This window comes from Taurulus bubalis (assembly GCF_910589615.1).
Source record: "Taurulus bubalis genome assembly, chromosome: 18".
In the NCBI taxonomy this organism is placed as follows: Eukaryota; Metazoa; Chordata; class Actinopteri; order Perciformes; family Cottidae; genus Taurulus; species Taurulus bubalis.
In genome coordinates, this window is record NC_136606.1 from 7,800,326 (window position 1) to 7,872,414 (window position 72,089).

The 72,089-nt window shown below is 41.0% G+C and overlaps 2 protein-coding genes across 2 annotated transcripts; one reads left to right on the plus strand and one right to left on the minus strand.

Moving 5' to 3' along the window:
* Positions 1-2,714: 2,714 nt before the first annotated feature.
* malrd1 (MAM and LDL receptor class A domain containing 1) lies at positions 2,715-49,859 on the minus strand (the record flags this gene model as incomplete). Its single annotated transcript, XM_079234241.1, has 33 exons — positions 2,715-2,801; positions 2,887-2,994; positions 4,779-4,839; positions 4,931-5,027; positions 5,168-5,259; positions 7,717-7,783; positions 8,735-8,860; positions 9,069-9,347; positions 9,836-10,037; positions 11,239-11,389; positions 13,798-13,963; positions 14,086-14,214; positions 16,704-16,884; positions 23,800-23,957; positions 25,035-25,280; positions 30,925-31,213; positions 32,969-33,216; positions 33,320-33,533; positions 34,503-34,613; positions 34,696-34,852; positions 35,875-36,031; positions 36,171-36,350; positions 36,441-36,528; positions 38,535-38,974; positions 39,635-40,002; positions 40,497-40,602; positions 42,375-42,521; positions 43,115-43,246; positions 45,951-46,047; positions 48,097-48,261; positions 48,354-48,442; positions 48,529-48,660; positions 49,697-49,859. The coding sequence occupies 33 exons, from the start codon at positions 49,857-49,859 to the stop codon at positions 2,715-2,717; spliced, it is 5,433 nt and encodes a 1,810-aa protein (XP_079090367.1).
* A 12,582-nt stretch (positions 49,860-62,441) lies between these two features.
* Positions 62,442-65,420, plus strand: LOC306750627 (leucine-rich repeat-containing protein 14; the record flags this gene model as incomplete). Its single annotated transcript, XM_079234090.1, has 3 exons — positions 62,442-62,719; positions 62,811-63,650; positions 64,250-65,420. 3 exons carry the CDS (start codon positions 62,442-62,444, stop codon positions 64,815-64,817), a joined length of 1,686 nt encoding a protein of 561 aa, XP_079090216.1. The 3' UTR covers positions 64,818-65,420.
* Positions 65,421-72,089: the final 6,669 nt, after the last annotated feature.

Below are 72,089 nucleotides of genomic sequence, written 5' to 3' on the forward strand. Positions count from 1 at the left end.
TGAGACAAACACACATTATTGTAGAGGCTGTGAAAAGGCTGAGCTGGTGTTTTGGGTGTTTTTACAGAGAGTTGGATGTTACCATTATTAACAAATAATGGTAACAATGATACAACTAATACAAGTTTGCAAATAAGAAGAAAGACCAGAACTAAGTCTACATTTCTAAATTTCCATAGTTATGTCAAGAATATCCCTTAACTAAACAATATTTAGGGAGATATTACCCATTTGCATGATCAATGAGCTAAATGTTTGATCAATGCTGCTTTACAAAGGCGGAGAACAGTAACTAAGCAGTGACATTGAGGAATATTGGTTTAATGATTTCAGGCTTGCAGACAAACTGCATAACAAATATGAGAAGTCGGTTCATCCAAGTGGATATTTTTCATTTGCAGATTACATCTCAGGAGATATCAGCTTGTGTGTGCAGCTTTAGCTCCTGCTAGCTGCGGCCATCTGTGCAACTAGCCATCTCTGCTTCTTCAACGTTAGCATTGCTCTCTCTTAACATTCTCTCTCTATGATATTTTCACATGCTGTTGCTTGGAATTATGTATTAATCTATAGTATAAATATTAGTTTTCATGGTAAAAGAGATGCCAAGATGAAAGATTATAGTCATAACTCTGTCCTGACCAAGTGTGTAGTTGCTGCTCTTTGGCTTTGTGGGGCAGAGGAGTGTGTCAGAGGAAGAGGCTTGAGCTAATATAAGGCAAGGGCACAAACAATGAAACAGTGCACAGCTCAAAGACTGATATTGATCTTGTGGCCCTTTGATAAATCTCTAACCTAGAATCCATCTCTGGACTCAGCAAAGACTCCACAGTGATGGAGAACAAGACTTAACAGTAATGACACTGCAGCTTGTGTTCATCCATAGTCCGAAAATTAAAGATTCACAACTTAAACTTAATCCAACACGAAGGAATGGGACATTTATTATAAATGGGACGGAGGCTGAATCCCTATGAAAGCCAAAAGTAGGCCTTCCGCCATGTTGAAAAACAGACCACAGAAAGAAAAAAACAACTAAGTTTTTGTTCACACCTATAGAATATGTTGAGCTTTTGATAGCACAGGTGTTCCTTATAGCATTAACAATGGCTAGTGCAGCCATCTTTATTGTTATGTACACCTGTGCTTTACTGCTGGAACATATCTTCTGATGGAGATTATCCATTTTATAATTAAGGGTTAGTTGATAACAAATGTGTCAGTAATTGTAGCAGCCCAGGTTTTTTGCAAGTCAGTATATTTAATAAATACTGGAATATAAAGGTAAGAAGAATCACTTCCTGGTTTCAGTGTATTATGTTGACAAAGCAACAATGTGACCTTTTCTTCCCTGCTTCACAAAATGTCTCTAAAATCCAATTAGTATCAACAACAGAAGACAATTTATTGAAAACATTGGATGTAATTGTATTTCCTCACATGACGTATGAATAGTTAGACATTTTAAGTGAGTGGTATCAATCTTCTCATATAGCTTTTGGCAAGAAAAGGAGTAAGTCACAAAATGTTGAACTATTCCTTTAACTGAATTTGAACCCTAAAATATCATCAGTATTGGTGTCATAGAGGCCAAGAGGAACACACATCGATGCTGTCTTTAGCATATCTCACCATACAGAACATGGCCTGAACTTCTCAATCACCATGTTGACTGTCATATGAGAGAATATATAATACGAGAAATACATTTATGATTGCATCTTTGATGAGACACAGCTGAGAAGAGCCGTGACTGAACACTCGTCAAATTTACACAAGACCGATTTAACTATGCTGTTTATGAGCAATCTGCTCAGCGCTGGTTGATGCAGAGGATGTGGGAGTCAGTTCACACCACATACAAAGCAGCTGCAGGAAGCCGACTTGAAATGGATTTTAATTAGCAAATAAAACAGGGGCAAACTACTTTATTTGCACTTGTGGGGATAAAAAAGTATTACTAATGAAGTCAGGGCTCCATTTTGAAGTTGTGTTCAGTGGAGTCTCTGAGTTCAGTGAACTGGATGTTTTCTGCTTTTGCTTTAATCACCAAACACAACTCACACGACCACTCCTGCAAGTTAGTACTGAAGCACGGGCTGTTTTAAGGGCGCACAACGACCATTTTGACTTGTTTACTAATGGATGTTGACATTCACTTTGTCTTCTTCTTCTAAAAATAGGCAATATATATTTACGGTCTCCGCTAAATCATGGAATATTTAAAGGAAAAGTTTGACATTTTGTAAAATATGCGTATTCTCTTGATTAGAAGTTACATCACAAATGTCTGTTAAATGTGCAGTGATAACTTGATCATCTGATTATCTTAGCATTAAGACTGGAAACAGTATCGTGGAATATAAATTGTAGTTTTTTCACACTTTCTTGCCTTTGTACGACAGACAGAGATAGAAGGAAGGAAGGGAGAGAGAAAGAGAGGGAGAGAGAGAGAGAGTACCAGATACTTCAGGGATTTCACTCATATCATTCAGTAAATAAATTAATAATTGAGTTGTCAATCACAACAGCGGTGTATCAGAATTGACATTCAAATACTTCCTTGCAATAAATCTGAACTTTCCCTCTTTTCTTTCTTTGCACTACTCCTCCACCACTTGGCACCTTAGCAGGTCTAGACAAACTCATCAAGTATGTGCACACAGCGCTTGACCCACATCTACTGCAGTGTCAATATGTGAGGTCCATTGTTTTCATGCCTCAGAGCTATTAGCTTGAGGGGAGAAATTGTACAGCGGGTTGGTGAAGGACAGCTTGGCGTCTTTAGAAGCCGAAACCTGCTGTGGACACAAAGAGACACATGTCACTGACTTCTGCACAGACAATTAAGAGTGACGTCCCAAAGGCAGAGCGGAGACACCTCACCTCCACCTCCCTCCTCCAGGGGTAGACACTGATGGAAAGCCCCGGACCGTCACTCCTGCTGGGGTCAACTCTGGGACAACCGCCCGGCCCGTCATGCTGTCTAGGAACCTGGGAGAGAGACAATCATGGACACTGGCTTAGAGTTAAATTGTCCTTAATGAGAGGGAGAGCATGACATGCATGTGCAATTGAAATCAAACGGACCCGTTATGCGTCCATATTTACACCTCTAACCTCCATAAAAACATTTCCTCATCCTCCAGAGGTTAAATAAGCAGTGTTTCCATCGCTCAGTAAAACAAGTGCTGAAGCGTGTCCAGAGATACCAGCGCACACCTACACCTCTCTATTTAAAGCTGCGTCCTCGCTTGCAGCCACATTAAAACCAACATGTACGGACTGCACAGATACAGTGTGGAATATATATTATATGTTGTGATGCATGAATTATATTATGGAAATATCACGCGCGTGGCATCAGTAAAACATATTATGAACAGCATTGTGAGATTACCGCATTACACACAAACACTACACACTCAAACAGCCCCATTAAATCCATGATAACCTCCGTCATCAGAGTCATCAGAGTCATCAGAGTCATCAGAGTCGAGGCTCTCCACATCTCATACTGGATGACACCCACTGCACACCCACGCAGATACAAATGTGTGTGCGCTCGGACAGCTTTTGTCCTTTTTAGAAACACACACACACACACACACACACACACACACACACACACACACACACACACACACACACACACACACACACACACACACACACACACTAGAGCCATTATCCAAATGGACTAGTTGTGATTGTATCGTCTCTGATGGTGGGCTGTCAGTGATAGCAGGAATAACAGAAAGGACACAAGGCATAATATGGTCGGACACAATAATAGCAAGTCATGTCCATGAGAGCTGGACAGTAGCTAGTAAAGTACATTTACTCAAGTATTGTACTGAAGTTAAATGATCAAGTATTTGCACTTTACTATTCCTATATTCCAATATACTATTGCTACTTTATACCTCTACCTCACTACATTTCAGTGTAAATGTTTATTTATAAAATACAATGTTTATGATGTCTATGAGTTGTTATTTCCTTTTCTAAACTTCTAAGTTGGTTTAATTTAAATAACTGTAAAATATATCATGCATATTTGTGTGGCAGAACTTCTTTTTCTTTCTTCTTTCCTCTCATCATAAATCATCATTAATGATCTCACACCTGAACCGGTTGTGAACCACTGAAAACCTTTAACTGTATATACAGTTAAACATATTGCTCAACCTCAATCAGCCACAATGCCAAAATGCTACTTTCATATGGATGCATCAGTGTCTACAATTCAATAGGATAATATGATCACAGTCTATCAGTAACATGGGTCATTTTTAATATTACATTTAGCTGATAATACTTTTACTGAGGGAAAGGATATGAGACTTTCTTCAACCACATCACCTGTGTAATGTAATGTAATCCAGTCTAAACACCTCTTATGTTATATTTCTGTAAGACTGTATCACAAAGCTGTTAATTAAACTGGTTATTTTAGGTGTTAAGCTTGTGCTGCAGGATCTGATGAGATTATATGGTTCAGTTATTGTGTCAATCTGCTCTATATGCACTAGTGTGTGTATATAAATCACACACAGAAGCACAAACATCCTCATAAACCACAAAATCAATAACCCTAAATCTAAAAAGTGATCTTGCAGAAAGGCTCGGCGATCACCTTCTGACCTCCGTCAATGTTAGATCCACTTTTTGAATTAATTTGAAGCGAATGGTAGAAAAATGGCATTAGTCTGAGAAAACAAATGTCGCGCTAACAGAATTTGCTGATGATGGATTGGACATTTCTGTTCGCTGACCTCTGCTCTGCAGCCAAAGGCGGGGTCCTCCATCACTCCGTAGTCCATCGGGTTGGGCTTTCTGTGGAGACAGCAAAGAAAATATACACTCCTCCTCATTATCAGCAGCAGCAGCAGAAGCAAAAAGAATGATAATTGTCGCCAGAACTCACACGAAGTAGCATTTTTCCTTGTATAAAGCCAGAGTGCAGACAGCGACTCCGGCCACAAGCAACAGCAGGCCGATGGCGATGCCGACATACACAGAGACTAAACAAGAGGGGAGAACATTTAATTCCTGCACAGAGAACCTTTTATGGACTGCAGAGACATTAACAGGGTTTGCAAAGATATAATAAATAAATACAGGTTCGACAGTTTAATAGAGTGGGGAGGCGTGTCTTTACTACCCAGCTGCGTGTCTTCTGGTTTGGGTGTCGAGGTGGAGAGAGATGGCTTCTCCTTCACATTGCAACGGTTGCCGGTCCATCCTGGATAACACCTGCCATCAGATACCAAGAAACAGTACACAGTTATGAGGCTGATGCTGCGGCAACATGCTGCAGGGGCAAACCTATATATAACTTCTTATTCCAGGTTTTTTTATAAGTAGGTTTGGTCGAGTTATTATCAATTCAATTCAAATTGCTTTATTGACATGAATGTTAAAAAAAGAGAGACAATATTTCCAAAGCATTAAAATAACAACATTACAGTAGATTAGTTAAAAGAAAAGGAAACAGTTGTGTTTCTTGACACAATAACATTGATTAGGTTCTTGATGCAATACTAATTATTAGTTTCTTGTGCATGTGTGTGTGTGTGTGTGTGTGTTTGTCTATTATCTATCATTTTCAGCTCAATGATTGGACGCTCCCCCTATTCTCATTTAGCCGCTTGTTAGCAAGCTTTTTTTTTTAGACACAAATTCACCAGAGGGGTGAATTTGACACACATCATTTATTTTGTAGAACAAAATAGTAAGATCTCTAAAGCTTGTTTTAACTGAAGACATTATTCAAGTATTTAACCAAAAAGCCATTTCAAAAAGCCCTTTGACTTCCAGACAAGGAAACTGGGAGCATGCCAACTCCTTTCCGGGTTTCAGGACTCAATCCTGCAGCACTCTATTATATTTATAGTCCAACCAGCTAATAAAGATCAGCCTCACACCTATTTACAGTATGTTTGTGTGTGTCTGTGTGTGTGTGTGTTTTTTTCCTCCTAAACATTAAAGTGGTTATTTTATTTAAAAATATATATATATAATATCACAATTGCTATTTTTTTTTCAAATGTGCTGCTTTACTTCAAATCCTTTCCATGTACTAGTGCTGGTTGGAAATAATTGTTTTTTACTTTTGTTAAGTATAGAACAAAACTGGCCACATCATTTTAAATGATAAAAGATAAACAAAATACTGTATTAAGTAAAGAACATGAAGCACAATCTCTATTAACCAAGACACATTTTTACTCTCAAACCATTTGGAAAACAAAACAAACATCACCATCGTGACAAATGGTTCAAGATTTATCTGCTGCGCGTCCAGCATGGAAAACACAGCTAATTGAAAATAGTTTGGCCCGTCTGGTGAGCTTCATCTCTGGGAAAGAGACTAAGTTATTCTCCTCTCGACCGGAGACTCGAGTCCAAGTCAACATCTGTTCAGTATCAGCTTGATTTCTGCGCAACGTTGAGCTTCTAATGCAAAACACACAGCTCTTAGCGACGCCAGGCTGCTTCATTATCATTCAGAGGGGTTCAGGGTACATATTGTGTGACGGTCGGGCCATGGCAGAGGGACATCCCTGGCCCGGGTCCCCGGTGGATCCTGCTCAACAGAGTGGGGGGAACGTGATGCAAATACTGAGCCAGACCTGCCCTCATATGCTGGCATGTGGGTTCTGCTACAGCGGGGCTGTTATCAATGCTGGAACAGCTACGGGAGCTCCATACCACACTTTGCATTGAATGACGGCAGTGAATGAGAGGAGGCAGTGGAGGCGGCTCTGTGTTGGGGAATGTTGGACAGCACAGGGAGGCTGAATGAGACAATGAGAGCAGTGAAATATCTTCAAGCTGCAGAAAGTAAAAATGTTTAAAGTGCAACTGAAGTCGCATCCCATTTGCCGTCAAAATGACCATTTAGATCTATCCCTATCTCTATCCATCTCTCTCTATCCATCTCGCTGGATCTATCTCCTTTTGTCGAGATCTATTAATAAAGACAGACGGACAGATAGACAGATGTGTTTTTTTGTTCCATCCTTTTGCGGTCCAATAATACGACACTTGCATTGCAGACACATTGTGCAGTTAGTGAAGTGAATCCATCCACGTCCAGTCTGTGGAAAAAGCCTCCTCCGGAGACGAAGATGGAGAAATGTGGATCTTTCAGAGACGATTCAGTGGGGCATAATGATGTTAGCAGATCCAGCAGCAAGTCTCATAATTGCATTCTCACTTTTAAAATGAAATATCTCATTGTGGACATGCCAAGCTGCTGATGCAGACAACTATATTCATAAGCTCCCCAGAAAGAAAAAAACACCTCCAACAGAGGGACCGCAGTGTCCGTCTGGAGTTTTTTTGTGGTTCCCCCACTAAGACCATTGGTAGCGAGGGCCGTGTTTAAATATTGACCAGAAGAATCCATCAGCCATTCCCAGGAATCACTGTGCTGGTGGATAAATGAAGGCACAACCACCATGGTTAAGCTGGAGGGGATAAGCAGATTCCCACATGCTTGGTGGAGCGTATCTTTTCCAAGGAAAGAAACAAGACTGATAGGATTTCCATGTTTTAAGTCTCACAAAGAGTGATAAAGGATGGGAGGAGTGGGGCCGACTGACATGATACTTATCTTTGTTTGTGCGTGTTTATGAGCATGACAGACTGTGTTGCTGTGTGCTTATATTTCTGTGTTTATTTGTGTGAGGGGGAAGTTGTACTTACATGCAAACAGGCCCGTGATTCTCCACAAGGCATGAGCCATGATCCAGACAATACAGAGGAGGACAATCTGTAAATCACACGTAAATGACTGATCGTCACTGCTAAAAATGCTATCCAAAATATACACACAAAAAGAAACCCTCTAAAGGTTTTCCTCTGCATTCTTTCTCTGTTATGAGCTGTCATCCATTTCCCTCCTCTAACAGGAAACAGACGTCCACTCAAGCTTTGATATCGGAACATGAAATCAGTGAATTATGTTGTGAGGACACGGTGCGCTGAGCATCATCCATTAACCTCTGCAGAGAGCATCAGCATGTACATCACGCCATTTAAATACATATTTATTTTCTTTCATCTTTTACATCTGATGATGAACATTCCTCCCTCCACAGGTTGTGGAAGGGTTATCAGGGTTGTTCAATAATCATCATGTTTGAAGCCCTCGAGTCTCGTTGAACCTCCATAAAGTAGCTATGGTCTGGCAGTGAATGCCGGCTAAATGTGAGGTTTGGTCTTATTCCTGAAAACCCAGGAAGGCAGAGGTTTTAATGGATTTTGGCAGCTTGCAGCAACCATTGAGGTGTGCTCTGAAAACTAAAAAGCCAGGCTTGAAATGTCCTGGGAGTCACCGCTCCGGCTGGAAGTGAGCAGACATGATCAAAGTTTTATTTCAGTCAAAACTGACTGGTAATTCCTGAAAGTATAATATGGAGAAAGAAGAAAGGTAGGTATTCAATTAAATAGCTAAATCTATGCATTTAAAATGATCTTGTTGCTTGTAAACCAGCTTGGAGAACATACTTAAATTAAACAATACATCAAAGCATTAAAAGAATACAATTAAAAAACGCAGCCTCTTATGAAAGTAGAAACTACATGAACTGGATAATAAAAAGGTGAAACAAAAGATGGACAACCATCTCTAAAATCGGAGGGCTTCTTCTGACAAGCCTGAGCTTCAAGGTCCGCCCCGGTTAAAAGCTTGAAAGTGGAAGGTATGTAAAAAACACGTTACCATGGCAGCTAGATTCATCAGAGTGAAAAGGCAGACAGTCTGCAGAGCCATCGCAGCGCTCCTGGAGTGGGATACAGCCACGCCAACTTTCACACACCAGTTCTCCCAGCTCACACTGCAGCAGAGCTGGTGGATAAAAAGGAGAAGCAGAAATACGGTTATATGTAGAGGGGAGTTCGAGAGGTGTTCACAGAGCACTATGAGGGTACCACGTTTACTAAAAACTGACCATGCCATTTACTAACATTCACTTTGTGTATTTCCGATCTGCAGATGCTGCAAATGACTCTTCTACCTCCAAAAAGCCAACGAAGACAAAGACACATATGCTTACGGCAGCTGTTCTCGTCCTCTCCATCAGGGCAGTCCGGGACGCCGTCACAGCGCAGTATGGAGGGGAGGCAGGTATCATTCAAACACTGGAAATGTCCAATAGCACAGCGGTCCTGAGGAGGAAGAGTGCCGGGTGCCATCGTGGGACAAAACTCTTCATCGGACTGGTCGGCACAGTCCAGCTCTCCGTCACACCTCCAACTCTCTGGGATACACTGATAGGAGTACATGCACTGGTACTGGTCCACATCACAGGTCAGAGGCTGGGGAGTCACTAGTCCTGAGGTGACACATCACAGGAAGGATGCATGCACATCAATACACATGCATGCAGAGAGCTTAACACACCTGAAATAACCTTTTCTGTTGATTTTAAAGTACACAGAGCCAGCATCCTTTGGTGGAAAAGAACAGAGAGGTATGCTAATGGTTTCAGAAAGTCAAGCGTTTCAGGGGTGAAGGGAGAGCGGCTGGGTGGCAGTGATGAAACAACAATGTAAATGTAATTGCTTTTCCCCTCCATTGCCCTCTGTGCCATCCCTCGGCGCCAGCCAGGTCTCCGCAGTGAATTTATATGGACCTACAGGGCAACAGGGTCCATTTACTCACTACACTTCCCCCGAGGGTCCACACAATTTATATGGAAGCGGAGCAGAGGAGCATGGATGTTAGCGGACAGGAGGAAATGGGAGAAGGTGAAAATCGGTGAGAATTGCATGAAAAATGAGCAGAGTGCTAAAAGGAGAAAGAGAGACATAAGTCTTCTACCTTCTACCACACACTCTGCAGTGTAGGAGATGTCGTCCAAGGCGATGTCTGTCCACATGTCCCCGCCTGCCTCCGCCTGGAAGGTCACTCTGAAAGGTCGTGGGTTGGACAGGATGACATTTGCGTATGTCCACTGTTTACCATGGTTTCCAGTGGCTGCCCACATCAGCAGACTGGTGCCGCTGGGTCCAACAGTGTAGACCTGGTGAGGTGCAAACCAACATGGACGTTTTTTTAAACAGTTTTGGATACCTTAAGACAGATTTTCTACAAATACATCATTTGTGATTAAATCATCCAAGTCTCTCCAAGTGAATTTGAAAGATTTTAATTTAATAATGTATAGTCCATGGTTCTTTTTTAAGTTTGAAGTGAACTACACAATGATTCAAGAATTTTATAAATTCTTTCTAAAGCATCGAAATTGATTTGAACATTTAATTAATGAGTTAATTAACCACTGCACTTGAAAGGAGAACATAACATTAATTCATAGCTCTATGAAAAAGCTCAAAAAGTATCACTAACAAAGTCCACATTTTTCTAACATCATTGTTTGATATTCGATAGATAGATAGATAGATAGATAGATAGATAGATAGATAGATAGATAGATAGATAGATAGATAGATAGATAGATAGATAGATAGATAGATAGATAGACTGTATTCATCCCCAAGGGGGAATTTGTTTGTTTAGCAGCTTACAGACACAACAATAAAAATAACAGGGATGAAAGATGCTCAATATATAAAGCAAAATTTAATTCAGGATACTTGTTCTATGGTTTTTACCATTCAACTTGTTTTTATTGATAATACAACTTGTATTATCCCATTTCCCCACATCTCTTTCAGACTTTATATTTTTATTAGCTTCCCTGTTGCTGAATTGTTTCTCTTGTAAAGCACTTTGAGCTACAACTTATATTGTTAAATGAGCAATATAAATTAAGTGTATTATTTTGTATTATTGTGTTATTAGTACTTGTGCCATTTTAAGTGCACATCATACTCAATTATATACTTTTTTAAAGATTTGCTTTTTGTTTGTTGTCCTGAAATGAACACACAGCTAACAAAGACAGCTAAACAAGACATGAAGAGATGGATATGAGGATCAGGTTTGTGAAGTGACACACTTTGATGGATTATTTCCTGTCAGGGAGACTTTCTTTTCTTCCTGTGGGTATCAGCTGATTGACAGTAAGCAGAGTGTGATGTAGTGAGAGGTGCAGTAAAATGGAAAAGACATCTCTGTCAAAACCAAATTAAGCCTTCAGGTTGACTGTGACGGATCATTACCGCAAATAACATTAAAAAAAAAGAAGCTAGATGCCTGACACAAACAAACACATAAAGGACTTTGAATTATTTATGGAAATGTGGCTCAGATTAATTCACCTTCAGCGTTCCCATCCTGTCTGAGCCGTGCATGTAGAACCAGAAGCGCAGGTGACATCGGCCGATACTGGCTGGAAATGAACTCCTGGTTGTCACCGTGGCAACGTCACCCTCCCTCTGAGTGGCTGAGAGTATGTACAGGAAGTTCCCACTACCACCTTTGGAGATAAATACAGACACACATCACATTTGTTGTACATGTATGTCTAGTATGAGTAATATAGCAGTGTGACGAATGGCAAAGATCCAAGCGTTCAATTCCAGCTGGAGGCAAACAAAAATCCAATAACGTTCATTTGTAGCATTCATGCTGTTGTGAAATGTTGAAGCCGGCAGCCAAAAGCTGCAGAGTGCTTCTTCCGCTCGGCATATGACTGAGGCCAGAACAAGGTGGGAGTTTTCCACATGAGTTAAAGGGATTTAAGACCATCAAAGCACAGCAAACTCTGCCCCCACCCACAACTCTGGATTACAACAACAAAAAAGAAACACAGAAAAGAAGTTAAAAAAAGAAATGTTGTGTACGCGTTCAGATGTCAACATCAGCTGAACATGCATCTAAGTGATGTCTGCAGAGTCACGTCGTCTCTTTTCACTGTTCGGCTCTCTCATGAGCATATGTGTGTTACAGATGGTCCGCTTTATTGATCCGCCCTGCAGTGAGATCACAAGTTCATTCTATGACACAGCCCCCAGTGTCCAGACTCATCTCTCAGCTCAATAAACCCAACTGGCCAATCAGAAGAGAGAGTGGACTCAGCAACTCACCCACAGCCAAAACAAGGAGGCCTTAGAGCTCCACTGTGGGATCTGTTTGTTCATGGAGTCCACAGTTAATAGGGAAGAAACACAGCCGTTACAAATATATTGGAGGATGTGATGACTTAGGCATGATAATCCTGCCAGTACACTGAAACAACAATTATCAAATCTAAGCTGTTATTATATTTCATGATTTCAATACTTCCGACTGGGTTTATGTTGCTTATGTAAGCTAGGTCTCCTTAACCCTCTAATATCCCAAACCACATCGCAATATCACTCAAAGATAATCGTTATTGGATATTTTTGTTCTTCCCGAGCCATAAATCTTACTACTGTCTCTCTGTGAAGTCAAGCAAACTGTTTCCCCTCAAATGAACTCCTGCCAAAACTGTAATACAAGTTTTCATTATTTTCATGCTGCTATCGTCTCCTTATCAAGGTCACCCTCGCAACATCAAGAGTCATTTTGAACAAACCCCATATACCAGCAGCGTCAACAAACTAAAAGAACAACTGACAGCCAAGATGCAAAACAATAATTAATGAATGCAAATTCCAAAGTCACATGGAAATGAAGTTTACATTGTGGTGTATTGATGACTGTGAGTGTAACCTTAACGCCATTGAGGTGATTCAAACTTAGATTAATTTGGTATTAATTAGTCACAAAAATCCTGTTTTGATACCGCAGCATCACTGTACACAAGATAAAATAAAAAGATTAATAAAACTGTAATAACAGAGGCGCTGCACTGAGCGCTGAACACATGGAGGATGTTAGGAGGACGAAGAAGTTGTTTGTTCTTAATTTTGATAAATGTTTCTTTATCAAGACAGAAAGTGAACGCATGCAGTGAGTTTTTGAACATAAACAGGATCCTTATTGGGAATTTATAGCGGCGTGTTGGCAAGTGCTCATTCTGCTGTGATGAAGGGGTCAAAGGTTAGAAAAACTCAAACTTATGTGTGTCAAAATATTTTCTAAAGCTGCCACTTGTAGTTAAAACCTGAAGGGGAGAAACATGTGATGTGGCGAGAATCAAGGAACAGAAGCGCTTTGGTTAAAGTCGAGGAGAGATCGAAATGTCAATTAAGTTTTAATTAAGTAAACAAGTTGTGTCTTTTGCTTCATATCACTTTTGACTTTTTGATATTTAACCAAGTTGATGATCAACATCAGCCGAGTCCACCCAAACAAACCCATAAGCAACTGTAGCTGCTCTGAATGGAAAAAGCGGATACAAACACAAACAAATTATTGAGGTGGCATTATGTTTCTCTCATGAAGTATTTTTGTTGGAAATATGTCGGATATAAAGTATAATCCTAAAAAAAACAACGCCATCAGTTGTCAAATCCCCAAAGCGTCACATGTTTAGCTTTAAGTGACAAAGCGCAACAGTGGCTTTAGGAATTATGACTCAACCTCAAAACAAAGAGGGAGGTCGGTTGCCATTATTATAGAGACACAGATCCACGTAGAGATGGCGTTAATGTGGATGTTCGGGTCAACAAAAGGGGCTGCCAGAGAAGACTGCGGTTTGTTTCTTTTGGTTTCTTTAACTCTGACTGCAGTTCATTCCCTGACCTGAACCACATGGTTATTATCGTAACCATGAAGACAGAGTCTCCCGAAACCTTAACAAAATAGCCATTTCAACGCCAACCACAATGTTTTCCGCACGTTACCCAAGTTATGTTTGTGAAATGACATGATGTCATCCTGCTGATAGAGGCATTAGCTCTTATGTTGCATATTAAACTCGTTGTTTATCTCAGAGACGGGGTTGGCACTGACCAGGACTGTGGTCAGTCTGAGGCCCAGCGCCTGATGTCTCACTCCGATAACCGATCCTCCAATCAAAGTCGTCATCAGCGTCCTGAGAGAGCTGGCAGGTGTCTTCCCACTGGTTTTCATCCATGTTGAAATTACAAGCGCCTGGCAAGTCGACAATGTCTTCTATGAGAGATATGGAGACGGGAGGAAAGAGTGAGAAGTCTGGGCTGAATAGCTGTTTTTCGGCTCTACAATAAAGAGTCACTCCTACTGTAAAAGAAACCCATTTCCCATTTTCTACTCACCGCAGTCCATCTCATCGGATTCATCAGCACAGTCGGCCTTGTTGTCGCACACCAGGTGGGACTCCATGCAGTGGCCGCTGCGACACACAAAGTCTGTGACTGCGGGGCAACTGTGAGGCTCCACCACGTCTAAAAACCCATGCAGACGAAAAGGAACAGATCGGAGGAAGAAACAATTATCATTCATGTTTATATTCTACATCAGGTAATTTAATTTCTATCTTTTTTTTTAGGAACGACCCTCTAGACAAGAAACTATTTCCCCATTTTTCCCCCGAATCCATCTTCAGGGGAAAATGCTACGACGAACAACCGTGTCTTATTAAAACTTCCTGTTCTCTGCACCAAAGGACACGAGCGGCGGAGAAGACAGTAAACAAAAGCAGACAAAGGCCTGTCAGGGGAATCAAAGCCTCCTGCAGCGCCGCCTTGTTTGAGACAGAACAGAGAGGAAGGAGAGGAGATCAGGTGGAGCAGAGACGGCACACACACACATAAGGACATTGCAGTATGTGGAGGATTTACACATCAGAAAGGCAGCGACATTAAATGATGAATGAAATGAGCAAATAGTTGAACTTAATTCCCGGAGTTCAAGTGCGGTTAATAACATCACAGAGTACGCTGGAAACCCATTTAAGCATGTATTTAGAGTCGATGGAAGCTGTTAGGCGAGAGATTCTTTCCCATTGCCAGTAGACTCGTAGGCCTTTTCGTTTTTTTTATCACAAACCCGCTGGAAAAAATAAATAGTGAAACTGTTACGGTGGTTGCTTCATTTTTATATCAGTTACTTACGCAGTCTCTCTTTTAAACCCTCAAACCAGAGTTGGAACAGTGGAAAGACTAACACAGACTGTTTTGATGGGTTTTACTTTGTGAGTGCTGTCTGGCTAGAGTCTGGAAGCTTTGAGGGGCATATTAATTGGATGTATTGTTCGTATATTAAATATGATAATTTTACAAATCCCTGCTGATGTCATGTATTGTATCGTCTCTTTAACGTCGAAAAAGGGGATAATGAGCGCGTCCACCTGGGTGACATGTTTCCATCCCAGCCGATCTGAGCAGGAGCAGATAAATACCTCTGATATTGCAGAGTCATTTGCATGACGCAGATTGCGACCTTCCAACTACAAACAAAAGCCAGATGTTCTTGGATGTAAGTGTTGTGTTTTTTTTGTCCAGTGGTAAAGTGTTGTTTAGTTTGGGACAGACAGTTTGGTCCTCTCAGCCTGTTTTGATCTATGTCTTGGTGTGTGTGTGTGTGTGTGTGTGTGTGAGTGTGTGTGTTGCAGACGGCCTTGGCAGAGCCAGAAAGCATACCACATTGTGTCCAACACTAACTCTCTACTCCTCTTTCTCTGTTGTGCCAGCGGCAGAATCAGTACGTCGAACTATCAGTTGAAAATATCATGAAATTATTACATAGGATTGTTTTTCTTTAGTTTGCTTGTATGATCGCAAAAGAGATACAGAAATTCCGATTATCTAGGCGCTATTATTATTTAATCAGGTAATAAAACCGTGGATTTGGAATTGTTTGTGTACTTTTGACAGACAGTCACTTCACAAATAATTCAGTATTCTTCAAAGACATGTTTAAAGATATTCACGCGTTTATACCAAAGTTACATATGGACTGGTCTGAAAATCTGACAATAAATGAGTTAATGAGTCTAAAGCTTAATATTTTTGCTCAAACATTCAAAGGTTCAGTCAAATTACTTTAAATAAAAGAAGCAAGAAGTTACACGTGTCCTGACATTCTGCACAAAGAGCCCTCATTATACTGGATGTGCAGAGGTTTGCTGAATACCAGACTCTGATTACTTTGCCAGGTGGTGAGATTTTTGGCTTTCTACAAACTTTCCACTCCAGTGCTCCATTTTGGGACAATGACATTTCGAGACATTTCCCCATCTCCTACGCTCACTTTTGCACTTTTAACAGCTCACACACACACACACACACACACACACACACACACACACACACACACACACACACACACACACACACACACACACACACACGAAAGTGCTGAGAGGTTTTGTTACAAAGATTAATCTTTATAGATAGAAACAAAGCAGCAAACAAGGCAATAGGCTATTAGCACTGCCACACATTTATGTTTCCGTTGGAGTTGAGCTTTGACTGGGGAGCTGACTAGTTTCCTTTATTGTTTGTATATATAATACAAGTTAACCTTTTGTTAAAAATGCTCACTTGCAAAATGCTGGATGAAAATATCAATACCAGTCTAATATTAGTAAATTAAGTTTGAAGCTAGAGCTAGCAGGTTGGTTAGCTTAACCTTTGGACAGAACCAGGCTAGCTGTTTCCCCCTGTTTTCAGTCTTTATGCTAAGCTAGGCTAAACGTTTGGAGGCTCCAACTTCATACTTAACACGCTTGCATATGAGTATTAGAGTGGTATTGATCCTCTCATCCAACTCTTGGTAAATAAGCACACTTTGTGAATTGTCGAAATAAGCCTTTAAATGAGCAACTAATCACTAGACTACTTTTGTACTTTAGAATGAAACAATTGTATATTTTGGTTCGGTGAATAGAAAACACTTCTTCCAATAGGTGTGTGCTGTTCAGATCACCTACTTGGTGCACAGTCTTTGAACTCCAGGTCATCGAGGGCGGCTCCTCCGCTGACGTCACTCGAGCGGATCCCCTCGAATATCACCTCAAAGTTCCTCAGATTCCTCAGAGGGATCTCCGCTCGGTTCCATTTATTCCCTTGATGCCCCGTCTTGCTCCACGCCTCCCACAAATTGCTCTCCGTCTGTGGAGGAGAGTGGCGTTGACAACAGGACGATCACGTAGTGGCATTGGTGACGTCACGTTAACTGTAATCATGTCATAGAGCCTACAGGCCGTGTGGACTATGAGAAACACAGACGTCAAACTTTCAGCATCATTGTCAAGAGTGAAGAAGATAAAATGAGCTGAAATTAACTCTTGAGCTGATTGCTGAGAAACAGTGAATATCATCTGAGAGGAGTCATTAAAGTCTCATGAGACCTGCTCTTCAGAATGAGACCCTGCTCAGCCAGAGTTATGGTAATGGTTTCTCTCATGCCACATATGGAACATATCAAGAGGCAGGCCGATGTGTACTCCTCTGTAAGTCCTCTCTGTCTTTTCCCATGGTGCACACCAGACACTAAATCATGACGAGTACAGCTTTGAAACAGCGAATGTGACTTTGAAAGGGGTTTAGAGGATGTACATTGTTGCGAACCAGTATGTCGACGGCGGTTTTTAAAGTGGTGTCAGGAGCATGAATGGGACATTTACAAAGTCATATCACGTCACAGATACACTGTTATGACACAAGAAAAAGAGAAAAGAGGAACTGGTACAATTGTTGCTGAAGCAGTAGAGCAACTGCAATAGCCCAGGCTTTTATTCGCTTCAATCACTGAACTCAACCGGCTTATATTTGAGACAGGCGTCTAAAAGAGACAGGCCTTTAATTCCTTTCGCACAAAACTCTTGATCTGCAAAGACGGAAAATACTATCAAATTGTTTATTTAGACCAATATGAATATTACTTGGGCTATTCAAATGTCAACTATGAATCATTCATTTGTTCTAGCTCCAAAACTGTTCCCACCTGTTTTGAGGCCCCCACAAACCGACATAAGTCATCTCTTCATCCTCTTAAAACCGCCTGCCTGTCAGCGACGAGTCTATTTGGCTTATACCAACAAGGGCTGAAACCTAAACAGACAAAAGGTCAGAACACTTTTATTTTGTAGTCAGCAGAGTAACAGAAACAAGCATACCCAACAACATGGTGCAGGACAAAGAGAAAAAATTGTTTACGCCACTTAAAGTGTGGACTAAAGTAAAATAAATAAATGTAATTATTTGGATCGATAGATCCCCGACAGATTTGATATCTCTGTTGTTTACTAATCCAGTAAATCTGAATGAATTTCGTGACATGGTTTCTGTAAAATAAATTGAACGATTAAATGATGGGGAGAATATAAGTTATATAACAATGTGTAGCATGTCCATATTAACAAAAGTTACTAATTAAGACCTTCATATATTTGTCAGTAAAAGAGACTCGCTGTATAATTGGAGCGTTGCTTTTTACAGCAGATTTGAACAAACTTACAGAGGTTATGTATATCCTTAATACTTTAGCCTCCATATTAAACCAAGGACACTGAATTTGAGCCAATTCAGACAAATATTTGTCAAAGACGAATTGAAGACGGTGAAGAAAGATGGTGTATTCTTCTCTGCAGCATTGCCAACAGTCAACAGTAGTTAGATCAAAAGCATGAATCGAAGCACAAAAAGCATTTAAGGATAAAGCTATAGTGTTTCTATATTTTTCTTACCTCAACAAATCCCATAAAAGACCAAAACCAACAATGAATTAAATCTGATCTTGTGTAGCCAAAGCCGGATGTTATTCCTCTGTGCCAAAGAGCAGCATTGTTGTTTAAAAACTATGAAAAAACACAACAATGAGCCACACTGTTGCACTGGATGACACGTTCCTGCATTACCATGAACACGAGCACTGTAGTTTATTCTGAGATGATCCGAAAATACATGATCACACTGCTGCAAATTCTCACTAATGCTGTAAATGTGTATTCATACACTGGAAATAGACCCCAACAAATGCACTATTTCCTGCGGCTCTAGTGACGATTGCTAAGAATTAAAGTGCAAACGTCATTATTAAATTATATGCTAATGCCCCATTTTCAAAGGGCTACGTCTGCAGTCGGAACCAATGGGCTTAGGCCAAAGTATTGAGAGAAGAACTAACATGTTTTGGTGTTTTCATGTTGACAATAAGGAGAATCTCAACCTTGCATGGCAGCCCCTACCATCAGTGTGTGAATGGGTGAATGACATGTAGCGTTTAACGCTTTAAAGGTGGTCGTACGACGTAGAAAAGTTCAAATCCATTTTCGATTACTATTACCATTTACCATTTAGGTGTACATGCCATGCAATAATCAAGATTCAAGCTTCTTTATTGCGACTTGCATCTGAAGTACATCCATTTTGTGGGTGTTTTTTTATGGCGTTTCTCGCTTGAGGTGATTGGAGTGATTGTTCAAGTCTTCTTCAGCGTCAGGTCAACACAGAGAAGCGCTGTCTGGTTAAACCACAGTGCTTTTAATAGGAGACAGTATAGATTTCACTACCCGCATCCTCCGGAGGTTCACAAGGCCAATATTACGACTGGTATAACTCTGCAATTATTCATAACCACATCCTTGTGCTCACGTCTTTTTTAAAAAGGTGGCTGAATGACTGCAGGTCTAGAACATCATTAATTCAGTTTGAGGACAGGGTCACGTTGAACAGTCTCAAACTTTGTGGAACATTGCATGTGAACTTAACACACAGTGCATTTCCAATCATATAAGACAGAGATAACTAACTGTATACCTGAAGTATCAAGATGTGGCCGGAGGCTTGACTGCAGTAAAAAGGGACTTGGTGTAATGTACTGGAGACCAGAGGACAAGCAATGTCATATCCTACTCTGCAGTTTGAAAGCCTATTAAAATGCACCCTTGGGTGAGGCATGCCCAGGCTGTCTCCTCTGCTTTACGCTAGTGGAGCCCTGGCTTGAAGTAATCTTGTTACTGTGAGAGCAGAGCATAGATTATTAGGCAGCGTTACAGCAGGATTTATCCAGATTTATGTCATGGAATAAAGGCTCAATCCACAAAAGCAGCCTTAGAGCGACTGGCATGTTTAGCTCACACTTGATGTTTCTGTGGCGAATCAGTCCTTTTTTTGATCAATTTGAAGGTTCGTTTCCTGCGCTGGCAGTCGAGGCAATGCAACCACATTTTATTTTGCTCAAAGTGAAGAGTGGATATACATTTGCATAATTTCTTTTATTATCCGCCCGGTGACAGTCAAGAGGCTGGAAAGAACAAAGAAAAATGCAATCACAATAAAATGCTTATTTTATTGAAATCCCCTATAGAATAACCATATACTGAATGTTTCACTAAGTCTAAATCCAATTTGTATTCATGTATATTTGTCATTGTATGGAGCCGCTGGCAGCTGTTTCTCTGTCGGATCACCTTCAATTCAAAGTACATCCACTTATTGTGCTCAATCTTAAGAGCTGTTACAATCTTTTACCATATTGTTTATACGATAGGGTTGCTCGACAACAACGCTTCAAATCAATTATTATCTCCGTCATGCTATATTTTACTTGGGAAAAACATCCTTTCTTTGGCAGACGGGCAGATGTTTGGCTCACCGTAATGGCAGGCCATTATTTGAACCAACTGCACCATAGATAACTACACAAACGAGTAAGCGGCAGGCTATGTAGCATCAGTTTAAAGTAATTCCCTCATTCATCATGACATCAAAGCATGTTTTCGGAAATATACATGATGTCTGAAAAGGAAAGTAAGATATTCCTTACATTCAACAAAAAAAAAAGAATGTTGAGATAAGTTTCACATATTGTGAAATACGCATATTTACAGTCTTTGAAAGAGGCTAAAACATAAACACCAGATAAAACACAACTTGTTGTTTTCACTCTTTTTATGTCTTTATGCTAAGCTATGCGAACCAGTTGGTGACTTACGCTTTAAAGGCCTGTTTAGACCCGTCAATAACATGTTTATTGGGGCTCAAATGCTCCCAAGAAGCATTGAGGATGATTGACACTCAGATCACACACAGAGGTGTTCCACATTTTAGCAGCGTGTACACGAATGTGTCCTGCCGGCTATTCAACTGATGCATGCTTGTATGCACACTCATGCAGAGGTGTAGTGCTGCCGGAGTGCACCGGAACGATGCTCCGGCACTTTTATTCTCCAAGTAGTGAGTTTGCATAATGCGGTTGAAATACATATCTTTTTTTTAAGTGTTTGAAGATCCAATTATCACACAATGTATTCAGGCTATCACTCATGTCAAAAAGGCATAATCTGAATTCCAGAGTTTCTACAAATATTCAATCTAAAATCCAGATATTTTTTCGCTTTCAAGCTTTCTGTTCTATTTAGAAAATAATCCCTGCATGGCACCTCTATGAAAATGCTTTCTACCCTCAGCTGGATCTCCTTGTATCACATGCAGCGTTGCATATTAGATGAATGCATAAAAATGACACATCATTATCAGACTGCAATTCACCCGGAGCTCCTGCCGTGTTCAGTCCACTCACTGATGGATAACAACTCAAGCAGTTCACAGGCTTGGTGATATAAATAGACAGGACTGTCGAGCCCCCTGTGAGACTTCACAGAGGGAAACACTTGCCAGGTAAATATAATCCCCTCCCTCCCACACTGTGCCTTGGCCCACTGAAGTCGACAGTGTCATTACCATAACGGCCTTTGTTCTTCAATCAACCTTTAAAAAGACGGCTCACGTCGTATTGACACTATGAGTGTGTGTGTGTGTATTTACAGCCATGCTTGTGCAAATGTGTGTTCCTGTTTTTCTTTATGTAGCCGTTTTGACAGAAGCCAACATTGAGGCTATGAAAATGCTATAATGTTGTACATTATAGCACAAAGCAATAATCTGTAAGTGCTAATGTCTATGAACCTTCTAGGTCACACATGCACTTAGTATGATTTATGTTGTATGGGAGACGACGGGGACATAAAACTGAACTGAGATATTGGTTCTCTCACTCACACTGAACACAAATCAGGCAACACACTCAATGTGTAAAATCATACACGGTGACCTCTGAACTCACACTCTTCTCAGTGTGTGAGTGATTCCATCGCTTCATTTTCATGTGGAGAGTTAACCTTCTTTAAAAGGCCACATTTTACATTTTCCACCACAACGTGAACAAGCGGGACATGTAAAATAGTCCACATGCATTCATCATCCCCCGTCTCTCACATAGACACATAATCAATCAAACAGCCAGTGGGCTTGACTGAAAAACTGGGCAAATTCCCTGAGTTGAATTTCTAAGACCGTTGGTATCCTGCCTGCACCAGACTTTCATGTGCAATCAATACCATACAGTAGCAGGGTGGTAGTAATTCAAAACCGCATCGATAAATATATCTACATCCACAGGTGCTAGCATGAGTGTATACGCAGTTTATGAGAGACGTGGCATGAATATTATAACAATATAACATTCAATGGACAAGTCTGTTGATATTCTCAATAAAGAAAAATGTATCAGGGCTTTTCTCAGTCCTTTCTGACCCCATTGGTTCCAATTGACCCAAAACCTAATGACTCGGTGGAAGTTTGAAGGAGATACTAATACACCGTTTAATCATAGAAAGAAACAGAACAGAACGTCTACATTTTCAGATTCCTGGCAGTTCTTGAGCGAATCATGTGTGACGAACTCTTGCATCACGAAAAAAACACCAAGTCGAAGGTTAAAATTCTGATGTTTAATCAAAATCCCTTTGTTCTATACAACGCAATCATGTAGAACATATTAAATTGTGCTCTCCACATTTATGTCTGCAAAATAAATGATCAAAGAATTTCAACTTTCTTTAATGATTTTTGAGATTATAACCGTGTTAAACTGAACAAAAGATATGTTTGAGTTATCCCTTCTTTTAGACATTGGTTGTGCAGTTTCCAAATCTATTTTTCAGCTGTAAAACAATTATTTTCTCAATCAGCTGGGCACCGTAGATATTTGCAAACATTGCTCAGACAAGAGAAATACTGCATTTGGTGGACTATTTACATATTCAAATACAGTATTTGACGATACAGGTAGTACTTACCTCATCAGTGTAGTTTTTGGTCTTAATGTGAGATTTGTGGACAATAACAAAGACAATGTTCTACTCTTTATATCTATTGTTTTAATGTTTACTGTCCTCAATCACTTTGAACGGTAATTCGTGTGTGGTTTTGGTCTTTTTATGGCATATATGTTTTCAATAAGAAAAACTAAGACTTGCGCTTTAATGCGCATTTATATTTAAAGTGCTGATGGACCTAAAAAAAAGACAAATTTGCATCATGATTTGCCGACGTGTTTTGAAAACGGTTTCTGCAACGCCCACAAGGACACGCTGGCAATCACGCTTGTGCTGTGCATGTGGGAGGATGTGAGACACATTCTGCACACTTTCACACACAATCACACATTAATTAAGTCCTGCACCTTGACCTTGAGTCCTACCTGACAAAGTTAAATGAAGTTGAGACGACACGGACCACAGGCTGGAGGCACAGTAAATCACAGCAGAATTTCAATGGCAGAAAAGCTGCAAGCAGAAACCCTAATCCCTGAAAGTCAACCATGCATACACAAACTGGAAGGCTGAACGCCAAACAAGCAAGATGCCTTGAGAACTGGCAGGGCTGGTGTGTGTGTGCCCAGATGGTGGTGGTGGTGGGTGGGGTCTTAGCTGAAGGGGGGACCATGACCCCATGACTCACCTCAACCGCCCACTACAGATACAAATAAAAAAAGCGAAGTGATTGACAGCCTCACCTCTCTTTTTACCAAATAAATGGCACCACTAGACAGCAGCGCTAATATGACATGATTACTGTCATCATTAATATGATTTAATATGATCTGGCTTTGATAGCCCTGCTTGATGGAAAGAGACAGGTTGGCAGGGTTCGTTTTATAAACTATCATGAGCTGACACCAGTTAGATCCATCATTTCTAATGGTGAGTGTGTCGAAATACTCGTCTGCAGGTGGTTTACCTTGATCAGCAGGCGGATTGTTCCCGAGGCCACGTGGGAAATGTAATACCAGAAGGAGAGCTTGCAGATGGCGCTCGACTCTTTCCAAGCAGAGCTCCTGATATGAGCCTTATCGCCTTTGAGTCCCACCGGTGTAGCTTCCAGGTAGAAGAAATGACCTAAAGAGAACAAAGAGAAGAAGTGATGGAGGAGAAGGGTAATTGATAACCATCTCTGTGTGAGCGACTCTTACGGCCAGAGACAAATTACAGCACTGTCACTAACATCGTGGTCACGGAGTCAGGGCGGGGGTGGGGAATGTGTCACAGAGTAATTGCTGACACATCTGCTAATACCGCGCTGCCTTTTGACACCCGAGGACCTCTTAAATCTGAAAGCTTCTCAGTCGAGTCAAGCACATAAAGAAAGAAAAACTCTGATGGTTGAACGCAAAAACAAAGGGAGTGCTATTGTTTTCTACATCACTAATGATTTCAGAAAGCTTTTTATTATAATAACTTTTACATGAACATGAACGTCACATTACACGTTACAGTTCAATGTTCTTATCCTTCAGATCTTCAGGAAATCAAACCCGATATTTCATATGATTCACGGCCTGCATTTTTTTCAGCACCAGTTATCGCCGTATTTTTATTCTTAGTGTTGGGGTCCGCCATTTCTGCTCTGGTTTCAAGATGCTTCTCATCAAAGCGGGATCTACAGGAAACGAGGCGTGCATGTAATGCAACGTTTAATGGCACCTCATTGATATTAGCCTCACTATTTACTGTTCTCTCTCACACAGCCGCATCAGAGCGCCATCAACTTCGGGAGGATTGGGGGAAGCACCTCCATAGGTTGCGTGTGCAATTGCACATACGTGTTTATATATTCATGTGTATCTCTTTTTCCCCCTGCACACTGTATAATGGAATTGCGGCCCTAGACGCCCTGCATCAATCACCTGAAGGCCCACCTGCCGTACATTGATTTAGTCATGAATTAAACATTGCGGAGAGCTACTGCAGCATTTCAGGTTTAACAAATAGGAATTAAAAAGTCTGCTCCGTTCCATTCACTCTGATTATACAACTACCCAGAAGTGAAGGTGCGTTTAAATTACACAATGGAAATCCAAAGAGGAGGCTAGAACAGCAAGGAACTTCACTTCAATGAGACATTTTGAAGGTTTTATGACTTTTAAATGAGTTGACAGTTTAAGAGTGCATGAACAACACATTGTGAACACATACCACTTTCATCCGCCAACGTGTGGTCGTATGGAGGCCGTATGCTTTTCACAGATCCGGTCCCCAGAGTCCAATCAAAGTTATCGGCCAGGGAGCTCATCCAGCCACAGCGGCCGTTTTCAAAGGAGCAGGAAGTCCCACAATCCTTTTCATCAGTGCCGTCGCCACAGTCATCTGTGAAGTCACAGCTCTGCCCCGGAGTGAAACACCGGCCATTTTCACAAGGCAGGGAGCCTGAAGGACAGGAGCCTGTAAATAAGAAACACGCATTAAATCATTATTCAGATTGATGTTAGGAAACAAACACGACCATTCTATAGCCGTGTATGTTCCAGTATGTAAAGGGAATGTGTTTCCCAGCAAGGACATGGTTCGTCAACATCGTGACAGGTGTTAACGTTTTATTGTCCAGAGCGAGACTTAGAGGTCGGAGGTCAAGATTGTGAGGAGACAAGTACCTCTATTCATCTTCTTGCTGTAAGTTAGATGAAAGGACTGATGACACTCACATGTCTGCACGGCAAATATCAAGCTGGTTAGCTTAGCTGAGCACAATGTCTGAAAACAGGGTGAAACAGAGGGCTCTGTCCAAAGGTAGCACGTTTACCGACCATCACCTTTAAAGTTGAATCTGTACAAAAAACTGAAAAGATGTCAGGAAGTTACTGCTCCCGGCCAAGAAATAGTCCGGCACAAAATTCCCTGTAAAACTGCAAGTTGTTACCTTTACACTTTGTTTTTTGTATGTATTAAACAAACAAGACATACAATGTTAATCAGTGCTGGTAGCTTGGTGTTGTTACTTTTTTGAAAGAACCACCCAAACAGTTTTTCCCTGTTTCCAGCCTTCATGCTAAACATAGCTAACCATGTGCTGGATGTAGCTTCATATTTACCGTGCAGATCTTCTCATCTAAGTTTTGACAAGAAAACATATGAAAATAGTTCCCTAAATGTCTAACTATTTATTTAAAAATTGAATAGTGTAATAAAAGAAAATCTGAATACTGTCTTTTTATCTACTGTGTGTTTCACCAAATTTAGCAGCACCCCAAGACTTCAGCATTAGCTTCAGAGCACAAGAAGTCAACTCAAGAAGGGGAAGAGCATCTGCATGCAGCATCAGTGTCTCTTTAAGAAGCTTAAGAAGCCAAGGAAGCCTGGGGGACACATCATTGTATCATAAGGCTGTAATCTGCTTCTTTTGGCGCCAGGCATTCCAGCGGGGTCAGTGCTTGGGTTTTGGGGAGTGTTAGAAAGGGAGCTGAGGCGTGAGGAAGAGGGGTGGTCCCTGTAAGCAAAGGAGAGAAAGGGGTATAAGTCCCTCCTAATTCTTTGTTCTTCTTCAGATGCATGGGACCAGAAGCAATGCGCCCCAACAAAAGCCAGGAAGCCACGGCTCCAGACTGTGAAGCCGGGCTGCCTCACCACCTGATGTGCAGTGTGCTGGTGGATTAATTTAAAGAAAAGTGAACGCTTGAAGCTAATAATCTGCCACATCTCCCGCAACCGACTAAATCTCTTGAAATATGTAGTTCTTCACTCTGAAGGTACTCATCTGTCCTCATTGACTCCAGTACGTATCTTGTTACATGGATAACTTTGTGGCTCTGCAGTGCTGTGTGTAATGTGACCCTCTCCTCATATACAGTACATCGGTTGGCATACTGCCCCCTGGTGCAAAGATGTTGTCCCAGATCAACTTTTTAATCAATTCTTACTTCTGGAATTAAAAGTCTGTCAGATAAAGTGACAGACTTGTGTCTTGTTGTCCAATCGGGACAACGAAAGGTGCCAGGCGATCAATATGTTATATTTCTATAATATATAAAGCTTCATCATGTTCCTGGTCCCTGCCTTTCTTTGTCTTCATGAAACACAGATTAAACAGTGACAGCATCAAAGCCACATCGCTCATCCAGTATGTCTGATACGTCAACCTCTTGTGAAGCTGTCAAGTTGAAGATTAAATGAAAGCTACGATATGAGGCCACTGACGATAAGAGGAGGACGGAGAGAACAAGTCTAGTTTCGAGTCTAAGTGTTTGCTGGCTTCATCTATCTTTTGCAATAATGTTATGACGCTATCAGTTAACTATCACTGCCACTAATTCAATTACATGTTTTAGCAGTGACGGACGCCATAGTTTGTGGTGTTGCTCTACATTCAGAGGTGCTTCTAATATTCTGCCCGCCTTATTTATGCAAGCAGAGAAGACAGACAATTAGAAACACCTCTGAATGTAATGTAGTTACTTAAACTTTATTATGATCGTCAATTACATATTTTTACATACATCAATGAAATTTGGTCTCTGCATCCTTAGCAATTTAGGAACCAGTTGGCTGCTGTGAAGCGTCCGGAGTTCAGTGTCTTGCTCAAGGACACTTCAACATGCGAACTATGGGGACACCAGGGATCGAACCGTGAGCCATATCCAATAAAGTGGCCACTGTGTAGGTGACTGTGAGTAAATGTTCCTGAAGCCTTTCTTCAGACTTGACTGGACATTTACAGAAAGAACCACGTGCAAAATGATATGCAGGGAGAAGAGATTGCCAATGAAGCCTTAATTAATGACCATCACGAGGGACATCTTTCCATTTCTCTTCTGGTGAATGTAATACATTGGCTCATCACTTTCATTATTCATGAGGCAGAGATTTATGCTGCTGCCCAGTTTATAAAGGCTTTCACTGGCAAGACTTGGGAGACTTTTTCCGATTTTTTTTCCCGTGCAGTTGGTAAACATACTTGTTGTGAGACAGCGCATTGTTCAAATAGTTTGCAGGTATCCAACAATTGTTGTTAAAGCCAAGATAAAATTCCCAGCCATACAAAAAAACGACAACACATGATGCAATGTGTCTCACCAGTCCATCATATAATCAGTGACAGTATTATAGACTGAAGCAGTGGAAGACAATCCCCCGGAGGCGCTTCAGTTTATAATTACAGTTCCTGCTGTCTGTGGTCTCAGACGCTTCTCTCTCGGCCGGGATGTACTTCTCTCACACAGACTCACATCCCTTTCTATTTCTCAACCTTGCTTTTCTATTAAATCTTTATGACAGATACTCCCAGCTCCTTTATTAAAGCTGAAGTCACTTACGGTATAAGTAAGTGACATCAGCTTGCCATTTGTGTATTTACATACACACACACACACACACACACACACACACACACACACACACACACACACAGACACACACATCACTTCCACTTCTGTACGATGGAAGTGAATTCAATTTAACAGCAACATCTCTTTTCAAGGACCTTTACAGTTACTCTGGGTAATCCACAAAAAACAACGTCTACAGTTTTCAGAGGGATTATTTCTTCAATAAAAAGTAGTTCCACGCATTAAAGACGGTAAAGACTTTTGATTATTCAGAGTAAGCATGCTTTGTTTCAAAGACACACTGCTGCTTTTTTTGTTCACAGCATCACAAACAACTCTGCGTTCATCTCCACTGTGTTTCACTTTTTTCAGCAGACATTTCAAGACAGAAATATAATTTGAGCATCCTTTTGATCCTCCAGTCATGGTGAAGGCGTCAAGCAGAGCAGGGCAGAAAGATAATGAACAGCATTAACATGGAAGCATCATTAAATCTCAGCGAAGCCGCACTACTTCAGAGTTCCATAGTGATGTATTAATACTCTGACTCTATGGGGGTCTAGCTACTCACTGTAAGCACTCATACTGATGAATGCAAAGAGACACGAGACAGTGAAACGTGTAAGAGAAATACACCGCTGTAGAGAAAACCTATAAAAAATAAAATAAATCACACTCCTGCTGCTGGAAAGAAGCCTTCTCCAGCTCGTCTCAAAGAGACAAGGAGACTCCTGCAGAGGTTTCTGAGAGCAGATGATCCAGAAACTCTCTCTTCTCCCCGACATCCAAGACACAAGACAGTCAATAAAATGAATAGGCCAATTATAGCCTCAGTAACAATGGCAATAAATCAGCTCTTGTTCATTTCTTTCACCTCTTAAAGGGTTACCTCTTTAAGAATAGAGGATGCAGACAAACTAGTAATGGATGAATAGTTACCAGGTCTGAGACAAAGGAATTGCTTTCCTAAGTCAGTGCTGAGACAGATAGTGACAAACGGGACCTCAGTACGTCAAGCAAAGGTTTCAGAGTGTATTCTGTTGCTCCAGGAGGTCTGACCCATGTTTTGGTCATGACTGTGTAGACTGTAGCTGAATTAAATGTTGTTTTCTTTATAAAAAGAAATTGCATGAATTTCAGAAACTGCTAATTCTCTTCTTCCAAATGAAGATACGGTTCTTGTACGTCAGCAGCTAATAATCCTCTTATTTCTCATTTAACAGCACACTATCAGAGCAAAATTCATCAAAATTGCAATTATCCGCATTTTAGTGATGCAATATCGTTCCTAAATCAGATAAATACTCTAATTTTGGCACATGGGGCTCCACAGCTGTGTCCTCCAAAGGCTGTTATTTTTTTTACAATGTTTGAATATTCTCACAGGAAAAACAGCCCTAAAGTGATATAGTTGTACAGTTGTTTACTAAAAGCAAGAACCAGCACTCTCCTTGTCACGATGGAATTAAAAAGCTGTAATTGACTGCCTATAGTTCTTTTCGGATCAATAATATAAAGCAATGTCTCACCAAAATGGCCTTCATCTGGGCTCTGGTCCTTTGCAGAAACACATTGGTCTCCTGTTAATGCTCCAGTACGAACAAACCAGTTTTTTTTTTACTCGTTTTGCAAGGGCAGTGTCTTGTTGAGCCACAGTCTTTGTCTACACACCCTAAAGGAATACTTCACCAACCATTACTCACCTGTGTTACCTCCATAGTGAACAGAGAATCAAAAAACGTCAAAAAGTAGTGAAAAATTAAAGTAAATGGGGCAAAACTATATCAAACCATCACGCATAATCCAAGTCTCATCTATCAAGTTGTATTCTCACTGCTTCCCAAACACATGCGTCTTTGCTAAAACCTTACAATTAAAACATTAAAGCATAAATATTCTCACGCTATTCGTCAAGTGTTTTTAGGGTCTTAGCTTAGATGCTAAGATGTTTGGGAAGTACTGAGCGTACGACTGAATAAATGAGCCGTTCACTTTGCTGCACGAGCTGTATGAGTTTGGAATTTGATGTTTTGATATAGTTTTTCTGTTGGTAAACACGACCCCCATTCACTTCAATTTATCAAGATGTATCTTGTTTTTCGCAATGGAGGCACGTTTTACAAGTTTTCTTCAAGAAATCCAGGTAACAATTGTCAGTAATTGATATTAAACATGGTCATTTTGTTGTTGAAATGTCCCTTTAACTGCTCTTGTGAACTTTTGTACTTTATATGGTGAGGTCACCATTGTTATCTAGCAACAGTGCAAACATACAATCCTGTGTCTCATTCAGCTTTATAGGGCATCCCAGATCAACAACAGCTTCTGATCCAGCTCTAACTAAACAACGAGAACACATTACCTCATGGTAGCATTACCAATCGTAAGTTGTTAAATTCATCTTCTGGAGATTTAATAGCAAACCATTTAAAAGTTGTTGAGATACTTTCGTTCAAACCAAAGTGGTGGATCAAAGTGACATTGTGTTCTTGGAGAATGAAGAACTATTTTCAAAGGCAATTCAAAGAGATAGTAGGATTAAAGTAAATCAAATTGAGTTATAATGTGATGGATGAAAGTCCTGATAACAATATCAAAGAGATTAGTCACTGAAAAAAACAGCAGTTCTTTACAATGTTTTGAGTTCAAGGGGGGGTTCCGGCAGGAGGTGGGATTCGGTGGGAAAGTAGGAGGAACACAGCTGGAGCAGAGGAAAAATAAAAGAGCTTATCGTGCATAAAACAATGGAGACAAAGTAGAGTGTCTACCTGCAGGAGGTGGAGGAGTGTTGTCCTCCATTTTAGCTGAGAAAGCGAGCAGACACCCTGGAGAGAAAGTGATGTCATCCAGGCAGATGTCTCTATTCGGACTTCGGCCCACCTTGCCTTCAAATATGACCTGAAAGTCCTTTTCATGGCTCAGCGAGATCTCCCTCATCTGCCAGTAGTTGCCCTGATCTCCCGTCAGGTTCAATAAGAGATGAAGGCGCCCTTCGCTTTTACTGAACACGCTGAGGGTCCCGATGCCGTCTCCAGACATGTGTATGTAGAAACGCATCTGGACCAAGGATGGAAAATGAGAAATAGGTCAAAATAAGGCGTGCAGATGTGAACCATTCTTTCTCAACAGTGGAGGAAGATTACATAATATTTGATTAACGCAGACACATATTTGAGGAGTATACACATTGTTCCTGGCTGATACACAGCTTGGCCCTCTGACACTGCTTTCTTTTCCATTTTCTTTTTCACTTTCCTTTCTCTACAATAACTATTACTCCTCATGACAGAATACGGAAAGAAACCAAAATGATGGGCCTACAGAGGTAATTAAGTTTTAATCTATTTACTGGATCGAAGCACTTTTTCCTTTCAGTCCTTGTCTTATTAAAGATTGGTGATACGATTGTCTCTGTCCGTCACCCAGAACTGAGACAGTGATGTGTTTTATCAGCTCTCTCTACAAATGGAGGCGTGTAACAGCGACAGCAGCACAACTACACCCTCCATCTGTGGAGAGAGGTTGCCCGTCCTTCTCTCCTTCTCACGTCTCCCCTGCACGGCCCTCCCTTCACTTTAATTGGTGCCTTTTTTGCTGACTGCGTGACTGATTGACAGGTCAAAAGTGGGATCAGACAGACCCGCCGCACAGCGCAAACTGAGCAGTCAATCAAGACATCGCTCCCGGTAGAGCATCAGGCTGTCAGATGAGAGGACGCACACACACACACACACACACATACACACAGACACACTAAGTGCACAAGCACATACACTCAATTTGTGATTGCTTGTTAAGTTGCAACACAACTTCAACTGCAAACTTAAAGGAATATTTCAACATCTTCACAATACTAATTAGATTTCTTGCCGAGAGTTAGATGAGAGGATCGATGTCGCGCTCATGTATGTCTGCTAAATACGAAGCTGGAGCTTAGTTTAGCTCTAAGTAAAGAAAACACAGTATTCATTTTGTTTGTTTAATGGTCCAGGACATAAGCCCCCTGAAAACACAAAGGTTTATTACCTTTTGACAGAGCCAGTCTAGCTGTTTCCTCTTGGATTCTAATCTAAGCTAACGTCTACTTCATGTATTTAACAGACAGACACAGGAGCGTGATCGATCCTCTCATTTATTCCCATGAAGTCAAACTTAAACACAATGAGACTACTGTGTATATGCCGAAACATGTTGATTTCAGCTCTTCATGTACTTTTTCTTATGGAAGAATACATTGCTGGTGAAATGGACAGAAAGAGTTGGTCACCTTTTGTTATTTCCTAAACTAAAATGATATTCCAAATGTGGTTTGCAGCTGATTACAACTCTGCTGCTTCTCATTTCTAAGAACCCTTTATAACATATACATATATAATGTAATATAAAGAATATGCAACATCTTCATTATGTACTTAAAACATGGCAGACAGATTAAAATGGAGCAAACTGCAGTACACTTTCAAATGAGATCCACAGAATATATTTTAGCATTCATGTCAGGAAAGCCACAGGAGTGTTAATGCTTTATTACATTTTTTAGTGTGTCTTTAACTTTTTGATTGTTATAGATTTTTGCATTTCCCTTTCACTACTGTAGGTGGTAATTGTTTAATTGAAGCTATATATTCTATGCAGAACCTTTGTGCTCAAGGGAGCATCTGTGCAAAAATAAATCGTCAATATATCGACCTTTTAGTGGTTAAACTCAAAATAATGGTATCATACTAACTTGTTTTCCAGTTTAAAGAAGTAAAAATAAGCATCACTCTTTCGTGTAGTCTTGTGGTTGCTGCCCTTTGACCTCTGCCTCACCTTGCACTGTGAGCTCCTGCGGCTCAGTAAGGGTCCTGATATGCGGGCGGCGTCTCCGACTGCCTGGGGGAAGGAGCTCTCCAGGTAGAGGTAGTGCCCCGAGGGGTCTCTCAAGGTGTGGTCACTCGACGGCCCGGTGCCAAATGTGGGGGTGCGGCCCGCTTTGATCAGCCAATCAAAGTCATCCTGTCGGCACTGATGCCAGGAACAGAGGTCAAACTCAAAGCTGCAGCGCCCACTAAAGCCCCCTGAAAGACAGCAAACCAAAGTTAAATCCATCCAGGCTATCAATTACTCTGAAAATGGATCTTTGGCAGGGTGTCATCAGTCAGACATGAGAGGAGGCCTCACTGCAGATGTGGGTGTCCTCGTCAGAGTTGTCCCCGCAGTGGTTGATGAAGTCACACAGGTTGTCCTGAGGGATGCAGTGGCCATTAGCACAGGCGTACTGCTCAGGTGTGCATGGCTGGTCTGAAGGAAGAGCAGGGGAGCAGTGCAGGAAGCTGACGTCATCTATCACCACATCGCCCATGTAGCTGATCCCTCGCTTTGCCCTGAACACCACCTGACCAAGAACAACAGAGCTAGTTTATATGACAGTATATCATATAAACATAATCACGCAGATTTTTAGACACCCGAGTTGACGCTTTACATCATAAGACGAGGGACTGGAACATAAGAGCTGATAGCTGCTGTTCCTATGAGTAATGTTACTCTGCTGTCAGTTGATGAAGCTCTCGGGGAAAAGAAGAAAGGGCATTATGACTCATAACTCCTCAGTGTGAAAAGGCCATCCCTACAGCTGCAGATTAAACCATCAGAGCAGATCTCAATATGACAAAGGTTAACAGTTAAAATGTTCAAAAGGGCGTGGCATTTGGTCAAAGAGATGATACAGGACCTCGTTCTGTGTGGTCACACTGACCTGGAATAACCTCAGCAGACAGACAGCATGGCACCTTTACAACTCTGATTACTGTCACGCTAACAAGTTAAGACTCATTAGACAGAATTAGACTCAATCAATTCATTGATCATCAAGTCTATGCATACATTTTAGCCTGCCATGTCAGAAATTAGGCCAATTATTGATGTGCACACACAGTAACCTGAGAGGATGTCTCATAAACTAAATGTCTATACTTATCATGTACATAATTGTAAAAGTGATAATGACACTGGAATTATGTCAAGAGGGCTCCTCACTGTGAACTATTCAAATCTCATACATATCCCAAAATTGCCAGTGCCAGATCTTGAAGAAATTTCCTCCAGGCATTCCTGAGTTATTGCATTCACGAGAATGTGACAGACGGACGGACAACTCACAAAATGAATGCCACTGTCACCGGCTCGACAGTATTAAAGGATTACAACCAACGAGACAGCAGTGAACGTCTTTGTGGGGAACTAATATCGCCCGATGCTCCAGCAGGACGCAGTATTATTGACTACGAAAACATGAATTATTTCATTGCATTGGATCTAATTTATGTTCCACATTTGAAAGCATCTCTAATCATTTACACACCTGGAAGCTGTTAGATAAGCCCAAGAACACTTCTCCTCGTCTCCATTTGTTTCCCTGGTTACCGCTCTGAGACCAAACCTCATGAGTGACGTTTCCATCCTTTAACAGCACCTGCAAATGTAGTGAGAATAATAGCCATGGTTACACTGATTACAATTATCAGGGTTGGATACAGTATCTTTACTGCTCTTACTTGCAGAGATCCCACTGTGAATCCGCTCATGTGGTACCAAAAGACCAGGGTGCACTGCGGCCCGGTGGAGGAGATGGCAGGCGTCTGGAGGTCAGTGGCTTGACCGTAGCCGCCGTTTGAACTGTCTGAACACATGTACCAACCCTCTGGACCGCCTCTATCAGAGGAAACAGAGGAAGCACAGAACATCAGAATTATGTTCCCAACGTGTGAGTCCAGGTACACTTGAGTGAAATTAGGAAATTGTTTTTATTTTCTTGTGTATAAGTATTAAACACTACTGCTCTGAGGAAGACCTTTGGACACTGATTGCTTTGAAGGTCCGCCCACCTTTTTTGACTGAGTACTGATGTATAGTTTAAGTTGAGTGCCCATTTATTTCTCTGGAATTGACCTATTCTTGCCAAGTTGATTATTGGTTTTAGTACTTTTATCAAACAAAAATGACAACAATTCTCTAGTTCCAGCCTTTTAAATTTCTGCTTCACTTTAAAAAAAATCCCCAAAGAGATGTTGCTTGACTTGGGTTAAATAAGACGGATCCTCCCCTCTCCATTTCACTCATGACTTATCGATAGAGAGCGAGTTAAAGGTGTTGCGGAAAGATAGTTTCAGCTCAAGGGCCTGAGGGAAGAAATGTCTGAAATCTAGTGGTCAAAGTGCTGATTTCTGTTCTCACTGATGACTCAATAAAACACAGATAAGGACAATCCGGTTGGTCTATCCGCTACAGGTCATCATACTAACTCAGCTCACAGAACATTTAGCTTTACTTTCCTTCTTTTCTTGAAATCTCATCCCTAATCTGTACTTCTCTATAGATTGATTAACTCTTCACTCTACTTAGTGGTTAGTTATCTCTTCTGCAACAGTTATACAACTTTAGGGACATTTGATTTATTCCGTTTCACCATCCAACATTAATCTTTTATCTTTTTATCCAACTATCAGAAAATAGTAAAACAATTGGCCCAATGTAATGTCCAAAAATCTAAGATTGCATTTTCAAATAGCTTGTTTTATCCAACCAACCGTCTAAAATCCAAACATATTGAATTTACTTGCATTAAATCCTCATAGTTTGAAAAGGTGCAATAAGAGATTTTTTTTTTTTTAAAGACTGTAGTAGATAAACCTTTAAGATACTACTGTCACATTAGTGGTGTTGGGGGTGCTCACAGGGTGTGGTCATTAATAGGACGGTGGTATTGCTCTCCATCATGAATGCTCTCCCCTTGGTCAGGTGACCAGCGAAACGAGTGGATTGGGACCAAAGAGGAGACAACGCTGTTCCAACCACAAGTATCACCGCCTTCAAAATCACACCGTTCCTTCACTAGAGGAAGAGAAAAGTGATTATCAGCACAGGAGGGAGGAGCAGGAAGCACAAGCCAAAGCAATGTGAAAACATTAAAACGCAATAAATTAATCTTTCAATGTAGAAATTCTGATTGAAGGAAATATAAATATTTGACCACAGTTTTCTTCATCTGAGCCATCAGAACAATCCCGCCTGAAGTCGCACACTTTGCTGTTGGCGACACACTCCCCTTGCGTCCCACACACAAACTCTCCATCGGGGCAGCTGTGGGGCTGAACCGTGGGGGCCGGAGTGGTCACTGCAGGGGTCGTGGTGTTCGATGTGGGCAGCTCTCCTGGATCAAAGCACGGTTTAAACAATCAATAAAGAAACACAGACATTGCCCTAAAAAGTTAAAATGTTTAACTACGGCAGAATAATTTACCATCATATGGGTCGCAATCCAGGAAGGAAAGGTCATCAATGGCAATGTCCCCATTAAAATCATCTCCCACTGTACCTTCTATCACAATCTGACAAAAGAGCAAATGAAAATAAACACACAAGACAATATCGGTTATCGATTTAAGATTGTTTGTTAACTCATTTTTAATGTATTTCCAGTAAGCATATACAAAGAATAAGGCACCACCATGAGTGGTGGCTTGTTGTTTCTAATAATGTTGAAGTGTTTGAGTGTATTTTCCTGTTGCTACATACACTGCATATAAAGCAATAAATAATGACCTAAAAGATAATTGCTTCAGAAGAGTTGTATCAACAGCCACCAGCTCCTTTGACTCTGCGCCAAGAAGTGGAACATATCATTTGGAAATATTGAACGGTGAGAGTCTGATATTATCTTTCAAAGAAAACAGCTTCAACCTCAAAAATGTTTTCTGCTGATTATGTTGCAGTAACACACGTGTGCATTGCATAATAAACACAGAACGTCTGTTAAATGTGTATTTGACGCACCAGTAGGTTTTAGAAAGTCACATTAGCATGATTCAAGCAGCAGTATTTCTCAAACATGCTTTGAAATATTTTTACAATAATAAGCCGTTTCCTCTTGCTCCCTTGGAAAACAGCTTTGGAAACAATTTAGTTAACTTTAATGCTGCAAAGCTCATTGTTGTTTTTTTACATGCAGCTTTTGTGCATTAGTTGTGGTTACACTGGTCATATTACATCTCAAATGCAAATGCAGAAGGAGTGAGTTGGTACAATTGATCTTGATCAAATTATTATACTTTGTAATTTTGTGGCAATACCCACTGATGGACCAGACTAACTGAATTTAATTCATTAGTGTCTCTTCTATTTTTCACTTTGACCCTTTCTGCAGTCAATTAGCTTGACCAACAGAGCTCCTGGTTTCAAGGCTATAGCGGAGAAAAACCTTCTAACTGCCTGTCAACTTTTACTCACTCATGAGTAATGACAGCAGAACATCCATCTTGGAGGGATGAATGTCGAGTAGTGAAGCTATTAAATACATCATCATGCAAAGCTGTAGAGCACTCTTAACCGCAGGCTCTTGGCTTCACCAGTGTTTCATTGCTGCCTGCTGGGGGACTGTGTTTACCTGCCGCTCATGTCTACATGCCTGCCTTTGATTACACAAGACAAGGAGAAGGATTGCAAATTATTTTAAAGCAGGATGTGATGTGACTCTAAGTGGTATTATAAATATAAACTACCGAACAGTACAAAATTAAATTAAAACTAGCTCCATTTTATCCGGCTACAACATTAAAAGTATGTTCTACCAAAATGAGCATGAATATACAGATTTATTTTAAACATTGGTAAAAGCCGCTAAAAATAGTCACGCTCATTTTCAATTAGATAGACGTGTATGCCTTTCTGTTATTTTCTGGTGTGTCATGTTCGACATCACAAATGTGCTGGAAAACAGGGTTACTTAACAGTAAAGATGTTTCTCTGGTTACTTCCTTTTTTAATATCCTCTCAAACCAGGGTTGTGATTGTTGGAAGAGTGGAAAGAACAACACAGACATGTGTTTCAACGCACAGTGAGGTAAAATTACTGTTGTCTGAAGTCTGATGGCTTTGCAGAGAGAATATTAAGTGTATATTTTGTACGTGAATAACCAAATTCAAATGTCCAAATCCATGTAATTTTATGTATCATATACTGTATAGGCTTCAATACATGTCACATAGAATCACGCTGGAAAAGGGTCCAATAAATACCTGTGACTACTGCCGAGACATTTGAATGAATTGTTACCTTTTTTAGCAAAGATGTTAGTGAGTGTTAGTGGGTGCTTTTTTGTCCAGTGGGAAATATGCTTAATAGAATAATAAACCATCATGGTTCACAACTAAATTGATTAACTTTTCCTTAGTGAACATTACATTATTTAAGAAATGCAAGGGACGTCAAAGGCATATCTGAAGCATATTCTTTCTTTCTGCTCATTGTAAAGTAAGAGATAACATTTGAGGACATAGATCTTCTGAACACACTTTGTATTCCCCATTTGGGATCAGTTTCTGGCGCATTAGTTACCTGGAAAGGCCGAGCGCTGGTGAGGTAGAGAGTCTTCCTGTGCCAGAGGTTTCCCTGTGTTCCGTATCGTACCCACAGCATATGCCCACGGCCGGAAGTGGTGGTCCTGAGGTACACTGCCAAGCAGAACACGTGGGAGCCGAACATGTGGTAATGGAAGCGGAAAACACAATGGGACCTGGACGCGTCATTGCCCCGCTGGTGTGTGGGTTGGAAGACTCTGCTGAGCAACACAGCAGTGTCTTTGAACTCCTGGGGCGCCGAGGACTCGATGTAGAGGTAGTGGCCGAAGAGGTTGCCCAGCGTGTGGTCCTTCCACGGCCCTGTGTCCATGGTCGGAGTGGGGCCTTGGATGCGGGTCCAGTCAAACACATCTCCTCCTCTCTGTTCTTGTTTCCAGCTGCACAGCCCGTGTTCAAAGTTACACTGCAGCTCTGGAGCTGTGAGACAAGACAGGAAATGAACGGACACTGGAGCGAGAAACGTTATACTTTTACACCACATTTCAGTGGGAAATATTGTACTTCCACCTTCACCAGCTACAACAATACAATGTAGCTTACACTTCAATGCATCAGTAATAACAATCCAATAAATGTATAAAAGTAAAACAGCTACAGGGGACTTTTATATTTGATTCTTTAAGTGCATTTTTGCTTTTCAGTGCTTTTCAATGCAGGTCTTTTACTTGAAGAGTTGATGGAGCATTACAAGCCTATAACATTGTCAGATTCACGATGGACAGTTGGCGCCTACGTTACCCAAAATGCAACTCGTACACCAACAGTTCAGTCTAAAACTGGCTGTGTAATGCTTATAGCAGTTCATGTTGCCTCAAGCTGTGAGCACAAGCAGAGGTCTGGTAAACTCCACAGATTTTTTTTTTACTTTCAATCTTGTAGTTTTAAGCCCCATAAGTGGTGCACTTGAGGCAATTTATTTTGTTCTGCAGGCACACAACATTTACTTTTTTTCATTTATTCAGTGGTACTCTAGACTGTAAACAGACTTGATGTATCGAATCGGTGAAGTTCCTCTTAAGTAAAGGATCTGTGTGTTTCTTTCAACAGTGAATATTTGCAACCAAGAGAGACACTCACAACATCCCTCCTCGTCGGATTCATCCCCACAGTCATCCACAAGGTCACAGAGCTGCAAGTGCTCCACACACGCTTTGGTACGCACGCAGTGGAAATGAGTGTGCGTGGGGCACTCCGCCACTGCAGGGGGCATTGAACAGTTCTTGAAGGAGATATCATCCAAGCCAGAGACCCCATCGAACACACCGAGGCTGATCTTAGCCAAAGCGATCTGGAAGGGCTGGGTGATGCGTCCCAGCTGTACGGTGACCTGATTCCAACGGGTTCCCTGGTCGTATAAAGTCCTCCATATGACAGTTCTGTTTTCGACCCCATCCATTCGAAGGTACATGTCTGCAGCCCCCACGGACAAACCCGAGTTATAATGCCTGAAGGAGATGAGGAAGAGATGGAAGGTAAAATCTTCAATAATATTCACGTGTGCATTTTGTGGCTTTATACTTTTGAAATTATTCCCTCACTGTACTGTAAATCACAGATTCCTTATTATACATGAGGGCTTTTGATTATGCAGGGGAAAAAAATGAAATGTATAAACCTCCAGCCCTCCCCTGACAAGAGTACCCCTCCAATCATCTAGTGGAAAAATAAAATCTGTCATTTGCCATAAACTCTTCGGGGCCACAAAGCTGTCAAAACATGATAGATATGGATGCGTATCTTCTCATTGTGTTTGACTGTGAAATAAGAGATGCTGAGAGAGCAGACCTGAGACAGGTGGAATGATGGGAGGGGGAAAGGAGTAAAAAAGATCAAGAAAAAAGTTTGAAATTCCAGGTGGATCTACATAGTCTGGCTATGATGACGAGTCACGTTGAACTACTTCAACGTGTGAAGAAGGAAGCAACACTGTGATCCTCACCAGAAGCTCATGGTACACCCGGATCCAGATTGTTTGAACCAGGGTCCCCTGAGAACAGCCCTTGAATAAAGACTGCTACTGTTCTTCAATATATACATGTAGTGTCCTGCAGTGAGTGAGACAACAGTTACTATTCAAACCATATCAGTGTCTACTTCATTAATTTACACTCGCCCACATTGCGGCTAACAACTTGTTCTGCCAGATGGTGAATCACCTTTGAAAAAGCAAAAACAGTTTTGGGTGAAGACAGACTATTTTACTTTAACGCCTTCGCTCATCGTTGTTGGTGCCAGATGGGTCAATTTCATCCCCTCAGATATATCTCACCCTCTGGGATTGTAGTACACGGCAATGTCTACTGAGTATATTAAGACTCGTGGGATAGAGAAAACATATCCTGTCGACTGCAGGCACCCATACCAACAAAGTCTTGTTGATGACATCGGTCAGAGGGCAACAGCAAGGCTCATTTGTTAACCGCCAGGCTGCAAATGCACAAATGGCTGCTCGGTGCCGCAGTGATGCACAGCGGGCCTTTTCATTTCACACAGCTCATCGAACCATGCTGGCCTACCCTTTAGCACACATTGAAGATGCACATTCTTACAAACAATAATAATCCTTAGAATATGGTATTTAAATGTAACCTTCATATTTACACTGTATATACATATACACTCACAACTAATAATACATTAATCTACACTATAATACATTTAAAATGTGATTTGAAGGCAGCTTAACAAAACAAAGTCACATGAATCAAAGTTAAAAGCTGCTGTTACCGCTACTCTGCGTAGTTAGCTTTAGCAGGCCAGTAGCTAGCTCGGCTTATTCTTCATGGCTGAATTTAGCTACTGCCTCATTTAGTTATGTTGAATATGTGTGAATTTACAAGTTGTCAGTTCACAAAAAGGGATCTTTTAATTTCAGATAACACAGAGGGAAAGTTTTAGCTCTAGATTAAACTCATCAGCTAGCTAGCTAGCTAACAGTTGGCATAGTGGCTATTTCTTTGGCATTATTCTTTGGCATTATTTATGTGGTAAAACAAATGATAGTCAGATTCATGTGTTGATTACATTTTGACCTAATGTGTATAATATTATACTTCATTTTTATTATTCATTTTTATTGCGACACAGAGACAGTGACTGTGTTTTGCCTTTCTGTGTGTTGAAGCTGGAAAGTTTTCTTGGCTCCTATTAGGTGCCCAACTGCCAAGTAAACACAGCTTGAACGTCACCACATACCTGCACATTGTGTTACATCTTTCAATAGTCACAGGCACATTTTCTAAACCTTCACACCGATGCTCTCCCTAGGATATGTGTCATTTCACAAGGCTTGAAGCACACATCTGAATCTAACAGGGCGTCTTTTCACAACACGTTCACACAAACTTGGTGTTGCTAAAAAAAACTGCATGTTATCGAGACAACGTACAACAAGATTCCTCGTTACATCCATAAAGCCTGAGTATAAAGATGTGATGAGGCATAATATACAATAAACTGTAAAGGAACATAAACCTGGTAAGTCAAGCATAGTATTGTGTATTCCAGTGAATGACTGGGTTTTAATATGCAGAATGGGTGCAGCATGTCGCTTTCTATTATTCAGATGGCTGAGAAAGCATTTCTCCATGAACTGCTTATCTCCCAAAAACACACAGACGAGGGATTTTCTTTCCCTCCACAAAACCTTGATATGATCTGTAGATAATATTATATTATGTGCTATTTCACCCGGACACAGTGAAATCATCTTATTGGCTTAAAATATTTAGATTCTTATTCCAGTGATGGCGACTTCAAATCACAGAGGGCAGCGTCGCTGCTGAACATACAGTATGTGGTGTGTTTGTTTCCGTACCCTTGGTGCTGTTGGTGGAGTGGTCCAGAGGTGGTGGGTGGTAATCTGGGGGTATCTCCACAGAACAGCCCCTGACCCAGTCAAAGCCATCGCCAAAGGTGAGCTCGTACCAGCCACAATAACCACTCTCAAAGTCACACTCCGCGGCTGAACGAGTAGAGAGATAGAAAAGGATTAGAATGAAATGGAGACTGAAAGTATATTATTTTGTGTGACACCGACTGAAAGCTCCAGAAAAGATACTGAAAGACAATGTGGTGAGATTTTCTATGCCAACTTTTGTTTCCAAGGTCATGGATAAAGTGCTCTGAAATATGGAAATATGTCTCGGTTTTCTATCCAATAGGTACAATCTCTCACATGAAGGATCGATAAGCGAGTCAACCGTCATTTGCTTACCCCGGTAGCTATGCCTATTAACCAAAGAGTATAAATGTAAGTTATTTGAAGTAACTATTCCCATTAACGGCAGATGGTGAAACCACCAAAGTAACTCTGTAGAACAAAATGCTTTGATTTTACAATGAAAGCAGCTCACAGAAGCTCCAAAAGTAGCTAGATGACGTCATATGCTTACTTCCATATTGGTGACGTCAAAGGGGGGAGGGAGAGACCCTGTGCTGATTACTCTGAGCAGCATGAATGGGAACACATTGCAATATAAAACATGAGAATAAATTGCTTTTTCTCCGATGGTCTGAATAAGTCGCTGAATTTTACTTAGGCAACACGGTTCTTACGGCAATTGGCCTCGTCCTCTCCTTGGGGACAATGTGGGGTGAAGTCACAGACTTTGCTTTCGTTGATGCATTCCCCGCTGCCACAGGCAAACAGCGAGGGAGGGCAAACAGGTGGAGGAGGTGCGCTGCTCTCTGCAACAGGAATAACACATGCAAGATTAATACAATCTACAGAATTCAGCTGCAAGAGGCACTTTGATAACCAAGAGCTAACAAATCAGATGTAGACCCCCTGAGATACAAAAGAGCTGCAGTTGTTATTACTGATGCCTATCGAGTGATTTTATCATTAAAGAGCACTTATAATGAGACATGGGTGGATTAATATAGATGAGCTCAGCTTAATCCAGAGAAGAGCAAGTACATCTGCTGAGTTGTGGAAGATTAGACTCCAACTGTGAAGTCATAAGTGGATTTCAGATATTTTGGATCAATAGTACATTCGAGACTCCATCTCTTAAATGAACAAACTCAATTTCAATCTGCTTATGAGTAGTATTGGAAACATAAATTCAGAAATGGTCCATTATTAAATTGCCTTTGGCTGACTATTAAAAAGAAGTCTTTAAATGGTTTCTACTTAAGTTAACTGCAGTAACTTTCTGAACTTGGGCTGAGACATGCTGGCAATTATGAGATGTCACCAAACTGCATTTACTTATAGAAAGAATACAACTTGCTCCATATAGCTTGCTCCATCCTGAAAAGTGGACACTTTTTGGCTACTTTTGGGGCAATGGAACACGCTGGGAAGTTGCAAGCCAGCAAACAGTTGACCCATTTACAACTCTTACACAACTCATGCTGCAAGTCTCATTTATCCAGTCGTATGCTCAATACTCAATATACAAGTGGTACTTTCTTTAAGGTAGAGGAGGGCAGAGATTTTTGAGAGCAGAGACAAAAATGACTGAGAATATCAATTAGGCTCATGAAAGGACAGCCGTAATAAATGACATGGTGGCCCGCTCATTCCCAAAACATGCAAAGTGTTATTTATGATATGGGGGTTGTAAACGAGGTGTCAGACTCGGACTGAAAACACAATTTACATGAACATGTTTCTGTTTTATTTTCACCTCATGTTCATTCAAGTATAAGCCAATATTTAACGCTTATAATGTTCATATATGTGACAGTGCACTTAATCTGATTTGATGCTGTGAATCCATAACTCAGCTATAATGCAATGTGCAGCAAATGTATTGACTATGCAGTAGTTATGGCACAAAAAGGACATTGTACATAAATAATCCTATGAAGTGACTGTTATGTTATAGTAGTTAGCAATATTAGATGAGAGCCACAAATCAAAACAACATCATTGTATTCCCTTTCATACATGTCAGACCATACGTATGTGTCATATAGTAATAACCCCTTGCCTGTGTAGTAAAGGTTTTTGGATATTTCAATGTGACACCCACTCTCCACTAGAGTGTATCTCCTTGTGTTGCGCTCTATTGTTCATTATCAGGTTTAATACTTTTAATATGATAACATAAACCATGCTTTTTGACTGAACCTCGGAGTGTTTCGTCGTGTAGTTGGTTCGGCTGGGTGTGAACGCTCATTTGAACTCTGTGCAGACCAGACAACCAAACTAAAATCTATTTATTAAACATATCTGAACCTTTCAGAAAAGCTCAGGTACTGAAGGTACTGTAGAAAATGCAGAAGAAGCTTGTCTTAGCCATGTCTAGCTATCCGACAACATTCATCTATCATACAACAGTGGTTAGAGTGGATATTTGTTGTTGAGATATTGTTGTCATTGAAACGTAAAAGAAAAAGTGCTGAATTAGCTTTTTCGAAGGAAGCTTTTCTGCCAAAGAAGGTGCTATATGGACACAAGCCCTCAGAGTGAGAGTGAACCGAAAAAGGTGAGAAAAGAGATCCAGATGATAAAGATAGCGACACCTTTCCCAAACACATTGCCATATGATCCATTGTTAAAATAAAAACATTGATTACAGCTGCCACTGGAGAAATGCCTCTATGAAGTTTCTCTAAAGTGAACTTCAGTTGACGTCAACGTGTTGCCCACGACAGGATTCAATGAGGCAGCTCATTTTGGCCTTATGCACCGTACGGTTAGGGGAGAAACCAGGCAGACCAACTCTTGCTACTAACAATAAATACGGGATCCACCCTAAATAAATCATCTACTTGCATCTACAGCTTGCATGCAGACCTTCGCTGGTCATTAATAAATTAATGAGGAAGTAGGAATTATCAGTTATTTTAAAAATGTATATTTTCAGAAAAAAAACTTGAATTTTATTTAAGGTTACCACATATCAAACATCCTTTAAAAACTGTGGGGCTAAAGTTCAGACACTTGATAGTTAACTTAACCTGTGACATGAATTCAACATTTAGTGCTCGACTCTACACTCTGGTCTCGATGCTCGACCAGAGAAAGCTGAGGGCCACAGGTCATTGCATAAATGACACCATCCATGAAGCTCAACTGACAGAGAGCAGCAACAACCTTTATGAGATGAGCAATAGCAGCAGTAAAGACGCTATAGCTTGAGCTTGCTGCTGAAATACCTGTATATCACAATGGCAACATGTAAAAATAATGTTCAAAATGCAAGGAGGTACGTTGTGACACTGACTGCCCAATGTTCAGTGCAAGGAAATGTGCAGTAAGCACTATTTTAATGATTCAGTTATTCTGTTATGAATCCCTCATCTATGAGTGTCTTCCCCTGTTATCAGTATTCAAAACAGGCTTGTGGTGGTCTGCTTACGAGTGGCGATATTTTAGAAAATGTCAAGGTCTGAACTTGCGCGGTCTGTGTAGTAAGATGTTATTAATGGTACTTACCCAGCACAGTCACACAGCCGGGGTTGAAGGATAGGTCATCCATGGCCAGGACCTCTGAGGCTTCGCTGTCACCTGAAAGTTGCCCTCGAATCACCACCTGGTAGATGCACAGAAAACATTCGAGCAGTCACCTCTTTTTATCACATTAAAACACCTCCATTTGTCTTTGTGTAGCCCGGCAAGTGTGTGCTGTAGTGTATTTGCATGCAGTATGTGATGTACGTGTCTGCATGTGTGTGTTGACACTGACACTAAAACACGATGCAGATAATGCCATTAGTTTTACAGGTATTTTGTCTTTGGACAAATTGAAATTTGGAGCAGAAAATTACTATAGGTGATAAAACAGCTCATCACCAAAGTCATTACAATTCATCCTGAGAAGGGCGTTACATTCCATGACAATGCCCTATAATAGTTGATGAGATTTTTACAGTTGCAGGCAGACATTAAATCACCAGAGCCACAATGTGTAGATAGCTATGGACATCGCAATTTCTTTCACTGTCACAAATAATATCAACGCTGCACTGATCAAAGTCCACAGAGCAGCTTTATCTACACCAGTGGAGCTTTACCACCCATCATTTATGACTGATCTGAACAAATGGTGGATTGTGTCATTATGGAGGATGGGAAAACACACTCTCAAATACACCATTTTCATTGGTCACACTTGTCAGCTGGTATTTGTTTCCTAAAACTGGACTGTGAGGCCATAAAAGTAATACAATCTGTGGGATGCGAGCACTGACTGTTTATATAGAACTGTTGATTTAGGATTTCACAGACAAACCGGCGTGTTTATCTGATCCAGACAATGTGCCCCCAGAAAATCTTGGATATTTCTATCCACAGTCACTTAAGTATTGTCAATACAAGCAGCTCTTCAAACACTTGAATCACGCCATAGATTATATTTTTGTTGTTTCTGTTTCACGTTTGAGGCCAAATGTGCAGTGTATTTTCTATAAAGTGTTTCTACAACACAATTAGAGAGCAACGGCAAAGCTCAGGGGGCATTTCATTAAGCAGGTGAACAAGTGCAGATCATTAAGCGAACTGACTGAAATTGAAATGACCCAAAATGACTGCGGTAAACAAAAACCCAATTAACTCAGATGCCTTCAAAACAGAAAACAGCTTAATGGAGGGGAGAGTGGAAGAGTGGATGTCAAGAGCGTTGACCTTCCTTTACTGTGTAATGCAACTGACAGATGGGGAAGGCAGAGAGCAGCAGAAGTGTGACACCCTGACATTGTCTGAGGATATACTGCAGGAAGGACACAAACAGCAGGCCCCCAGATGGCCTCCGAAGGGCCCGAGTGGGTCAGAACATCCTCACTGCACATAAACGGCTCCTGTTGTGCTCATTTCTGCTGGGAGGACTTTATCAGTCTCAAGGAAACATATAGCTTATATCTCACATTCTGTATCTTAACATGCATATAAATAGCACTATATGGTACGATTCAATGAGGTTAAGAATGCGCCAAAAGATGTAAACTACACATCTCAATAAACATCTTTTAATTTAAACCGGCATTAGAAGATTTTTTGGCCATGAGGCGGCAGCGAATACAAGCTACGACCACAACACTGACCTATAATAACATTTTAAGTCGAGGTGGGGATTTTGTTGGCTTGCAGTTGTTTATTTACATATTCAGCAAATATGGAGCAACATTAGAATCATTTAGTCTTGTGTTACTGATGAACTAATGGGTTTATGTTCAATATTCACATTTCATTAACAGCGGTTTTGTCTGTTAGCGGTTTGGTGCTGGGCAGATGATTTCTTACCAAATAAGGTTTCTGTAAATGAGGTTAATGAGAGCAGTGAGACTGAACCGCAGCAATAACATTGCAAGCCAGAGAACCAAAACAATGAGCTTAAAGATTTTAAAAAAAGAAGCTCAAAAGGTAGTCATGTGATCCATTGAAAATATGAAAGTAAATGTAAAAAAGCTTCCTTAACTAAATGCAATACAAGGACAGTCAAAAGAAATAGGAGAGCACAACATAAATGCGTCTTTGGTCTAAGATAAGATGCAAAATACTAAATCATTAATGGCAGATAAACATTCTAAACTCAGTATAATTTACCTTACAATAGTAACAGCTACATGAAACTCTATTATAGTACATTTTGAATGTCGCTGACCTGAAAAGTGTGATTGCTGGAGAACGTAATCACTGTCCGCTGCCACATTTCCGTCTGTGTTTGTGAGGCGTGTTTCCACACCTCTGTGCTCTGAACCAGAACCTGAAGCTCTCCATGTTGTGCCCCAACATAATAGTAGAAACTCATCTGTCGAATAAGAATGCATGGAAGATATCACCAGTTGTTGTAATGTGATTGTTGGTGGTTTTTGTGTGCATGACAGCAGAGGATGTTGATACCTGGCATGTGTGACTGGGCAGGAAGACGGGACTGATCAGGTCTGCAGTGGTTCTGTTTCCAGTGACGGATAACAAGGACAGGAAATGTGCTAAAGTATGAATAAAGCAGATAAAGTATAAGGTTGTGAATTCAAGATATTTTTTCCCGTGAGTCCCATATGACAGACGCTCCGACCTGATGTGCTGTTGGTGTGGTCTTGTTTAAGTCCCGGAGCGTCCGTTGTTCTGGTCCATCCAGAGAGCGTCTCTGAGCTCTGGTCCAGGTCACAGAATCCCTCCTCAAAGTCGCACCTCTTATATCTGGAGCCTTCATTAAAAAAAAAAATCATGTTTCACTTGTGCTCTTTTGTGTTTCACCCCGAAATAGAGTTTGCCTTGAATCTGTGATTTGGGATTACGTTTTGGGTTCTGCGTACAATAGAGATTCATCAACTCAGCAGGGCTCAGAATCAAAGCGGTTTCTCATTTTAAGCATCCAAGTAATCTTATTTGACTTCACGGCCAAATGTGCAACACGGGTTTGTGATAATATTCTATTTTAGAGGTATGCCAGGCAGATGTAAAGAACTGAATTCCCTCACACAAGTTCTAGTAATTGCCAGAGACCTTTTTTCAGGCATCTAACCAAAAGCCTGTTAAAATCCATTGACTATGAGATGAGGCAACAGGAAGTTCAAAATGTTGACTCATTTCTGAGTTTTAGGACTCACTTCAGCACCACTCTGTTCTTTGCCTGAAGTAAGGCACTTCTGCATTGGGTAATTTTGGGGTTTTTACTATTCTATCGCAGCACAAACTTTTCCACCACAGCCAAGCATTAATACCCGCCTGCGATATTTCAAGATCTTTTTTTTTCCTGCACATTTTGAGAGAGAAATCACATCAATGAGAGAGATAATTATAATATTCATATATATATAGATAGATATATATATATATATATATATATATATATATATATATATATATATATATATATATCTATCTATATATATATATATATAGATATATATATATATATATATATATATCTATATATATATATATATATATATGCACACTCATAATGTCTATGTAATTTATGCAGTTACAGGTGAAGCTGGTTCTTTTAAATCCAGTACAGTTATTTTGTGTGTAAAATACAAGTTTGTCATTTCATCTGGAAGCAGCTTGATGGTTTTGAGTGAATTGCCAAAACATCGTGGGTATGTTGTATCCACCCACGTCATGAAGTGGTGTGGTTCACTCTCCATGTTGTCACCGACAATCCGTGAAACATCTTGACAATCTTCATAATAATAATTGTATACTGTTGACACTGTATATTCTACTGCTTTACTCACAGTCTGCCTCGTCGCTGCCATCTTCACAGTTGTCAGTGAAGTCACACACACTGTCCTCAGGCACACATGAGCCCTGGTAGCAGCTAAACCCCTGCGATAAACAAGCTCCAGCAGGCGCCAGAGAGAAGGCCAACAGCAGCCACACCAAAGCCAGCAACGTCATCGGCCTGGTTATTGTTTGTTCTTTAACTACAACACCGTCTCTTGACTTCAAAGTAAAGCATCTTGTTGTCGGGCCATGAGGACGAACGGCAGTCGAGGTAGAGCTTTCACTTCACCGAGTTCAGTGTGCGTGGATCTTGGAAGCCGTTAGCGTGTTGTAAAGAGTAATAAATGGCTTTTTATGGCTGTGACATAATAAGGGTCACTTTGCTAGTTAATGTGTTCATGGTGGCAGCTCTTTGAGGCTGTACTCAGGCACAGCAGTGCTTTGAGCTCAAAGCTATACATTTAGTAGTTTCAATCAAAACCACAAATGTCCAACTAAAGGTGGCGCTATAGGAAAAGTCAAGGATAGGCATTATGATTCATCCTCTGGGCTAAATATCAGGTAGGTTCTAAGTTAGGTGTCTAAACAGAATCCATGTATTTCCATTCTTCTCCTAGAGCCCAAGAGGCTTCTAAAATAAGCACTTCTAAAAACACAAAATTTTAATTGGAGAAAACTATGTCTATTAGTACCTGCAGATGGCCCACTGTTTTCAACATGAATAGAATACATCAGCTCCTCCTACACGCTTGTGGATTGAACCTATAAAAGACAGCAAAGAAGAGCTGAGGTTGGGAATATGAACTGCCATGAAAGGATCATTAACTGTGTCCAGCGGGGCTCAGTCCCACTTTAAAGTGAGGCATAATTTCATTTCACAGCAATCAATAAAGACGGTAGCTTAAAACAGTCGAGCAGCAAGCCAGTACAGGGGCTGTTGTAGTTCAAATGAAATTAACCTTGAGAAAAAAAAGGGAGCTCTACGGCTCCATGAGGGACAAGGGACTAATAGAACACGGGAAAGATCATGTCTTTATTGACCTCGATTGGCAATGGAAGTGAGAGGGAGCAGAGAGTAGATGGCAACATGTTGAAACAACACCACATAGAGTGCAAAATGTGTCCTGAAGAGTCGATTCTAAAGACCTCAATCGTTCACTTTGCATCCCAGGTGCCGGGACGCAGAAATACAGTAGATGGGGAGCGATTTCAGGGCAGGACGATAAGGACTGACAGACCAATAATCTTATTCCAGTTTTATCATGTGACAGGAAGGTGCAAGAGTACAGAATAGCGTGGTCAATCATGTTGACTCATAACTACAATTAGCCGATAAAAAACAAGAGGGAGTCGTTAACATCTGGCAGAACTTTTCTCTGCGTCGTTCAACGAGCTATTCTTCTTCTCTGCTGTTTTGTTTATAGCGCGAGCCAGACAGCCAGACATAAACACCAAACAGCACGGACACTCAGCTATTTATCTTGTAAATATAGCGGATGGGTTTTGAAATCTGATCACGTGGAGGACAATGCTAACATACTGCTGCTAATGCCTGTGCAAATGTCACGGCCATCAATCCAGTGCACCTCTGCAAGAAACAAAATGTGTCATATTTACAACAAATCTTCCCCCCACAGACCAACTTGTTAATTTGAGCCAATGTATTTTCTTCCTCTACAGTTTATGAATTCTTAAGAACACTTGTGATTCATTTCACCTTAAGTAGAGGTCAAAGCAAAGCAACATGTTAAGTGACTAAAGCAAGACAAATGTTTCATTGAAGTCCAACTAGCCGGTGTGACCAGTGCAGCCATTTATCAAGAATGTGAACTTATCTATTTCACGCACATAGTTTTGTACATATTAAAACAAAAATGTGATTAAATCCTGTTCCCATGTGTAACCAAACGGATTGTCTTTGACCTCTAGTTTGTTTTTGCCCTTCTGTTGATGTTTCATCTGAGTAATGGGAGTCAAAAAACCCATCATCTCACAAGAAAAAGAAGGATTGTGCCGAATAGAAAGCCAGTATGTACAAAGAGGTTCTGCCTGCAGGTGTGATTTTTTTTACCACATAGCTGAAACAAATCAGGTTATGCGCTGCTGTAGAACAGACACAGAAAGGCAAACAAAAGCAATCAATGAAATCTCTGAGAATTTCAATCAAAGTGCACATTTCACATCCCCAGACACATTTCCATTCAGAAGCAAAAGGCTGTTGAAGATACTGAGTAACTGCATTGCTTTAATAACAAATGTAGCTCCAGGAAACACAAAAATAACAGTTAAATTGCCTCATCACTTTGTCTCATTTCTACTCTGACCCCATTCAAAAGTTTAATTAGAACATATTGACACGGCAGAACATTTGCATAGCATTTTGAATGCAGCCAATCTGCCTTCGAGAATTACTCAAGCTGTGGCAAAAGTGCAGCACCTGCCAATTTTCCTCCGCCCTGAATCCAGTGATTCACTGCCGAGTGAAGTCTTCATAACAGCTGGGGTTTGAGCTCAACAGCGTACCTGTAGGAGGCATTTCGCTCAGCACCTCCAATCAACACAGACGATCCTGCAGAGTTCTGTGACGTGAGATTGTGCACAAAGCAGACAACAAAGTGTTGACAAGCAGGGCTGTTCAAGAGAAATGAGGCAGAAACCCAGACCGGGTTAAACAGCCGGCTCTCATACATCCCATTAGCCAGATCCGTGTCCTGCCACAGTGCTGCCAGCCAGCCAGCCACCTGTCAGTGTTAGTGTTTAAGAGGCCGCCTGCCAGAGTACTCAGGGAAAAGCCAAACAAGGTAACTTACAGGAAGGCGCTGATTGTTTTTATAGCTTGATTATGTCATCAGTTTTGCTATTCATCTGAAGCTTCTGCAAGCGACCACATTTTTTTGAAAAGCACTTCACAACTACAATAAAGCAGTGGTGGAGGAAGTATTCAGATTTAAGTATTGTAACTTGAACATACATCCGCATTATACCTAACTACCTAAATGCTCCGAAAACATCTTTGGAAAATATATATTTAACGTGTAGTTTTCTCTGGTCTGAACACACAACAGGTGTTTTGTATGTAAAATCTTAAAAGTAACTAAAGCTGTTAAATGAATGCAGTGGAGCAAAGGTACAACATTTCTCACTGACGTGGGGGAGGTCAAGTATACAGAAGAAACAAGTACCTCACCTTAAAATACACTGTATTACATTCAAGTTCACTGTGATAAACGTGCCCTTACAATAACTCATCTAACTAATTGACTTGTTGTGAATAACCAGATCAGTGTGACATATTCTGTAAATAATGCATCAGATTATGATAAAGTATCTTGAGAGCAAAGGCCCTGTCCTTCTCTCCCTCTGGTCAATAGCGCTCAAAGCAAATCACCTGAATAATTAAAGCTTGATTAATGACGCTGAAGAGAGAGAGAGAGAGAGGACGTTCATCAGACAGGAGGAGAGGACAGACTTCACAGTTGCCATCCATCGAGAATGAGCCCGAAGATAAAAAGCTGACCTGAATTAGTCGGCAATTCCTCCACTGTATATTTCACCTTTAAACCTTTTTCACAAGAGATTAAACTGATACGACACTCTCAGTGTCTACATTACCACGATACCAATGTGTCTAGCTGAGGAATAGAAAGGACAACTCTGACATGTTTGATATTCAAGTGATGCAACCTATGAAGTATAGGCCGTGTGTGTGTGTGTGTGTGTGTGTGTGTGTGTGTGTGTGTGTGTGTGTGTGTGTGTGTGATTAAGAGAGAGAAAGAGAGAGAGAGAGAGAGAGAGAGAGAGAGAGAGAGAGAGAGAGAGAGAGGGAGAGAGCACGTATTTGTTTTAATTGAGGCATTATGAGCTGGTAAGGTTACCTTCTGATAGGAAGTGCCCTGGCTGCCGGAGCGCGCGAGCAGTGAAGGTGGACCTACATTTAGCCACAAAGTAAAGTATAAATAAATAAAAATTAGCAACATGTGGATTGTTTAATTTATCGTTTTGGTATTTTTGTTTTATCAACGAGCATTTTCTACCTACCACAAATCCACAGCGTTCATGGCGACCGCAGTTAATTTCTTCTCCTGACAACTACGTGCAAAAGCCAATCAGATTGCAGAAGTGGAACCGGCGCTAATTAGCTTTGGGCATGCGCATTGCTGTTTCCCCACACTGTGCATGAAATTTTGAGAACCAGAGAGAGTTACTTGATTTTGTCCTCCAGACTCCAGATAGTTCCAGGAAGTACATGCGTCGATATTTTTGCAAATTAGTAGTTAATAAATACATTGATTTAAAATATACATATAGAGCAACGACATACATATTTGGCTGGATACATTTTGTGTTACTTAAAAGTTAAATGTGCTAATATTTAAGGATCAGTAAGAGTAACAGCTAGAGTTACCTGCGTTGTTGAAATATTTTAGGCTAAAGTTCCCTTGCGTAAAGACACAGAGTGATATTTAGTGGCATCTAGTGGTGAGGTTGCAGATTGCAAGCAACAACATACCCCTCCGTTCACCCCTCCCTTTTCAAGCGTGTCAGAGATCTACGGTGGCCCTCTGGTAGGGATCGGTATATTCAGGATTTTATTACAAGGAGCTACTCTTATCAATTATCAATCATCTGTTTATTTTATTTTTTTTAAGTAAGAGGGAAAGGCTTGAAAACCCAGGTAGTGGAGACTCAGGGTGAGGATGCTGGTTTTGACTCCATTGAATAGTCGTCTGAAAGAGAGAGACAGAGAGAGAGGGAGGAGAAGAGAGAGAGTTAATTATTGGACCATTCATGTTCTCTGTCTCCTTCTCTGAGTAACTAAGTACATTCTTCTCCTTGACAAAATAATGTATATTATGACATGATGATGATGATGATAATGATGGTGATTATAATGATGAGACAGATATTTTTTAAGTGCACTAATTTGAATTGCAACTACAAAAGAAAAGATGTCTCAAACGTTTCTACGCATATGTTGTTTGTTTTTTCACGGCCTAGAAACTGTTTTGCACAATTATCCAGAGTTAATGATTCTCCTTGAAAAGATCAGAAGATCACAACTGAAAACTGAGTGTAAATGTATTTTTGGCATTGCTGATATTTGAATTTGAAACAGCTTCCCTCAAGGTCTCAGAAAAGCTCAATCATAGTGTCTTCTTAAAATATAGCATTTTGTGCCTCTGGTTTTTTATGCTTTATTAGTATTTATAGAGACTCGTACTGGAGACGCCAGCCCACGTTTCAGCACCCCAAATATGTAAGCTCCCAGGGCACCATATGTACATGTTTATACATTGTATTTGTTTGTTTAGTTTTGTGGGGTAGACTCCCATTACTGTGTTCAATACGTTGCAAATATATGATTTACAATGCTTTTATTGCTATAACTGGGTATCAACCGACTTCTGTTTAGAGAAAGAGTGGCAATAGACTTCAATGCTCCTCACCCAGAACACAGTTTCGACATAATATGTCAAAATGTCGCAGCACCATTAGATGTGTCTTTGCTCCACTGGTTTGGATGATTTGTGCGATGCACTCTACTCGGCCAGAGATTTCAAAAGGTTCTCTTTATGTGTGAAGTTCATGGGGCCAGGTTCAAGGAGTTTCCTTGAACGATTATGGCGGGGACAATGCTTCCTCTCCTGAGCACCCTTGATGTGTCCCGACAGCAGGAGTTGCTTTTAACTTGTCAAAGTCAATATATCACTTTTGTTACAGGCTCATTTCAAGAGCACCGCTTAGCAAGATGAAACACATAGACAGCTCTAACATGGGGTTGACAAATTATTCACTCTGTCTACCCGATAAGATTTTGTCCTAATAGGACATAAATGCAATGGGTATTCAAATAATGATCAATCAGTTGTTCAGGTTTTCAGCTTTCCGAAAAGAAAAAAAAAGGAAACCAACACTACTTTGAGCCTGTTAAGATGTTCACTTGGTTGAGAACAGAAAACCACTAACAGTTTTCCTTTTTCCTCACAGCTAAAGATACTCCTGAGGACACATTAATCAACGTGTTCTGGTTGTTTAAACTCTCTGCCAGATTGTTTTGCCAGGTTTTCTGTTAAGTCCTCAGTTGTCAGCCACACCACATCCAAAGAAATATTGCCATGTTAACTTCAACCAGTCACACACGTTGCCAGATAATGGCTAATTGGCGTCAAATATCCTGCCATTTGCAAGGGAAGGGAATATGTTCTAGAGAGAATTTGCAGATAATACCTCTTGTCATGTTAAACATGTAATGTTTTTTGAATTACATACCGATGTTTTAAACTTTACTAGTATGTTTTTTAAAACGTTTTTTTTTTTTAGAAACAAATATCTTTAAGGAAAATACTGTGGTCCTTTTTTGTGAGGGTTTTCAGTTATCTCAGAAAAATATATACATCCACTCTTCTGTTTCCCTTTACTCTCTTCTCTTTACCATTATGAACAAACCAATGCAACTTGGAAGCCAGAAGCCCTTAGTAGATGTTTTAGGGGTGATAATGAGTTGTGATTTACTGTAAGGGATTGCTGCAGGGATATGTTTTAGTTGGCCAACCAGGAAGTTAGCTTTGCCCTGGTTCCATCGACAAAAAGCCAATGGGATTTTTTTGATTGGACTTTGGATCTTTGCAGAAAATATCTGTGGTGAATAAATGTTAATAAAATGTACATATTTAGTTAAACAAGATAATCCTAGATGAACAACACTTTCAAACATTTGTTTGCATACATGCAATCGGCAGAAGTAAAAAGCTTACGTTAGGCTATGAACAAACTACACCATGGTCGCATGACTTCGACGTCACCAAAACTAAACTCAAGGCGAACTAGTGTTCAATAATATGACACTTTGTAGTCCCATTTTTAAGACCTTCAAAATTCGTGAGGAGGGTATTTACTAATGTGTTTCATATCATAGATCAAAATGTTAAATCTCTTAAACTTGTGTTAACCATAGACCTTATTTCAGGCATTTAACCAAAAACCCGTTGAATAATTTGAAAAGAGGAACAGGAAGTGCAAAAATGAAAACTCATTTCCTGGTTAGGACTCACTCATGCAGCATCTATATCCAACTCTCATACCAACATTCACTAGAGGGAGTAAAACACTTTAATTTTCAACCAGACAAAATAATGTAGGTATGTGTATATAAAAAAAGAATAAAACCATTGCAGCCATTTAAAAACAATTGCAACAGATTAAGTTTTTGCATGAGAAGTGAAGAGAAGTGAATACTCCACTGCAGGCATTTTAGTTTATTAAAAGAGGTGTATAGCTAGTATTGCTTGCATGCGTTTCGTTGCTTTCATTTTTCGTTACTTTCGGCTTTTTTAAAAGGTGTTTATATAACAACCAGTTAATTTGCGAGTGAGACGCATTCATTCTGTTTGGAAACTGAAAGCTTAATCATTTGCTCCCCAAAACCATTAGCACTGTTGTTTCTGGGGGCAAATTGAAAATGACATTTTTCAAAAGACTGCCAGTGGAATATGACACAGATACAACCTGAAAATTAAAGGAAGTGGAGACCTATAGTGCACTGCAGTTGGTATACTGCTGAAAAATGTAACATCGCAACATGAAATATATGTATATAAGACATTGAATATTGTGAGGCTTATGTAAAGATTACATCTATCCCATTATGTGATACAAGCAAGCTGATACAAGCATGCTGAACTATAGCTTACTGGGTGCATATGTGATGTAAATATTGGGGGCTGGGGAGGTCATGGTTCAGTGATGAAGCATCCTTGTGAAATATAAAAGGACCGGCTTACACTGACACTTACATGACAGGGGGAATATGGTGAGCGTTGACTACACAACACATCTCGGAAATTGATTTTTTTTCTGTGAATCGATTCTCAGGTTCAGGCACTGCAATTATCTCTGAGCAGAGAATATCGGTGAAGTGAACATCAGTATTAATAGGAATGAATCCTTCTGATTCTGGCTGGTTGAAAAAGGGGAATCAGGAAGATACAGTATTGGATCCCCAAGTATGGATATTGTTATTTGAGGATTAAAAGACTGTCGGAAGAATTGTGTGTTAAATTACATTTGACAAGGATCAGCATATCTTGAGCCAGCTAAATAGAAGACCGGGAAGGATTTGAAGCAAGAGGAGAGGCAACAGGGAGCAATCAGTGAATCAATTATCGGTTTCAGTCAGTGAATGCTGCAGAAGGACCCTTTATGTGTGCACCATGAGATACAATACCTATGGTTCAGTGTGGTTGAATGTTTTAGGAAGCTCCAATCCCATGTACAGATTTCTTAGAGGCTTTGTTGGCAAGACTGGTATTTTTCCCCCCAATGTAAAACCATGTAAAACCTCACAAGAACCAACAAAGGCGTTTTCTCTCTTCCTTGTTTTGTTGTGCAAGTGCCCGAGGCTTCAGCTCTGCCAGTCTGTTGAGCATATGGTGTTTATTTCACCAGTACAACAAATCAGTTTGTACTCAATAAAAAATGTGCTTAATTCTGACAGATGGGCCCCATATGAAGGGGGAAAGCAACCCCAAAAGGCGTTTGATTGTGTTTAATAAGCTCTATTTAACACTATACATATGTGAAAATTGATGTTAATTGAAAAAGCTCTGGCAAAGTTTGCGATGTTTTTTCTGTACTTATGTTACGTTTTCTATGTTTTACTTTACTTAGCTATTTAAAGCCCAACCATGATATTTTTCCTAAACGTTACTAAGGGCGTTTGTTGCAAGTCTTGACTTCACAACATTAAGCATGTGTTTACTGGGACCGGGTGACCGTATCAAATGTGAAAAAAGGCCTATTGAAGTTATTTGATACATGTAAATACATGGATTTCCAAAAAAGTACAAAACAAGACTTTAAAAGTCTACAGCCATGCTAGCAGCTCTGTGAGGTTGTATTTATTCTTCTACTGAGCTAAATGCTAACATCAGCTTGCTAACAATAACAATGCAAACATGCTGGTGAAAATATGTATAATGTTTAGTACTGTGTTAGAAGTGTGTTTAGCTCGCATTAACAAAGTCTGTTAGTGTAATATAGTGCTGCAGGGATGATTCGTTTTGGAGGCCAAACAGGAAGTTAGTATACGCTCTGGTTCCCTCAACAAAAAGTAAATGAGATTTTCACATCAAAAAGTTGTTAGCCACATGATACTTACACTCAATCACTTTTGACACTAGATATTGAGTAGTTACATTCAGCCACTTGTTAGCAACCTCTTTTTGAAAGACACGTCAACGCTTCAAAATGTACATGTAAGATATTTACTGATGTATTTCATAGTACATTTTTATTTTTATTTTATTTTTATTTTGTACTAAACAAACAACAAATGACAAACAACACATCTCTTAAGCTTGTGTTAAGCAGATACCTTATTTCAGGCATCTAACCAAAAATCCATGAAAAAACTTGAAACGAGGGCAAACATACAAGTTCATTTCCAGGTTTTTAGGACTCATTCCTACAGCACGTAATGGTCTACACCAAACTGTTTACACCATAGACTGCTAGTGAGGGAAGACTAATAAAAGATTACTATAACTGATTTCCCCTCTGAGAACAGTTCATGATAGTGACACACATTAATAAATGCATGTTTCATAAAGGCATGTCTGTCAATGTATTGACAGACATGTCAATCTCAGTCAGTCTGGAAGTTTAAAACCTTAAACTCTGAATTTGGAAAACAACCACACTAGATAAGTAACACCATGGTGATCGGAGGATCAAGAGAAATCATGAGAGAAAACCAAAGTACAGACATCTTCTGCTTACATTTCATTGCTTCATATCAAAGGCAGAAGTAATGAGATGGACAAAGATCCCTGCAGGTGATCTGAAGCGAATGTAGCAACGAAAAAAAATTAAGTAAAACTTCCAGACTGACTGAGATTGGCACGTGTGTGTGTGTGTGTGTGTGTGTGTGTGTGTGTGTGTGTGTGTGGCCCATTACTAGCGGTGTTTACCTGTGCCCTCTGTGAAATTAGTCCTTCAGTCTCTCTAAATAAAAAAGTGATTACGTTCACAAACAAAGCATCAATTACAGCTAAGAAATAAATCCTGAGTAAGTAGCAAAACATCCCATGCATAATTACAATTTGCCCCAACAGTCCCAAACAAAAAAAGCCTTTTAAGGTCAGGTATGAGCAAAGATGAAATATAATCAGTTTTAGCTGCTTGGAATATGATTAATGAGATTTTTAGTGACAGCTAACAATATAGAGGAGCAGTTAACTTACTAATGAGTCACAAAAGGCTTGTTAACATTTTCAAAAACAGATAAATAAACCTGAGGAAGAATAGGAATGTAAATGTTTTGTTAGGGATGTAGAATTTGTGTTGTAAGGCAGAGCACAGTCAGCTTGCATGGACCTCTAGCACCATCTAGTGATTATTCCATGTAGGCTTCTTTTATGACACGACACATCAGTAAGCGCAAACCAAATGTTGTTTTTGTGAAATAACATATTTATATTGCTCCTCGTAGTGCTTCAGCAGACTTAACTTTTAAAGCTTATTTCACCAGCGTAATCACTCAGAATCGATACTTCGCAGGGAGTAATGCATACGTAACAAATAACACAATTTCACACAATCAAAACCATTGGTTCAATCTATTGATCAAGTGAGATGGACATCAATGCGGTGTAGTTGGAATGTGTTTCATCTTGAATAGTGTCATATTGTGATTGTGACTTACTGGTTTGTGTTCATGACAATTCCCTTTTTTCTTGGACTGCTGTCTAATGTGTCTCCCTTCCCCTGAGCTAAACGCATGCTGGCACTGTCTCCAGCCACCTAGTGGTAAACTAGTGAATTATAATATCACGCTCAGGTGGACTCCCTTGAGCACGTTCATAGCCTCACGCTCAGGTGTACGAACCCGGGCCTCTTTTAGAATTCACTCTATTTTAGCTTGCACAAAAAAGGATTTGTCTAAATTTAAAATTAAACATTTAAAAACGTAAAAAGATAAAGAAATGAAGTTGCAATTGTTATGACTATTATTGAGACAAATTGGGAATTTATAAAGTATTGTTCAACTTTATTCTTGAACTAGTGAATTATAATATCAACTTTATCTAAAAATGTTATGACCTTTTCCAGTCACATTATGACAATTATTTTCTCCTGTGGTTTATTTTTATTTATTTTTTTATGTTTTTTAATGTTTTTCTTAGTTGCTTGAGTACGTTATACTAGAAGACGGACTGAACAAAAGATACACACTGCGTGGAGTCTAAATATGGCCACTTAAGTAAACTGGCTGCTGCAGAGCTTTCACATTTGCATTTTTCAAAATAAAATACAAATCTTTTTTAAATGAAATCTAACAAGGTGCTCTGATTGGTGCAATCTCCAACCACAGAGGTGTACTCCCTTGAGTAATACAAAAACTCCAAATATAAAATACGCCTATATTCAATGGTAGCAAGTAATTCATTATATTTACACAAATGCTATCACTATAGTGTTTCCATTTGGTGCTGCTTTGCACTTCCATTTATTCCAAAAGGAAATATTTCACTTTTTATTCTGCTGCAGTCATTGAAGAAATTCAGTTCTTAGTTATTGAAAAAATCAATAATAATTACACACATAATGCATGATCATCTTATAAAAATGTGTTGTTGTATCTGTGGTTTTTATTTAATTGTCCAGCAAAATATAAATCTCCAATGATCATCTCCAGTAAAATGCCACTTCCAAATGAAATCATCAGTGATATTAATCCAATATCAGATTATTATTAAAAAATATAATATATAATAGCATAACACTCATTCACGCATTCAGAGGATAACTGACTTATCTGTATATGTTCTTAAGATTTGAAATGCTTGACTTTAATTTGAAGTGAAGTATTTTTAAACTGTAATATTGTTTCTTTAATTTGAGTAAAGATTCTGAATATTTATTCAGCAGGATACAAAGGTCTAATTCAGAAGTCAAAGCATACTGTTGGCACCGACTGAAGGTTATGGGTCAGGGGCTAAACTTGGCACCAAAGACAGCACTTCATCAACATGTCTGATAGCAAAGTTGAACCCCGTGTTTAAATCAGTCAAATGCATATCCTACCTAGCATCATAGCATCATCTCCTTATATAGATTGATCTCTCTTTTGGAGCGATATAGTAGAGGTCTGCTGTTTTATAATAATACAAATCTCAATATGCAGATTATTACCTGAGCAGTACAAGGAGGCGTTACAGCTACTAAATAAAGGTTCTATATAAAATAACTGTGCAAAATCAAGAATAAAAGGGTGCATCAATAAATAAGATAAAAGAGCCCAAGCCCCAATCTATGCTGTGACGTCTCCAGTCACGCCTCCCCCATGCGTGCCTACGTCACTGGCGTGCGTCAGGAGGAGTGTAAACAACCCTCGCGCTTCAGCAGCAGCAGCAGCAGCAGCTTCCTAAGCAGTCATTTCTGTCGAGTGAGCTAACGTGGTGTTCCAGGGTTTAATATTTCACCAGCGACATGTTTTCAAGTTTATTGCTATTAATAATCCAAGTAGATATCAGATGATGTTATAAATTCTTTTTTGGGGCTTTACAAGAACGCCTCATATTACTGCCATAAAGTTGCTGTTAGCTAACGTTAGCTCTCAGACTCGTGAAGTCCGCTTCCTTCGCAGCGGAACAAGACGCAGCATCGTTTCGGCTGCTAGATATTTATATATTTATATATATATATATACATACATATATCTTTTAATGCTCAAAGCTCACGCTTCTCTGTGATGAGATGGTGCTTTCCCTGGTGAGCCTTTGCGCCATGGAGGTGGTGAGGGACCACAGCTCGTCACCCTGCTGGCTGCGGTGGGTGCCCAGGGAGCTGTACAGACCGCTGCTGGAGGCCTCTTTCACCGACTGCAGACCGCTGGCTGTGGGCGAACTTGTGCAGAGGTGGCCTGAACGCACATTGCGTGTCGGCAGACGCAGGAAACAAGGCCAAAAGGGGCCAAATCGACTCTGTATCCAGGCCCTGTTACTCGCAGTTGTCAGAGGAATGTCAGACCAAAGGTAAGATAAGTGGCGCATTGTTCTAGCTGCAGTGTTTGGATCCTGGTGTTTGATCTGTGAGAGACATTTAACACCCATCCCTGTTTCCCAGGTGTTCCCTGCAAGTACTGGATCTCTGTGGACTGCAAGGAGATGAAGGCGGGATGGGAGACCCCATGGGAGGCTGGTCTCTGACTGTAGCGCTGTGCACCATGGTTGTTCAGGCCAGAGCTAGAGCCCAGAGTGCACAGCGGGAGAGGAAAAGGCTCTCGGCTCTGAAGAGAGAAAAGGATGAGAAAAGAGAGAGGGGACGTTGCAAGAGGGGAAAGGAAACGCATTGTGACGTCGCAAGCCCAGATAATATTGAGCTGGGGGGAAATGACATAGAGCAGATGGAATCATCTGGGACTTTGGGTGAAGAGGAGCTGATTACAGGCGTCAGAAGGAGGATGGAGGTGGAGAGGAAAAGAGAGATTGCAGGGTTAGGAGGCAGTAGAAAGGAGGCCGAAGAAAAAGATGTAAACAGTGATGTGTTGCTGCATGTGAGAGCAGATATTTTTGTAAATGCTCGCTCTTGGGAGCGTTTTCGCGGGGCTCTAAGCACAGTGGGACCCCTTAAGCTTCAGTGCAGATACCTACGTGTGGAAGAGATTTCGGTGGCTAGAATCAAGACCCTGCTGGGCCTCCTGCCCCGCCAGGGTCTCCTGGGCATTGACGTTCGCTACAGCAGCCTCGGGGTGGCAGGCTTGGCTGAGCTGCTGCCTCTGCTCTCCACCTTCCCTGCGCTGAACTCTCTCCGACTGCACTACTGTAACTTGGATTTTCGCAGAGACCACCCTGGCCAGGAAGAGGCCCTGGTGGACTTGTCTCAGGGTCTGACACAGCTCCACGAACTGCGACGCCTCAGCCTCACTGCATTGCGCCTGCCTGGGCAACTTCGTGTGCTGCTTAGGTATGGCCTGATACCACATCATGCTCACTGTCCTGTAACTTTGTCCCTACACGCTGAGTGAGCCTAGTAAATACCACTGCTGCACAGTCAACTTTATTTTTGATTTGTCCAACTGTAAGAGTAGGTTATGGAAAGGAAATGTATCAATCTCTAATGGAACTGAAACAAATCGGCAATTCTGCTATTTGGTGTGCAATTTATTAGAAATGGCAATAAATAGCTGGCTCTAACCTTGCAAATTTAAGATTTGCAGCTTTTATAACAATATTAGTATTGTTCTGCAACAAAACAAGACATTTTAAGAAACTACCTTCGGTTTTAGAAAATGTTGATTTGAATGTTTCCATTTTCTAGCCAGTATTCATTTATTTTTAAAGGATTTATCAGTTGATCGAGAAACACAATCCACAATGAGTCGCAGCCCTAATCAAATCAAAATGTCCTTATTTTATTATTTTAAATCTTTATCTTTAATTTAAAGCAAATCTGCCCCAAATATCAGTCATAGTTGGAATAATGAGAATACAAACATTAAACAATTAAGCCTAATTTAATATTTGAGTTGAATGATGAATATTGAAATGTTCTTTTTGTTCCAGCTCCCTGCCTCAGCCTTTAGAGAAACTGGAGCTGCCATACTTGAGCCTGAGCCCAGCTGACCTCGCCTATCTGTCCTGCAGCCATCATGCTTCCACGCTGCAGCAGCTGGATCTCAGTGAGAACCGTCTGGATGAAAACACCCTGAACTCTATTCGCCGCCTCCTCTCCCAGGCTTCCAGTGGCCTGCAGCACCTCACTTTAAGTGGCTGTGGCCTCACTGATGGCCTGATGGGACTCTTGCTGCCCTCACTGGGAGGCTGCAGGGCCCTCAAGAGCTTGGCTTTGGCCCTGAACCCTCTCTCCATTGCTGGCCTCATGGACCTGGTGAGGATGGCCGTGAAGATGCCCTCGCTCCGTCAGTTACTGTACCCCAACCCCCTGGAGGACTACCAGCCGGGCCTTCCTGACCTGCCCTCCAGTGCTCAGCTCTTAGACTGGCCGCTTGATGAAGCCACAGACATCAACATTACCAGCAGTCAGCTCAACAGAGTGCGGCTGGAGAGCGGGCGTCCTGACCTCTTTCTGACATGCGACCTGCTCAATTATGATAAAGACTTAATTGACTAGAGCAGAGGTGAAAGGAAGGACTTCGGTGGTAGACAAGATGTCCTCTAAGGATTCAAGAATGATACGTTTTTAATATTTGTTTGCAAGACAAAAGGACTAAACCTTTACACCATATACTTCGAAGAAATGTTGTTTTTTACCCCAAATTTGCTTTAGATTCAGGTAAACAGGATAGTTGGAATTAAAACTGTCATTTGTACTTAATTCTTACAAGGCATTCATTCATATTCAGTATATATGCAGATGATACATTTGCATACTGTGCAGCTACCAAACCTAAATGTGCAGTGGCTCCAGTTTATGTGTATTTGCTAAATATTTGCATAGTCTTTCCTTCATTGGAAATGAATGTAACTGCAAAATATTACGGCTTATTTTTCTTTTTTTTTAATACCTAGCAATTATTTGAGTGACGTTTCTAATTTACACATTTGGCATATTGTATTTCTGTACATCTAAAATGTACAAGATTATTATGCTTTATTTCTCTTGGGTCAAAAGTCATAAATCAAGACTTATCAGGAAAGGCATGTATCATACATTGTACCACATGAATGCATTGTTCCTTTTGTCAGTTTCAGAATAAATCAGTCATAAAGCAAAGTTTCAAGAGTTATTTAATTGGGAAAGCTATTGAACATACTTCAAACTAATATGTTATATGGCTCATTGGGTGTGAATGTGAGTGTCGCAGACCAAGAGGCATCATCTGTAGTACTCTACGCACGACTTCTGTTGAATGAAGTAGCGGTGAGGTGAGGCCTTCACCCAGTCCTCCTCCGAGTAGACGTGAAAGGGACAAAGACTGACCCGAGTTAACGGAAAGGAGATGGAATGAGGACAGTGCATGAGGAAGGGACGGTTTCTCATGGGAGGCAGAATTATACCTGTATGGCAAGAATAACATCAAACGTTATAAAGCAGTTCTTTTCTATGATCAGACGTCTTTGCTAAAGTTGAGAGAAATCTTACCTGGCGGCCTCCATATCCATACCCTGGCCATGTTGTACGTCTCTCCGAGACGAAGGATTGGTTTAGAACTACTACACAAATAGACAGAACAATAAAAAACAAAACCGTGTAGACTACTTATTGCAGAGGAAACTAGCCTATCTACTGTATGACTTTCACATACATACCAGTCAAATTTGGTCAAAAGAACAGTGTCTTTGTTTCTAGCACGTGCAACACATTGCGCCTTTCTGTACTCCTCCTCCTGGACGGAGCAGAAATAATTCAGCACATCCACTACGCTGAAGGTTGTCGGCGTCCACTTGGCTGTACTCCTGAGGTAGAGATGCCTGGTGTGTTCCTGGTGGCATGGAAAAAGCGAGGGGAAGCAGTTAATCACTTCCAGCAGCAAGCCGAAACCAGCCACGACACCACCGGCCATGCCAAGTCAACAACTTAGTGACAAGCTCTCATGTATTCCTTATTTAGAGGAGCTAAGGTCACAGTAAAGGACACGAGAAGCAGCGGCGGGCTGATTCAAAGAGGGAGAGAGCCTCTCGGTTTTCAAACACCTGTTCTGACCTTTTTGCCACACTTAAAAATACTCTGATAGATGGCGATAACAAATGCTTTTTCTCCCGGATTTAAAACAAGAATTGAAGATAGAGAGATTTAAGATTGAAACGAAAACATGTCTCTGTTACTTTGTATTTGTAACTCCATAACTCCAGCCAGGAGTCGGCTTTGTTGTGGAGGCTCGTCCAGATGTCAGACTGGTCCTGCAGCTCCGACTCCCAGCTCTCCAGCTCCGGCAACAACCACTGCTGAGCTTTACTGACGGCCATATTTCTCAGCATGCGCATCACTGTTTCTCTATTGACAGGACGACACAAGAACTTAAACTTTTGCTCACTTCCAAGAGTTGAAATGACTCTTTTTTTTTCCACATGGGGGCAGTGGAAAGAAGTATGCATTTAAACATATTGAATATAGCTGCTTCACATGTAAACCTTAAGATGCCTGTATTGTCATTGGTTGTTATTCTAACATTGATGGACTCACCGAAGACCCAGATTTTTAAAAGCTAAAAGTGTGAGCAGCTTTTTCACCAGCTCATAGCTGACAGGCTTGAGACACATCAGCAGCTTCAACATTTCAACTAGTGCGGCCCACTCCACAGTCGACTGAAACACACACACAGAAAAAAAAAAATAACACGCATATACTTCTTAAAATGCACTGTGTGAATCTAGATCCTGGATATACACGTACCATGTGAGGTTTCACGATTGTGGGCACCAGGTCGATGAGGCCTTGATGAAGCTCGTCTGTAGTCTGTAAGAGTTCCTGGCTGTGCAGGTCCTGCAGTGCAGCGAGGATCTTCATCGGAGCGTTGCAAGAGTTCAGACCCCCCAGCAGCTGCAAGGAGAACTCCTCTGGAGAAATGGTGCTTGGGATACACTGCACACAAAACACACACTTACCAAGAGCTCATCAATTACCATTGTGCATGATTTCATGGCAGATGTAGCACAGATTTACCTTTTTATCAGGATACAGGTCTTTAAACCAGCCTGCATCTGCAAACTGTTTGAGGAACATCGGCACCTCAGGGCTGGGTTCCCGCGGTGGTGATGGGGTCGTTGGACGAGGAGGAGGTGGAGGAGGAGGTTTGGGTTGCTTTGTCGTACATTTACTCTCTGGAGGCTGCGGATATACACAGAGATGCACAACTGCTGCTGTTTTATGCGTTCTTTTGTCATCTGCGAAGGAAACAAAATAAATGCTCTTACCTCTTCATACTTTTTCTCCATGACGGGTTGCTTGGGTATAACAGCCCGGGGCTTGACTTTAATCGTAGCCCTTTTCTCCTGCAGTTAGAGAAACAGATCAATATGGCTGACTGATACATAACAGCATACAGGAACTTGAATAAAGCTGTGACTTCTACTGTACATTCCTGCAAAGAAAAGCCAAGAAAGATTGAGAACAAGGTTTTGTTTATCAAGCTCACAGTTTTTTTACCTTATTTTTCTCGACGTTCACAGGAACCTTTACCTTAGATTCAGGGCGGACGTCCTCCTTCAAGGTAGGACGGTACGGTTGAGGTTTAAATGAGTTTATCTCAAATTCATATGGGTCAAAGATGTCCTCCAAATCAACCTGTTAACACAGCATTACCATATTAATGATATATCTATGTCTGCATTGTGAAAATGTGCAAAACATTCAAATCAAATGGCTGATTTATGAAATATGGTGATTTTTTGAGGAAGAAGCCTTTCGAATAATCTTGTATTTCACTTGCTCTCTGCTCAGATTGCCTCGGAGTATTACAGGAAAAATTAAAAGGGAACTGATTATAAAGAGAGCTTGCCAAAAGTCTGTGCATTCTTGAAAAGTATCGAAAAGAAGCAGAAGAAAGGAGGAAGATGAAGAAACCTTAATAACAGGGGGTAACCCATAAATGATCTTCATATAGCAATCAAAAGCCTCTTTCTTGGTTTCCTTTGTGCTGGGAGGCTTCGCTTTTTGGCATTTTACTGAGCCCCGTAGGAGTGCTGCTAGGTCCATGCTCGAGGCCACTGAGTTGACGTGCTCCTAGAACAAGACAGATGGAAAAGATATTCCATGTATTTGAACACATTTTTCAGTGTGCCACTGACAGGCGTTTTCTTAAAATCAACTCCCACGCACCTTCTGTCTCGCCATGTCTTCGGTCAATAACACATTTCTGGCGGTTGCTGGCATTTCTTCCTCATCTTTGTCTGTGTTTGCATTGCTGTTTGCAAAAATATTGCTCAGCTTAACAAAGCATTATTTTTGGAATATTTTCAATATATAATATGAATAAATCTTACTTTCCTTTGATGGACTTTTCTTTAGTCTCGATGATAGGCATGTCAGGAAGGGGCTTAACATAGTAAGTGTAAAGCAGCTGTGGGAATAAAAGGGGATAAAATGGGTTTATCACACACACACACACACACACACACACACACACACACACACACACACACACACACACACACACACACACACACACACTGTAAACAGACTAGTTACCATCTGCTGATAGTTGTGTGGCAGAAACTCTGCACAATTCATCCTGTAGAGATCTCCTTTGATGCCAAGAAACAGTTCCCCTCCAAACCCAGTGTAGGCCAGACACTCGGGCACTGCATTGAGCTGCAGCGTCCTGGAGGTGTCACAAACACATAAATAGACATACATTACTGAAACTCTGCAGTAATTCAGTGGCAGTTAATGAGCTTCAACCTGATGAGGCGATTCTTCTCATTCCAGATACACACTGTCCCATCTAGACAGCTGGAGACAAAAACATCCAGATCAGGACTCGCACACAGTCCTGCAAGAGCAAACACCAAGTCACTCACACACATATGAACAATACAACACCGTCCATGACAGATAATCCATCCAGTGGGGACACAAACAAAAGCGTTTATTTCACCTGTGAATTGTTCTGAATGGCCTTCATTGGGGGGGCAATCGGTCTGGCTCTTATTGAGTAAGTTAAAGTACATCAGGTTGTAGGTGCCAGTGTTGGGCTCTTGAACAGTTAGGGCCAACTGGGGCCCCAGCGCTGCCAGGTAGACTTGAGGATGGCCACACTGCAGGCTCAGCTGTTGGCTGAGACAGTCCTGGATGTAGGGGTTTACTCTCCACACCACCACGGTCATGTCCTCGCCTTACGGATTGAGGTATAGTTGTTAAGTCATCTGTGACAATCTTACAAAGGCAATAAAGGTACATGAGGAAATACCTGTGGAGAGGACGCAATAGTTCTCAGGATACACCTGCATTGCGGTGACTCTCTGGCCGTTGTGTGCCGGCGTCCTGGACAAGACCTTCCCATTATCGATTTTCAGAACACTCAGACAGCCTCCGCTTTGGCCCAGAATAATCAAAAACCTGTAAAGTACAATCAAATTGGCTGAAATAAAGATACTTTTTGCCTTAATATATTTACATAAATTATATTTAAAAGCAGACAAAACGCCTACTTATTCTTGGCATCACCAAGAGCGGCTTTATCCCTGTGACTGCATCCTCTCCTCTCCTGCAAACGCCTCCACTTCTCTAAAGTTTCCTGTGTATTAACCACATGACTGTAGAGTACGAGGCAGCAAGCCGGGCCAGGGATCGGCAGATTCTGGGCGTCCTTCTCATTCATATGGTACATGGGCTCCCAGGGCCCCTGGCCTGTCCCCTTCCACTCTTGCATCAAAGTGATTGGATTAGTGAGTGTGTTGGCTTGGAGCACCGTACCTGTGTCAGTCAGAGCCAACAGAATCTCTTTTTGCAGGCAGTAGTCGACACACATAATCCTCTGCTTTGCCTTGAAAGAAGTCAACACTGCTCCTGTTTCTGCAGCCACAAGCGTGATGTCACTGTCCCCGCTCAGACAGAGGACTCGTGAGGGGTAAGGAGCAGGGAAGGGGGAGGCTCGGATTTGTCTCAGTGAGGCTTCTCCATCCCGTTTGAGATTGCAGTGGAGCGAGTACAAGGTTCTGTTGGTCCAGAGCTCAACTCCCTTGTGAGAGAAGGAGAAGAAAGTATCTTCCTTTTTAGTGCCACCTATGCACAATGGAGGAGTGTTCTGCTCCGTGTGGACACACTCGACCACATCACCCTCATCCACGTTCCAGCACCGTATTGTACAATCCAGGGAGGCTGATAACAGCATGCTCAATGCAGAGCAGTAGAACAGAGAGCTCACCACACCTAGACACACAAAAAACAGAAGGAAACATTTTCTCTCATCACACAGATGGACAAAAAAGAACATGGATGGACGTTATGACTTTACCATTATGTCCGACAAAAGCGACGCGAAGTTCCCAATTTGGACCCCATACTCTAATGGAGAGGTCTTGAGATGCAGTGATCAAAGAGTCCAGTTGAGAGCAGAACACCATCACAGTGATATCGCTGAAAAACACAACTTGTTCATCTTTCTTTTCAATCAAATTAAAATCACCTCACATGCACCAATACGCACCATGCGCAGAGATCCCTCTTGCGCTCCAAAACCTTCCTTGCATCGAGGTCGACCACCGTCACGACCTCCCTGCACAGAAGGAAGGCCCTGTGGGGCCTGTCGGATCGCGGGGCAGCTAATGCCATTTGAGTGAAAGTGCTGTGCTGCAGCCCCTTCTGTATCTTCACCTTACACATCATGAGCATCACCGACCACACGCACACGTTCCCCTCACCCGCAGTCACCATCTCCGTGGAGTGCTCCGCCGCCTGACACACGCGTATGTCCAGGGCATCGGGAGCAGCACCCAGCGGGCGTAACTCACCGTCCAGAAAAGTGAAGACAGGCCCCGGGCCCCAACCCACCAGACGGCCAGGGATCCTTGTGGCGGTCAGGCCCATGAAAGGGAGACGGGTGAGGGAAGTCTGCTTGTGGCCATCAGCTTTGTAGAGGCAAACTGTGTTGTCTGAATGGAGGCTGATGAATTCTGCCGTGGCTTCAGAATACATCATGCAACGCACAGGGCTGTCACAAGGGAAATGATGCAGACGATGGAGACCATGAGTGAGCACGGGCTGCTTGCTTTTAGAGGGTTTTACCTGGAGTCAGACAAAGAGAAGCAATATAAGGTGTTTAAGATGTCTGGGATTGCGCAAAGCCAGCATGCATCACGTTGACATGGTCTACCTTGCCTGTAGCGCACTTCACATCCTGCTTGAACAGATTCTGTGTCTCCCCATTTGATGTCCCACTCTCTTGAGATAACAGCCTCATGGTGGGACTGGGGAAGAGTTCTGTTGTTGTTCTCGTCTCCTCCCCTGGGGACGCCATTTACACCACTTTCTATACGGGGCCTCTGCCACATTTACTTTTGCATGGCCCTGTAGAAAAACACAAACCATTTAAAATTGAAGTATTGATATCATGGTAATAATGCACATTAATAATACACATGTGTAAATAATATAGTGGCTCTAAAATAGTTTACACAGTTATGGTTACAGACATTCTCCAACTCCCTACCCTTGTATTTTGAGAGCAATACACTCTCTCTATTAGGTATAGAAATGGGATTGTAATCATCCCATCATTCTTGGATTAAGGACATTTTGTACTTTAACTGGAAACATTAGATGTACACTAAAAGGGTCATTCTAGAAAACATGGGGACCATCTTGTCAATAGATGTTAAAAAAAGTTTGGGTGAAACAAATGTTATGCTATTTGGTCAGTAGGGGAATTTAACTAAGGGCATTTACTTAAGTACTGCACTATCTAGTAAGCTAACGTGAGTTAAAAAGTGGGGAAAACACCAT